Consider the following 72,089-nt stretch of genomic DNA (forward strand, 5'->3'; position numbering starts at 1 on the left):
ATCGTCTTTTTTTTTTTTTTATTTATTTCATACATTATTCACAGTTTGTGATGGCAGAAAGACAGTTTATATCCTTGACACAAAGAAAACAAAGAAAGAAATACAGAGTATGTGTTGTCATTATTATGAAAACTAAGGCATATTGGGCACAATGCATTTCATTTTCATTATATTACAGGATTCTAATAAGCATCATTGATAGCTAAGTCACTTGTCCTTAGCACAAGAAGAAAGAAATGAAAAGTTTTCAGGTTGTTTTTGAAAATCTTGTATACTGTCTAGGCGTTTTAGGCACAAATTTAATTTCACTTCAACATCACAAGTTCCTTTGATGACAAAGTCACGTATCTTTAGTCCCAAACACAAAAGTAAATAAGACATTTAGATAGTTTTCTTCTACTTTGAAGGCAGTTTTATATTGGAAAATGTGAGTGCATAAATCAGGCACGTTGACTTTTCTGGTTCAGTCCAGCTCTGGGCTTAGTAAGGGCAATTATCTAAAACCTGCTAAAACGCAATCGTGTCTATCTGAAGGCCTGCAGAAACATATGAAATCTTTAAGTAAATATAGATTAGAACGGAAAGGCAGGACTGAACCACCTCTCACGACTAGGATGCTGGGCCCAGCCCTATGCAATGTGCGTAGTTGTAGCCAAGCTCCCATATTCGTTTAATCTAAGTTATAACTCGGGGTCTCAGAAGACCTGGGGATTGTTGAGGTTCCACCATACTTTTGTTCATCTGAATTTTAATTAATGCAATTTGTCACATAATCCCTATCAAGGTTTTTTACTCAAAACTCCCAAATATTTCCCTCACACACTGCCTGCATTTACTCTCAACTTAGACCTATTTATTGTGCAGATTACAAATTAATATCTGATTGCCATTGCCAGGAGGAAAGAGTGATTATGAAATCCACAGTAGCAATATTTTAAACAAATAAATAAAAACAGCTGGGAAAAGTCAACAGGATTTTTAAGTCAATAGTATAAAGTCTCTTGAAAACTATGGGCAGAATGTTTTCCCGTTGAGATGTAGCAATGGGATTTCTAATAGCACTCAGCAAGTAGGAAAGAGAACACTAAATGAAAATAGCCTTTTGTGGTGTTTTTTCTTTTGGCAGGAAGAAAATGAATGAGTATGATTTTTCTTGTGAGTCAGTGATGAATGTTTTCCACGTATGCCACTGCTGAGCTTCCTGTAGGTCATAACAGATACAAGTGGGAGGAGAAGATAGTTGTCTGGGAGAAGATCACAGCATTAAAAAAAAAAAATATCCTCAATTCCATTTCATGGTTTCAGTGAAGCAAGAGAATTCTATTTAAAACTTAAAGATACTTTCTCAGATTTTCACTCTGAACTGCAATTTACCCCCCACCAAAGCAATAAGGTCATATTTGTATGCATTTTCTTTAGCAGAAAAATGCTCATTCATCAGCTCTGTCCCTGAAATCTATTAATCTGCATGCATGTGCTCTTTAATAGATTAAAAAAATAATTCTTATGAAAATGATCAGACAGAGTGCTCCCATATGCATAGCTTTCCACTGAGTAATACATTCGTAGAGATCTGCTGCAACCATAACCATTTAAACAGTTTAGATCACTGGCCATATGGACATGTTATTTATTGGTTAAAGTATTTTAAAAGCTTAGGATTTGCTGAGTTGTCACATCATGGTTTAAAATAGCCAATCGGGAAACTCTCTCCCCAAGCTGAGAAATTTTTTTTTAGATTTTTTTTGCATCCCTTTTCTGCTCTAGGCTTTCGGATAATTTTAGTTCTATGCAAAATGAGCACTCTGCTGCTGGCCTCTCGGGATAGCCAACCAATTCTGCTAACAGGTGCCCATAGCCCTGATGACCACGTTCCCGAGTACACACTCGAGTAGCGTGCACTACCAAACAGTTTATACCCATTTTATTTCTCAACAACTAGACACAGACAGCCTCACAAGGGAACAGCAGGGGTGTATAAGGTGATAGCTCCGGCTGAAGGAAGCAGTGGTGATGGAAGCGTCTCGTACCATTGTCAGAGCCCAGCCTGCTCTTGAGCCTCACCTGGTGCCAGGCTCGTCCAGGCGTTCTCCTCCCTTGCCCAGGTCTCCTTCTTCCCATTCCCTTCCGTGGCACTCTCCCTCCTGTTTGTGCCCGCAGGAGTTTTCACGGGGAGGGGCTGTAGGGAATTGATGGAAGGCAGGCACAGACTGATGCACGATGCACTGCTGCTCCCTCATTTCCAATATCCCTCCAAAATCTTCCTGACCTTCCAAGACCTGTTATCCATTTTCTCCTCACTTTACTTCCCCCCAAAACACCTTTGCTGATTATCAGTTCCCACTCCTAAGCACCTGGGAACGTCTCTTTTGCTTCAGTAATTTTGCATTTTCTGAATCCAATAATGAGAATGATGCAAATCGTTTTGTCTGCATCCTCAGGAAAAAAAAAGTAAATTTCCACTGTCTCTTCTGCTGAGGAGCCCTGAGCCTGCTCTAAATAAGAAAAAGTGAAATTTTCGAAGTTTTTCTAAGAGAGAAAAAAGAGAAGAAAAGAATGTGACAATGAGATGAAACATAATGGTCAGAGGAATGTAGGAAAGCAACACACAAATTTCTGGAGTCAATCTCTTTCTAGCTGCAACCCAAAAATCCATCTAGGGTTTTAACACACTTACAATACGAAGTTTTGTGTGAACAGATATTACTTAAATAAATGTGCTCTTTCCAATAAACCTGGGAGGAAATTTCAATATACTCGAAGTGGAGTGTAACTGTAGAGATTCTACCTAGCTTCAAATAAGTGCTTTAATTCTCTTTGCTTTTTAAGAGCAGCTAGTCTATGCTATAGGCTCCTTCAACTATATTTCAAATATGACTTTTTATTAATGTCATTGTGATAACTTGCTTTCCTAAATCTATATAAGGAATAGGATTTGTTTAATCTCCTTTCTCTCCAAGCCTACTTGTCATCAAGAGTTCCAACTTTAAAAAAAATACCAAAACTTAATCTAGCTCATTGTCTGAAAGTATTTGGCTTCTTCTAGATTAGGGTGGGTTTTGTGTCTTTAATAAAAGGAAGATATTTTAAAAGTAACACAGTGCTGACTACCAATATGAAAAAACTTTTAATATTGCTGACTTAAGGACTATTATTACAGATAAGATATATTTTGATCTACTCAGCAATGTGAAGATATTATATTTGCAGCAAAGAAATATTTAACCCAAGCAAAACCAGCAAAGAGAAAATTCAAGAACTCAAAAGCCTTGGAACAAACCTTTGCAACATATAGCTATTTCTCTTATAGTCTGAAAACAATATCCAACAAAAAATTGTCACTTTGAAAATGCGTACAGATACAAATGAGACTAATTTTTTGTTCAATAGCTTTCATTAATTAATAGTATAAAGGAAGTTTTAAATATTGAATTCTTGGTTTTATTTCTTTTAATAACTTTTCACGTGACTGAAACTCCTGAAACTCATAATTCTCATTTACATGTTTGAAAGGGGAATCAGTTCCAAAATTTGAAAAGAGAACCTAAAAAATAAAAATGAAATTTAAAAAACTGTACTATATTAGGAGCCTGAAGGAAAGCATCAAAAGCATCAATTTAAAAGCCATATAAAGATGGGGCTGAATTTATCTACAAGACAACTACAAAACTGAAATGTAAAATTACTACTTGTTTAAGACAGTGCTTGTGTGCCTCAGTCATAAACTGGGGCATTGGGATTAGCATGAAACACTAAGCAAACACAGAAGATGCTTCATACACCAAAGATAAAACAATTATTCCAGCAAGAGGGGGTTTCTTTGTTGCCAACATCTTCTAAGCGTATAGGCAGGAGCAGGTGTGTAAAAAAAAGGTATAATAATGCGTTAGCCCAAATAGGACAGCCAGCGAACGTAAACCTTTTCAGTCATGCAAGTCCTTCTTCAGGTCATACACTTCAAAGTACCATAGATATTTCATGATTATGTCAAAGCCAGTTTTGCAAATATTTAGAATCGCAGTAAATGAGGTCAGTATTTTGTGGAAAAGACCAGTCAATTATCCTATAATTAAACCCTGCATAATAATGCATTACACCATGGAATATAATTCACATTCAGTGTGCAGCTGTACAACTGGTATTTCCTAACAGCAGAATAATAGACTCTGCAATCTCAGTAATTGTAGCACTGACTTGAAAATCTTGAAGATACAGAAGATGTAAAAGGCATTCTCCCCAGAAAGGGTTGTTGGCTTGTTTTTTCTTTGATTAGCACAATGACATTAAGTTTCTCCTCTTCATTCAAAACTCTGGTGAAGCAAGTCAAGTTTGCGCCTTGCATTGTTGAAATTTTGTAATAATTTTGCAAGACTGACATAACATGGATAAGACTAACATAGCCACACCTTTTTAACACATACTCTTCTTGTTTCTCCTGGCCTGCAACTGCTTACTTTGAGCCTACGGTACATTCTGCCCCAAGGAGGAAATATGCTCACACTCTGCATTAAATATCTTTGTAGAGCAGAAATGAACACACCCAAAAAAGAAGAGTAAACAGGCCCTCTCTGAGCTGTAGAATCAGATTGTGGATGATTGATTTCTCGATCAAAACCAAGTATTCACATGCCTTCGGCTGTATCTTGCATACAGGTGAGTCTTCCTGGTTCATTTCCTACAGTGTCTTGGCATCAACAAGATACTGATATAGATGGCAGTGTTATTCATGCTTAAACCCATTTATTTGATGAAAGCAGAAGTTGCTAGTTAAATTCATTGTTAACAGCTTCAAAAGGTAGTAAATTATATAAAATGCCAGGCAAGAAATCAGCTGATTAATACAAATATATAATGACAGTCTTTTAGAAAAGTCTAAAAAAGAGTGAAATATTAGAACATGGCTTTAGTCGGACCCTGTTCCACATGGCCAGCAAAGGTGTCCCAAAAGATGTAGCTGATTAGTGAAATACCCAGGTTAGCAGAAAACCCAAGTATTCTGGGTGCTTCTTGCACTTTCAGTGGTGTCTCCTCAAGATTTCTTCCACTGAAAAAGGGAATTTTAAAATAATGTAACATTATCCTATGATTCATAAGTAGAAGTGACGGCCTCAATTCAGTTTGCGAGCTGTACATCAGAGGCGCTTACCCACTTCAGCGTTTCTCAATATAGAGTATTGCCAACCGGAGAGGTAGGTAAATCAATTATTGCTCATGACTGTGGTTTTATGAGGTTGCAAACAGTGGATCTGAGTCAATCACAGAATCAAAGAAATAACCAACTCTTTATGCCATTAGACATGAATTGCTGCTTAATTATTAACTAGCCACTATATCCAAGAATGGTGACAGAGGAGTATCGCGTGCACGTACCTTCATGCAACTTACACCAGAACTGGAGTGTTATTATTAAAATAACGCTTGTTGTCAGTCATTAGGGCTTTTTTCCAAGTACCGTTCATGCTTATATACTCATCATGCCTCTTCTTGTTTTTGTACCTCAGCGATGCACAGGGGGTTCTAAATACCGATCGCTTGTTCGAGGCCTGGATTGTTGGCTCCTTCCCTTACAGTGCCCCGAGCAAAATCAACATTTTTCTCATTCATTCTACTCCTTTGCTTTTCAGGGGCAGAGCTATCAGCGAAGATGATTTGCAGTTTTGGTAGCACATCAAACCACAAGATAGATCAACATGGCTCGGCTAGCAAAAACTGTCTTGCATGAATTTTAAGTAGAATTTAAGCATACAGCTTAAGGAAAGAAACCAAACTTCTATGTATGTAAAGTGTATAGGTAATCAACTGTATTGCATTAGAAACTGAGCAATGTTTTGTGCCAAAGGTACAAGATAATGCATTTACTAAATAAACATTTGTTGCATCTGGTAAAAGTAGAAAGTGCGTATTTTTCAGTTCAAATAGAGGCATATAAAAAAAGAGCTATGTGTCATTGCATTTAAACCTTACGGCATTTTAAGACACAAAATTGTAACAGAAAACACCTGGATGCTTTGTCTGAATGTTCTCTACCATCATAAACAGAATCTTCATTTAGAATTGTATTGTTTATAATTTCTCTCAGCATATTGGGGCTTTTTAGTGCAGATTTTTCTGCAGATGTACAGATACAGCAAGCAAACTTGCAATGGAAAAAAAGAATGAGACCTGGGTTTCTCTCCCATCTTGTAACAGCTCTACGATGTCAACAGAAGCAAAGACTCTATACATTCATTTGGACACTGTTAAAATATCTTCAAGAATTTGTCGGTTATGATGTCCTATTGATATTCTATTTAATCTTTATTATTGGCCCTTCCAAACGGGCTTTCACACAACTTTGACAGTTTTTAAAAAGACATAAAATGCTTATATACCTTTACGTTCAAGCAGCTCTGGATGCTTGGTTACCTTCACGGCCTTATCCTCAAGCAACTGAGTTCCTGGGCAAAGACCTCTTCAGCTCTCTGTGCCAAGACATGAGATCATAAATTCACAACCAGCCTGATTTACCAAAGTAATAATAATAGCTTCCAGCTTGAATCAATAAGAGACATGAGTTACCACAACGTTTTGAGACACCCCAAAAGGCAAATCTAGGTAGTTAACAAACTACTATTCCAGGCTTTCTAGAAATCTCAAAAATCACAGAATGGCAATGGCCGAGGACAGAGGGGACCTCTGGATGTTATCTGGTCCAACCCCTTCCTGCTCAAACGTGGTCACCAAGAACAGGTTTCCCACGGCTATGTCCAGATGTGTTTTGAATATCTCCAAGGATGGATACTACACAATCTATCACCTGTGCCAGTGTTCTGTCACCTCAGTAAAAAAGCTTTTCCTTTAAGAAAATAAGAGCGATTAACAAGTGGTGATGAGGAGAAGTGGAAGCTAGGAGTGAGTCCTTCTTTACAGTTTCTGCAGTGAGACACTAAGTTTTAGCTTTCATTTTTATGGCAACAGAAGCGTGTCAAGTCATAGAGCAATGAAAAAGCCTTAATAAAAATTAATAATGGAATAACAGCAAACCCATTGCCTGAAGTCACAAGCACCTGATGAATGACTCAATGACAACACATGCACGAACGCTTTTCGCTCTTGTTTTACATGTGGGAGGCAACATCACTATCAAACTTTAGCCACGGTAACTCTACTGCTGCCTCCTATGTAAGGGGCTTTATCCTACATGTAACACTGAAAAAGAGATTACAGAGAGGACAACAAAGATAATAGCAATGATAGTAAATGATACCATCCTCAAAATGTTTGACCTGCAAGTACTTTATTCCAACCAGGAAAACATCAGGCTTGATGGGGAATGGTAAGACTAGCTGTGGGTGCTAGAGAAGTTCCCAGTGGTTTCTTTGGTAAAGGCAATCTCGTTTATTCCCTCTCTCAGAAATCTTTTCCTGTGTGTTTATCTAATACATCATATCCAACACATATATTTTTCTTCTTACAGAAATGCTCAGTGTGGCCTTCCAATATAGCTAGAAGAAAAGTAGACAAGCAAACAGACATTCCTTTCACCGAGTCCTGTCTGCAGTGGCAATGGCCAACCCTTTTGCGAGTGAAGTTTTGTCTTGTTTGCCAGTCTGAGCCAACGATTACTACTGATCATACCAAAATAGGACAGCAGACTAGACTGACTTTTACCTTTGTCCTCTTATCATCTACAGTGCTTGACAGCTTAATTTGGGTTTGTCATAAGGAGAAAGAGCAAACTGTTGGCAAGTGTCCTGAGATGACTCCACCATCTCCACTGCTTCGTAAATTTGTCGGTTTGGTTTCAGTTATTTATTTGTGGAGCTTCAATAGAGATCAACAGCAGAATGTACATGTCAGCTTTTTCAGGTGTGGAGGTGTCCTCTCATGGTAAGTAGCTTTTAAGTTTATTACATTTGGGGTAATAATATCATTACTATGGTAATGACATAATATGTGTCACTTTTGGGAATGAGAAATTACACATAATTTCTATTTGCTTCAGTCCTGTTTCTATAGTAACAAGACTAGTAATTCTCATTAATGACTAGGTTGTTAGCATTGTTATTTTTGGTAATTCCAGGTTATTAATGTCCTTAGTTTTTCTGCATCTTATTGATGACTTAATCTGACTGGCTGTTAAATGAAAAAAAATAGGTCCACTTTACTAAAACTATCTTTCACAAAAATCAGAGTATCCTTTGAAGCTAGTTTTAAAATTAGTGCAGAATTAAGTTGAGAGAATAAAATCATTAAATTGTTTAGACTAGAGGCAAAATTCCTACTGGCTGGTAAACACAATTATTAACACAAACCACACAAATCTGATGAAAGTGCTGACATTATCATTTAACATTTCAGTCTGCCAAATTCATCTTTCCACTAGAAAAGACATTTCCCCCCTAGAGTAACATTGCTATAAGAGCAGCAAAGCAGTTTCAGGCAGAGTGGTTATCATGAGCTCATTTACCACTGGGATTCAAGGTTAAAGGTTGTACCTTGATGCCACAAGGTCATTATTATCTCATGTTGGTAGCTATATATTCTGTTACATTTTATTATCTTTAAGGGCAAACAGCAGGCTAAATGCCTATGTGCTAAAGAATTACAAATATAGTCTTCTAATTATATTTCATATCAAGGTTGCATTAACAACGTTTCTCTTCTACAAAGTTGCACAGATGCAAAGAAGTAATTCCCCAACAATTAAATCCATCTTATTGTCTTAATGGAACTTTATAGTATGCTTGGTTCCTTTTCCCTGTAAATACTTATACACGTCCCCACCTTTAGCCACTGGTTGTTCATTTGAATAGTCACGTGCTAGAGTGTCTGCAGAACCAGGCATAGCTTATCTTGCTTGTTTTGACTCTCTTTTCTTAAGAAGACCTCAAAAATAGAATTTCTTGAAAATGCTTTGATCGTACAGTCTATAATGAAGTACAGTTTATTATGAAGTGCTATTAAAATACATAGCGATATTTTGCAATCATTTAGTAAATATTAATAAAGCTTATACAAACTCTTTCAATTTAGAATGTTACCGTTATCTTCCTAGCCACCACTAACCAGTAGAAGTCAGTGATCTACTTTTGCAGTCGGTGATTAATTTATTATGAGTTTTGGATTTAAAAATCTCAGTTACAGCTGGACTTTGGGAAAAAACCAGATAACTTGGAAGACAATGTGAACAAGCGAAAGTAAAATATTCTTATCGCTTATTATTCCCAATCTCAAGAAGTTTACCTGGACCAGGTCTGTGACCAAGATACACAAAATGTTAGACTATTTTACATGTGTGAAGTCAGAAACTGGTTAATTCTCCTGCAATCAGGCAGGCAAAAACCCCTGTGTGGACTCTGAGAATTTTCTTTCAAGGTGTTTCTGTAACTGGACTATATGGCGTATCCTACTTCTGCTCATACTCTTGAGTAGCACAGCTGCAACTTACACTTTTGTGCAAACTTCTGATAATATCTGCCAGTTCTGATACGTAGATTTACATACACAAAGAAAAAAAATCTTCTCTCAATACCTACTACGTGAAGAAATCCACCTAATTGCTTCCATACATTACAAATCAACTCAGAGCTCACTTTTACTGCAGGCTACTGTACTGAATTTATGGAGCTGAAAAGGATAATTTATTTCAATTAATCATTTCCTATCCTAAATATTATTCATGTTAAACATCTTTTCTTCTTGCATTAAAATGTATGTTTTAATATTTAAAATTACTATTTAAAATAATGCTTTAAACTCCTGAGAACGGAGTCTTAGGCCCTCTACCCCTCTTTTGGGCAACGGGGACAAACTGGTCAACTCACCCTAGAAAGAGGAGCTGTTGGAGACAGGAAAGATTGTGGCAGAATGCACAATGCTGCGACTGTAGCTAGTTGCCAAATGACACTGTGGGTCAACAGCCATTTAGCATATATTAAAGCAGCGCGTAGGCTGCTGCAGTCTATGCCAAGACCAATGAATAACTCTTGCTTGGATGAGGATGCCTGGCTCCTTTGCAGCTCTTTTAAACCTCCTGTGCTTATGGCTTCCTATCACATCTAAGAATGTAGTAGGTATTCAGGTTCTTTACCGTAAAAAGACGATCAGCTTCAAGGAATTAAAAGATGCGTGTGTGAAAACTGAAATTAAATCAAGCACCTGCATTAGTTTTGTCAGCTATAAATTTTTACATACAAAATCAGACAAAGAAAAGCGAGTGAAAAAAATCAATTTGGTTGGAAACATCTCATATTTTAGCAGAAAATTCCTTCAGATATATTTTTGACTCTAGAGCATAAGAAATTTCTAATCAAATTTTCGCAATTTTTAAGCATCTGACACTGAGGAATATGATGGGAATATTCAGCACTAGCAGCTTCCCTTCAATGTAGCCTAAGAAATGAACATTAGTGCTGGGCAGATGTTTTCTGACAAGACGGATTCTAACCAGGTTTTGTCAAAACTGAGACTTCTGGTAGGAGGCTTTGCAGCAAGATGAAAGTTCTGACCAAAACTAGAGGCAGAATCTGATCTCAGAAGAGATCTCAGATTATGGGGGGGTAAGGAAAATTCACCTTCTTTATTAACACCACCAAATTTCCTGTAGCTTGAAATTTTCAGGAGACAGACAACTTGGTGAGAGGTAGCTCAAAGTGACTTTTTGATTACCCTACACAAATTCCCCGTGTAAATTGAAAAGTTTAACTGTACCTCCTACCTGCGGGGTTGGAACCTGTTTCTGATGTTTTAGACTTTGGACCTATTCTGTGTGAATCATGCAACCTCTTGTTTGCCCAGATTTACTGGCATGCTCATGGGAAGAGGTCCTATAGTATGCAATCCACTTGACTGCCTTTATATTCAGCTGTACCTGTCTCTGTAGTACAGCCAATTACTCCATCCTTAGAGCATTTAATGGTGGTGCATAAACAGACATCTATGCTTCTGTCCTGCCAGATTTTGGAATTGAAACCCTTCTGACGGGAACAATATAACCAACAGACTGTCCACTATTCTGTGCCAAAGCTGATTAATCTTAAACTAGTAGTTCCTCAGCAGAGGAAGAACCTCTTCCCCTAAAACTAATAGTCTGTCCAAATATGGAATAAATTTAGAAATTCTTGAAAGATTTTATTTCACTGAAAAATTACTTTTTCACCATCATTAGGTCAATGTTTTTATCTTATCTGCATTACTATATAAAATTGAAAATCTTTTGAATTCACAAGAGCAACTCAAATAGCAGGAAAAAAAAAATTTATTTCATTTTTTATTCTCCTTATGCAGGTTTTCCTTTAATTAAAATCACCATTACACTCAAAAAACCCCCAAACCTTCAGTAGTTGCCCTAACAGCAAAAGCCATATGCAAATAACATGATATTATTCTCATGAATACTGTATACCCTATATAATTTTCTGAAGTTTTCAGTTCTGTCTGATTTTTTGAGCTTTCAATTAATCTTCCAGTTTAAAAAAAAAAAAAAAAAAGGTGGAAAAACTTTCAGGCAAAATATTTTCCAAGGTAATCTCTTCCCCCTTACTTTACCAAACAGTGTCTTAACACTTTAAACATTTTCCCAGATTCGCTTCAGATATCATAGTATTTTAAATATGTCCATATATATATATGCATTGGCGATTCAGCTAATAGGAATAGACATACGCTACACAAGCTACATTTTGCTCTTCCAATATTTTCCGCTGGGTTTTGGATTATGTTTTGTTCAAAGAATTTAAGTAGCAGTATTATAGCTTTGCGGTGGCTACGAACTTTAACCTTTGTACTACTGCTGTTAAAACGTGCTTCATTTTGAATCTAGCCTTTTGTGCTGGGGTTTAAATATTTTAGTGAGGACATCCAGGTACATTTCAGGAGAACTTGCCAGTACTGTTAGTTTGGTTGCTATGCCTGATTTCTACACACTCATGTGGGTAAAAAGATCTATTTAGGACTTTTTTTAGTCGTTAAAAAAAGTGCTACTGGGGGAGGTATTACATTCCTTCAAGATGAACACAGCACTTGCTAATTTTTGGCACACAACATTCATCTCCTAGTATTACATCACTTGTCAAGCCTTGAGATCTTCCATGGCCAGAACTGACATAATATGTCAAACATTTACAAAACTTCATTTTCCAAGTGCTTTTAGAATGAATGATATAGCATCGTTCATGTAGTAACAGCAGATAACCTGAAACGTCCCACACAGATAGGTTTTCCAAAATGTAGCAGCTATTAGAAATCTGTCACGGTATGCAAATTTTTTAATGGACTTTCAGTAAATTTTCTTATTACTTTTTAAAATTTTCTACTGATTTTAGTCTCATAAAGGGATGTCACTAATATTGCTGAAAAGTGCTGTCATCTGATCTTTGGTTTTTTCTCAGTGAACTAGTTATTAGATTTCCATTTCTATAAGAAAGAAGATACTGAACATTAGTTGTTTTCATGTGTAGTCACATTATATCAGCTACTGAAATTGCATCCTAATGCTCTCCTATCTGTATTCATCTAGACCTGGTCTAGTGGGAGGTGTCCCTGCCCATGCCAGGGGTGTTGGAACTAGATGATCTTTAAGGTCCCTTTCAACCTAAACCGATCTATGATTCTATGATCTCTATTTTTTCATCTTATACAGTGCTGCACCTGATAAGCTTAACATCTGTTTTTCATACTTCACTGTTAAGTCCTGCCCGTGCTTAGAGAGAAGTACTATAGTACAAGAAATTGAGGGTGAATTTCAGAATGCTATTTCTGATGTTGTGATCTCCTACCATGTATGTGGTTTTGTCAGTAAAATTATTTTAATACTTCTCACCATTTTTAAAATGATGGTTGCTATTTTCTTAAGTATATACAATTAATATGTGTAGAAATAGTAGACTACATGGTGTGAGATAAAGTATTTTTTAAATCATATTAATTCTCTTTCTAGTAAGTGATCAATATTGTAGTAGCTTCAAAACAGGCAATTTACTTTAGAGCTCAAAACAAGAAGTATGAAATTTCATAGCAAAACTGTTCTCAGGAAATACAGGCTTGTCCGAATAGATTTTGTAGAAGGCAACCTTGAGTCCCTGAGTATCAGATACTCTGTTCTTTTTCTATAATGTTTTCTTTGTAAAATATCAAGCGTTTCAAACTATGGATGTCCTGAATATTTCATTTAATTTCCAAGTGAGTTACCATGAATTGCACTTCATCACTGCTCTTTGTCACTAAACAGACAACAAGCTGATTTACTTCCCATATTCTGACATATCACATTACATTGTGTTCAGTAAATAGATTCTGTTTGTGCGTTAAATTATATTTATTTCTTTTTGTTTACTTACCATCTTATAAATTCACAGAATGATAGAAAAGTAGGGCTGGAAGGGATTTCAAGAAGTCATCTAGATCACCTACTGCCTAAAACAAGATCAAGTATACCTGTATTGTTCCTGACGGTTGTTCGTTAAACCCGTTCTTAAAAACTATTGAAGATGGAAATTCTTGAAAACTCCCCAGGCAATCTCCTCCAGACCATCACTATTTCTACTATTAGAAAGTTTTCACCAAAGCCTAATCAGAATATTTTTTTTTTCCCCGGAATTTAAGCCCTTAACTTCTTATCCTTTCTACAAAGGTCATTGTGGATAGATAGTTCTTCTACTCCAGCATCAACCTTCTAGGTTCTTCTAGATAGCGTTCTTCCTGGGTGAAGAAAGCCCATTCTTTCAGTTATGGTCATGTTCCCACAACTTACAGGCATTACTGGTTTTGTTCTCTAGATTGTCTTCAGCAGTGTGAATCTTCAGGTGCCATCCTTAGCACTCTGAGGCCATAGTAGTGCTGAGCAGGCACTTTTTAAAAAAAAGAAGTCCAAGAGCTCTTATCAGTTGGCCTTGAATGTAGATGAACTTCTGGAAGAGACTGGCAACATAAAGGGAAAGTCCAAAACGTGGATACTTAAGCAGGTACTCTGGGATCTCAGTTCTGCAACTTAGGACTGGGGTTCTGGAAGCAGAGTTGGCATGTCCAGCTAGTCTGCGACTTAATCAGCTCATCTGCCAATTCCCCACACCACCACGCAGTGCACTCGTTTGAACGAGGGACTGCAGCATCAGTGTGGTGGACCTGACTTTGTGCCCAAATGCACAGAGAGGAGGGTTCCTCCATCTCTAATTCTCGTACAGTGATTCCCTGTGTACCCTGGCTGCATCAGCTGTGTGTCCTAGGGTTTGGGTCCCAAAGAGTACAATAAAGCATAAATACCAGACTCGTTCTTTTTTCAGAAGCTAGCTCTTCTGAATTATGCGGGAAAAGGACATGGTTCGTGGGAGTGCTTGCACGGAAAATGTCAATGTATTGTACTCCACAGTGCTATTTACCACCAGGTCAAACAGCTGTAAGAAATTCCAGAGTTTAATACTGTGTGAGTGAAAAGATACTTTATGTTAAGCCTTTATACAAATGGAAGACATACTGGGCAAATTCCTGGCTGTATTGAAGTGCGCAGGAAATCTTCCAAGGTGCCAGAATTGCTCATTGACTTGTTATACATTAGGCGCTTGAGCTGTGCCTACGTTGGAACATAAAGCTGAATTCATATTCAAGATCACACGGATAGCTAATATATACCTTTCACAGAGAGAATTCAGCGAATATCTGACTGAATGACTTAAGTCATTTTTTCAGATGGCTGTATTCCGCGCTTGTAAGTGCGTCTATTTATCACATTTTTCTTGCCATTAATTTCTTACTAGTGGAACGTGCCCTGTTCTTAAGTTGCATTACTGTTGTTTATCTCTCCTTGGTCCCTGCTCTCCTAAAATCCTATAGTGCTGAAAAGACAGTAAGTGTGTGCTGTTTGCATAACAGAAGCTGAGGCGTTCACTGAGATGTGCTCTGCATGTATTCTTTTTGTTACCGAAAGTGATAATAGAAGTAGAGTGTGTTAAGGAGCCAATTCTTTCATACAAGACAACCTGTCATACAGACTGTCCGTCTTCAGTGTATGATATTACAACTAATCAAGTGTTTAGGCTTCCTCTAATGTTTTGCTTTTTGCCCACAGGTAATCTTGTGCAACTAGCAATGAGACCATATTGCACGATGCGAAAACATTCTTAAGAACAACTCGGGGACAGACTTCATTACACATCACCATGACTCTTAGAAAAGATTATATGTATTTTTTCGTAGTCCAGGTTACCATGGTAAATATTTTCTTCTTTAATAGAGAATAAAATGAAATAGAGAAGGGAACACACGTAAAACTTGTTTTTAAAGAAAGCAACACTATGTTAAGCAACACTATCTTAAGCTATGAGGTGTGGCAGTGTTTCAAAGTTTTTCAATCAGCAAACCCCAATACTTCATTTCATTAAACTAAAACCAAGAAATCCGATAGCCTTCCTTAAATATGCAAATTCCTCAAGTGCAACATAGTTGAAATGGCCAAAAGCCAAGCTGTGCTAGAAGCACAGAAGAAAGCATATAATGCACCGTACAAGCACAAACTTGATTCAGCTAACACAGAGGTCAGAAGTTCATTGTTCACCCTTTAAAACAAAAATTGCCAAGTAGCGTCACAGGGTTCTGTACTTTTCCTTTCAATATTCACACTTACCACTCTCACTATTGACATTCATGGCCAGCCTAGGAACTCAACTTAGGATCCGTACATCCTCATTTTATTCCTTGCAGATGTGTTGCTGCTGGCAAGAATGAATCTGTAAGTCAGCCTCTGCCTCGCTATGGCACCTGAAGGTAGTGCCGCAAACTTAACACAAGTGCAGTCTCAGGGAACGGGATATTAAACTCTCAGTTCAGCCTGAACAAATTACATCTCCAAAAAAAAAAAGGTGAAAGCAACACTAAAAGTTTTCTTTAAAGAAGAGTTGCTCTGTTTCAGCCCGCGCTGGTGTGGGCCTGTTTCTCAACCCACAGTTTGAAAGGATCCACTGGCGCGCTGGAAGGTGGAACCTTTTTTCTCTAGCTCTTCTGTGAAGGCTAAGAGATAAATGCTGCCTACCTCATTCATTTCCAGTAAAGCAAGGAGCGTAGATACCTGCAAAAAGAAGCCATTCCATGCCCACCCCTCTGTCCTGCCCAGATGTACAATGAGGTTGTTCTTTACGATGTCCTTGACGATGTCCTTGGAGACATTACCGGGGTAGAGGGTAGCCTGCGATCCAAATGTGCTAATTACTGCGCAAGATTCTTGCCAACACAATCTCTCTTGATCAGAGACGTAACAGGAGGTGACTTCCAAATAAAAATATGCTTCAGAGTATTGCATCAGAATGTTTTAGTAAATAGCACCAACTAGTAAGGATTTTGCACGAGTGTTCGCCACTATTACCAGCTTCTGGTACAGGCAGGTACAGGGGTAACATCAATTGCTTTCACTTCAGGAAAGCATCGCTTGCTTTGTGTCAGGACTAAAACCTATTTGGTGACTTTGAGTACAACGCAGAACAAAGGTCTGGATTGCTGTTTCCTGCAATCCGTTACTCAAATACCCCTGGAAATTTTTCATGTTTATTACATGGCTTACATGAGAGTCTATTTTGTATATTTTTATTATGAATCCACTTAAAGCTTCTTCTCTAATTTCATATGACTAATACTCTTTTTTTCCTGTTGTTAAGTGTTGTGGAGAGCTGTTTTGTAGTGCTGGCAGAAACCATTCTTTCTCCATGAACGAACGTAGTTGGACTTCAGCAATGGATATAACTACACCTACAAAGTTTGCAAAAACAGTGCCTTTTTTTGTGTGTGTGTCCTTTTAGTTGGGAAATGTAAATTCACTATCCTCATTACCATTGTATTCAAGTCCATGTTAATGAGGTGCTAATGTCTGTAGTTGGTAAGAATGTTCCAGAGAGTGTATTTCCATTTATTTGAGGGAAACAAGGGAAAGCTATTGCTGTAATTATTATTATATTGTATGCTCTATAAATATTCTCTAATTTATCATCCCCCAACAAGACATGTTTGAGCTTAACCAGCTTACTTTCACTGCATTCCCTGTGTTTAGAAAAAGGAGGGGTTATCAACCAATCCAGAGAATATCATGAATTGTTGCAGTCTCTGAAGTCTTTCACAGTAAACTTAAAGTCTAAACAATAAAAACAGATAAATAGAGGAAATGTCAAACTGAATTCTGGGTAATGATCAGATCAGCATGCTTTTATACAATTTCCATCACTTTGAATTTTAAATCACCTTTTAAAGGGCACTAAAGCATTCTTGCAAATTAGTCTGCACTCCAATTAATGCACCCAACATGACAATAAGACCAGTTTCAGCTTGGCTAAGCAGACCAGTCAACCAGGAGGATGTGACTTGAGGACTTGGAGAGCCTGTGCCTCCACCTTTTTTTCCTCTCTCTTCACAGCAGCTTAGGTCCAATTAGGCCAGTTAATCTGCCTAAAACCATTGGAAAGGAAGGATTTCTCTAATAAAGATGAAGCGTAGTCTGAGAGGACATACAAATTAAGTCTACTCTTTTCAAAAGACAGAAAATTCCAAGATTTCCCTCAGCCATATACCTTAAAGAGGTACTTCTTTTGGTCGAGACCAAACTGTTTTTCTCCACAGGGACTTTAACTTTAAGAGATCTTTCTGTGACATTTGTTAACATGTAAAGGATTTCTCTTTTGTCTATTTATTTTTCATACTGTGCTCATTTTTGACATCCATTAAATTTTATAAGACTAGACTGCAAGCGGTAGTGATGAGAAATGCCAGGTCGCATTACAAGAAAATGTTCATAAATAGAAATGACTTTGTGTTTTTCAATCAAGAGGTAAATAATACTTGCATGAATATATAGGTATTTCAATAGCCTAATCTGCAGTTTTGGAAAGGAAAATTGAAGGGGGCTGAAAAACAAATTATAAATACATGCTCATATATGAAACACATTTTAACAAGTTGAAACATAAAATTCTTGCAGAATAGATAAACCATTTTACACAGTATTTAGCTCGTTCGCTCCAAAAAAAGGAAACAGTAAACAGTCTCAGTCCTCTTTATCCTTATCACTGGTGCATGGGAACTACATTGTATACTCACAGCACACTGTTAGAACTTTCTCATTTCTGTTGTGCTTCACTTACATTATTTGATTCAATTTTCTATATAAAAATGTAAGATGTCTTATTTCAACAAAATCAGATGAGAAGCATTCACTCAGATGCAAAAAAAATAAATATTGATGTTGGAATTGCTTCCATTTCTCCTCAGAGACCTCATACTTTGCTTGACTGCTGCTGTTTTTTTCTATCTTGAACCAGGATTTGGGGTGGGCGGGAGAAGCTTTGGTGCCTCTAGTTCACCCACAGCATTTGATGCATTGCAGCCAAAGATACTAATTTGAGTTCCCGCGGCAAAATGTTAGACTGCTCAGAAATGATTGGCAGGGTTACAAAAGAAAAAATACAGAAAAGGCCTGAAACATTTTCTGAATTAAAAAAAGTGATGTAGAGGTTTAATGAGACTGAAGAGAACTTTATGTTCTCTACAGCTAGAGTCAAAATTTTCATATTTACCTTGGCAACAAAAAGTTCTGCTGCTTTTTCACAAGCCCTTTTTGTAAAGAAATTTCTAATCACTTTCCTTGGACTCCTTGGCTGTGACATAAATTTTTTTCAGAAACCTGCAAAAATGTCTTCTTTTTCATCATTCACGCTCTAAGGAAAACATTGTATTCAAAATAAAACTGCAGCTTTTTCTACCCTTTCTTTTGTCCTTCACAAAACCCACTAAAGCAATGATACTTACAATGGGCCATTTATTTTGTTGTCATCCGTATTGTGTACCTTCTGTTGATATTCCATCCCACTTCTCTGTCCTGACGTCAAGCGGCAATTCTGAGCACGTTAGCATGTTAGCAAATACGCCAGTTGGCTGATCAGTTGGTCAACCACTGACCACCACAGCTCATCCTAATCCCTACTCCTCAGAGGGATGTCGAGAAGCCAGTTTCTTCAGCTACTGTCTGAAGTCAGCGGTACACTCAGCTGCCCCAAAACAGATTGTTCTCTCATTTGGATCTAAGCTTAATGGAAATACTTTAACTGAAAGGAGAGGTCAATGGCACTGGTAAACTATTTTTTATCAATCAAGCTGCACTTTGGCAACAACTTCCTTCCTTCCTTCGTTTGAGGTAGCCCCAGTATGGATGATAAGAGAGGTTAGTGTAGTCCTGATGATTTACATAAAGCTTTACACCTGTGCAGTTTATATTCTAAAAAAATCCCAAGACAGGCCAGATCCTATAAAATTTCACATACCTCCATGTACCAACGAGCACTGATTGTTGAGCCCTGGGAATTCCCCATCCCAGTATGCCAGCTATGCCAGTTTTGCTTCTTGGTTCATGGATTCAGCTGAGTGTGCGCCCATTTCTTCCATCCTACTTTTCTTTCGCACCTTATTCAACTAACAGCTTTGTTTGAAATAATGGTTGAACAGCCACAAAGCGGCATGTAGTTTGCAGATCAGAGAACACCAAGAAAGGACTTCAATTTAGAAAGTAAGTTTTGGACATAGTAGCTGAAACATAGGAGTAAGAAAATAGACTGGGAAAAGGAAAGTTTCAACATATATGAGCAGCAGAAGAAAAGCGAGAAAAAGAAAGTACTGCAAGAAAAACTGAGTAAAAAGCTAGTGGAAAAAAAAATGTCATATCACAGGTACCAGAAAAGTAAATAATAAAAAAGGAAGTATTGATTATGACCAATCAGTAGCTTTAATTTGATTTTGTGATTTAAATGACATTTGAATCAATGCCATTTATCTAGGCATTCAAATATACTTCAATTTGCCACACCTTTTGCAATCTGCAAAAGGGAGATCAATAGCATTCTCCAGCAGGGAAGAAAGGATGGTAAGTATGAATAGGAGCGTGATATTACAGAATAGAGTCTCAATTCAACAAAAAACACTACCGTGCCCATTTGAAGCTAAGTAATCTTTTATGCTTTGCAGAAAGTATGTCTATATTCTTAGTAATACCCTGTATGTCATTAATCCTTAGACTGCCAAAACATTGTTTTTCAGTTTTTTAGTTCCTTGAGCAATCCTACCTCTATAGGACCCCACGTAAAGTGGCCCGTTACTCGATAGGGTAGAAACGTTACAATGTCACCCTAAGGGTTAATCTCCAAATTATCTATTGTTTGTTGGTCTTGCGTTCTCTAACAATTCTTCTATACTGACTGATCTTCCTTCCTCATGTTTTACTTAAAAAAAAAAAAAATTAAAAATAGTGAAAAGGATGATACAGCCTGCACTATGTTATTGCTATCAGTTATCAGTTACACTGGTCTTTGTTTCCCTGTTCAGAGAGAGATATAACAATGCTAAATAAAACCATGCATTGGTCTATCACAAACTGGAAGGGAATAATTGAAATAAGCAAAGGCCAAGTTGCCAAAACACTTCATGGATGACTGGGGAAATGAGATATACATGTGCAGTTCCAGAATCTGAGCAAAGCACCCGCTGCACAATACATGATGGTGTAACAGAAAATTTGCTTTAAAATTTGCTTTAAAAATGAATGGAAGGACATGAAAGAAAAACTTAGCAACTGCCACGCGTATACCTAATTAGAAATAGGAACTATTGCATGAAATGAAATTAAAGTTTTTGATAGATCAAAGAATTCTTCTGCAATAAAAAGGAAATATTCTACTGTATATTTAAATAGCATAACTGAACTGTACTCAGGAATAGCATGAGGACTATAAGACAAAATTGAAATAATGCAAGAGGAGTTATAAGGTTTGCTTTGTGCATCAACCAGCACAAGCACGATGCACAAATGCAATTATCCAGCTCCAACTAATAAAGAAAATTTACTGCACGGCAAAAAAATAGCTAAATGTCATCTAAAAACTTTGAGTAATAACTGACACCTAATATTTTGCATATGTGTTCACTAAGTTCTGCATACATTTTTGAATAAAATGACTGGCATCAAGTACCAGTTCCCATTCAGGAAGAGATCGCTGCGTTTTCCTGAGCACTCTTTCTGCAGTGGTTCACGTTAGGGAGCTGGGTGGTCAGGGCACAAGTCTCCGAGCTGGGAGATGACTCCTTCTAGTTCAGGCTGAGCTACTGCTTTGCTCAGCACCACAGACAAATCATCAGGCCTCTCTGTTTTCAGTTGGTTATGATGGAATAGTGTGAAAAGCAAGCAAGCAAATCAGCTCAGAGCTCCAGTTAAAAATCAGAGCTAACACCTGAGCAAAGAACTGCTGAGTATGTCCATTCTATCTTTATTTAAAAGAAAATAATTCAATTAAAGAGTACTTTCTTCCAAAAGGGCTCGTGGATTTTGATAAAATAGCATTTAGTACAGAAATTTATGAAGTGCAGGAACGGTGGATGCAAAGAAGGCAGGATGGCACAAGTTACATGCTTACAGAACTGCTCTAAGCATTCATTGTGCTGAATAAAATTGATAAGAGAAAAAGAGCTAACTCACTTCTAGCTGAGGAAACCACGTCAGAAAGGCTGGTTACAGAAAGGTTTAAAAGAAGGAGCTGTGTAAAAATCAAATCTGTAGCAAAAGACTGATAACATAATACACATTTAAGCTGAAAGAGAATGTTGCTGTGTTTGTGTGTAAATAAAAAAGGTTTATACTGTTGACATTCTCTCTATATCACATGTGTATTTGCTGAATTACATGCTGCTGTAGTTTCATAAAGTGAAGAAATTCTGAATAACCCACCACAAAAGGATTAGTAATGTTTGAAAAAAAATCCCACTCTAAACAGCGTTTTTCATTTTTAACCCAAACAAACTTACGTTTCAGGTGGCCACATCAGTACTGAAAGTCTATTTTGGTTATGAGATTAGGAAATGACAGTAACTGCTATATCATAATGGAGTGAGATAAAATAATAAATAATTTTGGTTTAAAGTGAAAAATACTTTGCAAGTAATTATTCTCAGCTTGTAAATGGTGTGTCTCTATAACCAACCAAGCATATAACAAGAAGATGAAGACGAGGCTTATTTTCACTTCATTTCACTTCTTTGTAATTGACAAGCTCTCACTGGGTGTCAACTTTAAAAGATGACAAATCCTAAATCTTATAGGACTCAATTCAATAGTTCACCTCTCTAAACTGTTTGCAAATTAATCTGCATTTTCAAATGAATCAGGCATGAAATATAAGATGACATCTATATTACAAAAATATTAATTTGCTTGTCTTTTTTCAGCATCCAAAGTAGCTTTAAAATATTCAGTTTGTTAAGAAAATGCATAGAAATATAGAAATGCACAATATGCCCTATTTTACAAGTTTACCTTTTTGCTTTCCTGTTTTATTCCGGTATGCGTCAGTTTCCTTATTCAAAAATATACCTATGCTGTATTTTATATAGCGTGGTAATTATACTTTAACTGCTTCAAAAGACATAAACGAAAACACATGAACGATGTGATGATGAAAGGCCTAGACAAACAAACAAATAAAAAATAAATTTAGAGTTACATTTTCCTGATGCCCCAAAACATTAGTCTGTTTCCCATGGTGACCCTTCCCTTATTCGAATTTGGGATTGGAACAGCTCCAAACATGGGCTGATTCTGAGACAATCAAAAGCATTAAATACGTGAGAATAAGAACACAGCCTTCTGTCTTCTGGCTCTTTTCTTCTTTTTATGGCACATTTGGCCACTTAAGCCATCATCATGGCACAACTTTGTTTCTTAACAAACAGAAAGCCCACAAAAGCAAATTTCTTCCTAAACTTAGAGTTGTTTTTTCTTCTACTCAGAAAAGTGAAATGCAAATAAAGCTTTTCAGTCAAGATGGGGAGCCGTCGCAGAGCTGCTTAGAACTAGAGGATGTCCAAATTATGCATCTCAGTTAGTAGACCACAAATTAACTCAGCCCTCTCTTGGAGGGCTGATGCATTGCTCATCTGAGCTTCAGTGTTTCTGCATTCTTGATCCACTCCATTTCTGTTCAAAACAGGGCCTGTACCTGTTTTCCTGTTCCTTCAGTTGCAATGGACCAACTTTCTGATTAGCATTCTCTGCCTCTGTTTACTGAATTAAATGATAGCAATCAGACCACCATTTTGAACTAGAACACAAGCTTTTAAATGTAAAAACAATAAAATGAATGAATTCATTTAAAGGATGTGTTTCAAAACTTTTTCTTTTTTATTTTAAATTTTAAAAAAGGACAGGAAACAATTTTTGTCAAAAATTTTGAAAAGTGTTCCAAAATACCTATCAAAAAAACCCCAAAATAGCTATCAGTTAAGATTTAGGTCTTCTCATTGGGTGGTTTTTGGTTTTGTTTTGGGGTGGTTTTTCCCCATGACTGTTCCACACCAGTAATCTACCCTTTGACTTTTCACAATGGAATATTTTTGTCTGTGCACCAATTATCTAAAAGCTAAAAGGCATATTGTAACTTCACGCAGCATTCTGGGAAAGCAGAATATATGATTGAATGGAAAGATCTCATGGTATATATTGCTTGATTATTACCTCAGGTTTTCCATATAGATATCCACTCCAACTACAAATTTTGTCTCAAAAATAGCTTCACTAGCTGCTTTGCAGCTAAGACCTATTATAGATGATACTGTTGGTTAAATACTCGAGCTGCTTCCCCTGGCAAAAGAAGTGATGAAAGGCAAACACTGCGGTGCAAAACAGAATGTGGACACATCCAGAGAAATGACTGTACAGAAAGCTGAAGTCAAGAATCCTTTACACTTCTATTTCTCTTCTGGTAGAAGAAGGTGTTGAGTACAGGACTGCTTAATATTTAATAATGAAATCTGGTTTAGGTAGGAATAAACCCTCCATTTTTCCCTTTTGAACATGAAGGCCTTAGGGTCTTGCTCCCAGCAGACATCCAGCCTGTACTCAAAATCATCTGTTCTCTACAGCAACGACTTCCTTTCTGTGACAAAGTTTAGGGCGGATATAGACAGGTATAGAGGGCTATGTCAGGTGTCTCTGTGCTCATATCTTCTTCATCTTCCACTTATAGCCTTTTCTCTTTCAAAAAATATGAACAGGTCGGTTCTTTCCCTCTCCCACCCCTCCGCTTTTTCTGCCTCCCGCCTTCACAACCTTTCCGATTCATTCATCTTCTTTCTTAGTGTGAAAAATCCCTACCAAATTCATTTATATCTACCACTTTTGTACATCTTCTCACATGTTTTGCTGTGGTATGTCAACAGGATTGAGTCTAAGAGATTTTAGAGACATTCTATCAGTCACTTTATCATCAGATGCTTACTAACCCTCTATCTGGTCTTCAGTGTACCGGTATCAAAAGCCATCTTGATGTCCAAGCAGATTATGTTTGTTGCTTCACCCCTGTCAGCTCTCATTGTCACCTCCTCAAACAAGTTAATAGCATTTGACAAGCATGGCTTCCCCTTTATAAATGTCCTGGTTGTCTCTGACCAGTCTGCACCTGTCCAAGTGTTCTCCTATTTTGTCCCTAATCAATGACCCTAGAATTTCTCCCAGTTCCCTTTGGTGTTTATACACTGAAATGTTCAGTTCACTCAGTCTCCAGCTTGAGAATCTTGCTCCGAAAAATCAGGAAATGTTAGTTACTCTGAGTATAGCATCTCATAATGTGTATGTGCATATGTATTTATAGCAACCATTGCCGTAACATTCCACAATACAAAAATGTTTATTTCGTGTGAAAGGGAGAAATATTATATACCAGTTTTCCAGAGAAGGAAGAGAGCACCTCTATAAAGGAGACAGTGAATCAAATCTTTTATGCCCAAGTCACTGAACTATCCTGTCACTGTAAATCCTTGTCATTTGGATGGGGGGAAAAGGACAACTTTGAAGATGCTCTCTAATTTCCTGTGCAATAGGTAGTGGATAACTTCTAGCAAGCCAAATAAGCTATCTCACGTCCAAAATGCAACTATTTTAAAATAGTGTCTAATAATGCTGAATTTATTCATGTCTGTTGGTTTCTCAATCTTTGGCAGATCTTGCACAAATGTATTTTATTGTATGTTAACAAGGCTCAGGTTCCCCATCTATCCTGAGGGCCGTCTCATTAGCAGTGTATGAAATTAATCTTTTAGGTAGAAAATGAACTTAATAGCAAGTGTCTGAACTTCAGTGTGTAGGTGGAGGATAAACCATAGTAAAGAAATTCTGCAAGTCTAAATTTCAGTATTAGCAGTGCCAGTGCCATTCCTATTACTGTTACAACTCATATGAACACAAAAACACTGATAAAGATTAAAACGTTCACCTTATTTCACCGATAAGAAACAGTTACTTTCTCCTTCCTCAGCTGTACTGCGTTTCTAGTTACACAAGTAAACTTTCGTCCGAAATGACATCCAAATGGTATTTGCGCCAGTTTTAAATGATCAAATAACTCCTTCATTGTTACTCCTTTTCATCTCAGCCAAAATTTCTTGCCAGTCACTCTGGAAAAAATAAATTTGAGATGAATTCAAATACTTCTCTGATGCAATGTACAGAGAATACGAAAAGGTATATTTCTGTTCCGTGCCTCTTCAGGCAACACTGAGTCCTAAAAGATTTCTCCCTACTGTGACATATCTTAAATAAAAGGTCACATCCATTAACGTTTTTGAATGCCCCTTTAGCTCTGTATTTCCTCCAGCCCTGTGTCTTCTCTTTCATGATCCAGGCGAGTCTTTTTTTTTTCAACAGCCTCTGGAGTGTTTGCGCCCAGTATCACTTAAAGAATAGTGACTCTTGGTACGGTATAAACCCTGTCATAGTGAGAAAGATCAAGGAAGAAAGAGCAACAGCTCTCACTTGAAATAGCCTCCCAGAAAACAACTACCTTCCATCCCCTTTTCTGAAGAGCTCCAGTTCACTTTCTGATCCTGCAGACAGGGTAGGAAGTGGACACTTAGGCCTACAAGGGCAGTTTGACAATATGTTATTCTTTTACAATGCTCTCTAAGTGTCATTTAGTAAGACCTATTGCCACCTGTTTAGGTTATTGTAGAACTTCCTAGAAGAATGTAAACGACACCTCAAAGGCTACACTAGACCACATCTGTGATTAGGTAGCTTACTTGAGTCTCAGTGTAATAATTCGCTTTCCCTTTGTGTACTGCAGTAAGCACAGTGTGGTATTCTTTGTGAAGAAAAAGGATGACCATACTTTTAGGTCATTTTGATTGTCTTCTGTTTCTGCCGCAAATCTTTTGTTTCTAACAAGACAAAAAATATTCCAGTCACATTTGAAGGAGTCAAAATTAGCTGTCAGGGTCAGAAGGCACAGACAACTTTACACAGAGAGACTGAAGTCTCAGTTCTTCAAGAAACAGCTTAGGCAGTAAAAACTACCTATGTAGGTTTTGGCCAGGCTTAGTGCTACCAGGAAAGGCTGCAGATCTTGCAGAAGAAGCACCTCCTGTGTCAGTTCCTTATAGTTTCTGTGCTATGAGCACCAGCCCAGATACCAGCTTCATTGTCAGATTCTGTTGAAGGCAATGACCAGCTGAGAAGGATTGCTCAAAGTGTAGTTACAAATATAATGTGACAGGTATTTTGTGTAAAACAAGGCATTCTGGTGGCCTATCATTCCTCTACAGGAGGAGGGGATATTTTCTTCTTTATGATATGAACCCTTCATTACATAAGTTAATAAACAGCCCAAAAGAGAAGTCCATCTTACTCTAGGGTACAAAAAAAAAAAAAAACAACAGTGGTAAGATGATAATCAGAGACTTGTAACAGGTCATCTGTAGTAAGTTTTCCATATAGTGTGCAAAGAAATGTCCATAGGATAGGATCATATTTGATTAGACCATCTCTTGTCCTCTGATACTGTACGACAACAGATCCCTCTATTTCTGAACATTTTCAAGTGTTCAAAAGCTCCATAAGATCTACTTAACCTTTATTCAGGAATGCTAAAGTAAATATGTTTTATGTTCTTGGCAATGCATAGCTGAATGTATAGTGACATAATAGGATGTTATGTTTTAAACGATTCAGAGGCTCTCAAAACCAAAATAAGATTAGTTCAAAATTAGTCATACATGTTTTATGGTACTAAAGATCAAATTTTCAAAGGAATTTGTTAAGTCTTACATTCTGTTATATTTCTTCCTATAGATTGTAATCACTCATTTGTGATTTGAGATTGCAGAGTATACGCAGCAATGTGCCACTTTCACTTCAATGAAAATTTTTGCGCTCCCATTTTTTTGACTAATTGCCCTTCCCTTGGTAATATTACTATTCCAGCAACACTTCCCTTTCAGAATAATCAGTACAGAAATAAAGCAGAGTCGCTTTAGTCTCAATTTCCTTGACAATTCTCTGCCTTTCCTTTTAACTCCTGAATACTTTAAACCACACCAGCAAATATTAAAAAATACTAAATTTTTAAAAGTTATATTTCTTATGTACAGAGGAAATCTGTTTAGAGATACATTCTGCCTCCTTTTTGGGTGATATGGGAATCTAATGGCTCATTTTTTGCCATGAAAGATTATGAAATACTTCTCAATGAAAAAACAGCATTCCTCTAAATTTTTAAGTGCTTGTTCCAAAAAGTGAAATTAGACCTGCTCAATGAGACAGCTACACAAATCATTTAACACTGATGAAACAACAGTAAACGTTTAATCCAGTGTCATCTGTGAAGCAGTTTTAAATTTTTTTTCTAGTAAATATTTAACTGAATTAGTCAAGTAAAAAAATCTAGCACACTGCCTCTAATGTCAATTAGAAGCAGTTTGCAAAATCATTTTCTCTTTGAAGATCAGGTTGACTATGTGCAGGAAGTTTGAAGAAACCCACACATTTTCAAAGATCCAATCATAACAATCTAAAGAACTCCAAGAAATGTTAGCCTGATTATAAGCATTGGTAAAAATCAGAATTGAAAAATCAGGAAAAAAAAAAAGACTGGTATAAACAAAGTATATAAAGCTTTTGTGTTATCTTAACAACTACAGATAAAGCACCATAGAACTATATAAAATCAATAACTATGCAAGTTTAAGGCCTATCCCAGTGTAATGTGCTAACAGAGTTTACTGGGTTTTATATGTATTACAGGGCAATTACATGAAGCCCAATTACACGCAAAAAGCTTATTATAATTACAGCAGTGAAACAACAGAGGAAGGAATGGATATTGCCTAATGGCTTAAATTTCAAAGTTTGAACTTCAGAATTTGAGTTTAGGTCCTTCATGTGTAAACTGAAATCTATGTAATAACACATAACACTAAAAGATTAGCCATTATAACTTTTTCCTACTATTTCATCACAAAATGTAGAGTATACGACCAATGCCTACCAAGGAAAAGAAAAACACTTGCAAGATATGTCAGTCCAGTAACTTAAAACGTGACACTAATATTCATAATAATATGTGAAACTCGTAAAATGAATTTTTTGTTCTTAGAGGAACAAGGCTGGTAAGTAATCATTATTTGTATTGTTAATCACTCGATTCTTGTTTTCGTTTTTCTCTTTACCAGAATTAATGGGGGCATACTGTGTATGATACATTTAATGAGGCAGAGTTGAAACATACTGTATCCAGGGCTTTCCTATTCTAGAAACTCAGTTCATAAGAAGAGCTTCCAGATATTGTGCAAAGCCAATTAAAACCACCCAGGCTTTGTGTGGGATCAAGGACCAGAGAAAACTTTTGCAGGTTCAGAATCTAAGCACTCCGAGATTCCCAGTGAATTCAATGAATTTTACATTTGAATTTTACATGGAGGCTAGTAAAGGTTGGGGGGAGAGGTAGGGATAAGCAGCCTTTTTGTTTCAGCATAGATAATGAGTCTTTTTTTCCTAATGTTTGATTGCACTTCACAACAGGTATTATTTAATACTATAGAAGACAATCAAAACAGCTTTACCGGATGAGTAACATTATGATAGTTTCTGCAATAGCCAGTTTTTAGCACGTTTTTACAAAAGCTGATTTAAAACATGGGCTTTTCTTTCTTCTGTTCCTGTAGGTGATTTCTGCAGAACATCTACTGATTTTCTTTCAAAATGTTATTGAACCACTGGGGTTATTTGTTATGTTTTCATTTACTATAGTGTCATTTTATTTCAGTGTTGTCATGTGAATAATAGGCAATCAGGGCTGAAACTTTTCAAAATTGCAGCCCTCTAGATGTTACAATTAAATCAATTACAAACCCAGAATAAACAGTTTTTAATCACATCAAACATTTCTGCTACATTATACTATTCAATTCTGTTATGATGGAAATCTAAAGTCCATAGAGTACTTTGAGAAAAAATACTACCATTTGTACAAAACTCCCGCTTAGCCTGATTAATAAACTGAAGCTCAGAAAACGATGTGCATGAAAACAGCTGTTCTTGCCAATAATGACATTTTATTTTCAATTTTAGTACTAACACTGTGTCAATCTAAACAATACTTAAGTACATTATGTAGTGTATAACAACAGTGACACGACATAAAACAAAATGTACCACATTCAGGAAGAATCTAAAGTAAACAGTGCTGAGAGGAAGGCAATTGTCGCTGCGCAGCAGCTGGTGATGAACCATTGCCATCAGGAAGAGGGATGTGAGGCACGGGGAAAGAGTGCTGCCCAATTACGCCATGCAGATGCCCTGAAAAGTAAAACAAAAATTGAATATAGTCCAATGACATGGCTTTGACGGTGGCAGTATTTTACACGTGGGCAGACAGAGCCAGCAGAACAGCTTTGTTGGAAAAAGATAAATTTGACAAAGCCCTGTTTGTTGCCTATAACATGAGATCCTAACAGTTTCACCTTATCAATATCGGTAACTGCGTATATGAACCCCTGAATTACACTGGTTGTTCTCGAAAACATAGCTCCGGAGAAGTAATATTTAAGATTACATCTTGCCATTTTTTCTTGATTATATGCCTAAATGGGATTCTGAGTTTTAAATATGTGGGTCAGTGCTTGGGGGGCGTGAGGGAGGTGGGGGGGGTTGTTTTTTTTTTCCTTGGGTATCATGTGTTTTTATAAAGGGACTTCACAATTTTCATTTCCCACTGTTTATTTAGGTAAATGCAGAGAACAGCTTAATCTGAGATCTGTAATAGTAACACCAATGACAGGCACTTGTACTAGGCAGCAGTGAAATTGTCAAAATAATTCCTTATTTTATTTCAGGATAGTGGTGAACACTGAGATTTCCAGTTTGGGAAATATTCCAAAACATATTGGCAAACCGAAGCACTTCATGTATATATAATGGAAGTTGTCCTTCCTTTTTCACTCCTTATAAATGTGCATGTGTGAGCAGAATTCAGGCAAACCGAACAGGATGTTTTCCCGTATCCTTTGAGTCCAAAAGCTACAAAGGTTCAAGAGGCATTGGTAACCATTACAGACACAGAGAAATTCACGTCAGCGGGGCGTTGAATTTAGCTGCTTACTTGTCAAACCTAAGACGAATCTGTGTAGCAGAGCTGTCCACTTGCAAATACACAGAACGCTGATCACAGAGCAGAGACTCGAGGCAGGAGCAGTTAACTGTGGTTATACATCCAAATAATCTGTTCAGACTGTGCTGATACAAAATAGAAGACTGCAGAGATGCCCAAGGTGTCTGGTTGGGAAAAAAGCCCATTACAGTTCACTCTCTGATTGATTATGCTTCGACTCAAGATAGAGTTTCGATTCACCTAAACTGTGAAAAACGTGAACAAATGAATAGTACTATCATATGCTCCTTCACATCTTCAGACACTGAAAAGAAAGGGGGAGCTGAGAAAGTATTCAGCTCACAAGCTGAAGAAAATGATGGTGATGTGTACGAGCTTGCTTATGTTTTCTAGGATTCTAGATATTATTAACACTGATATACCCAAGTGCTAAAACAAGGAAAAGAAAAATAATTCTGAGTCTTCTTAAATTGCATTGATTTCTTTACCAGGAAACCGTGTGAACAGTTGCTAATGCAGTTTACCAAAAGAAGTGCAGCCCATTATTATACCATCAAGGCAGGAATACTACAATTTACATAGCACTTAAGCACTGCATTGGAAACAAACCTGCTTCTGTACATTTAATTCTTCCACCCATGTTCCTGACCATTTTCCCGTACGTGTATGTTAAGGAGTATATCAACAGCTGGTTCCTTCACTTGTCTCTACCAGGTGTAGCAATTTGTAGGGCTCTCCCAGTCGATACGTTCTCCAGACTGACTACCAGTGTCTATGTAAAAACTCTTGCAGCTGGCATCTATCACTTGACAACTTCAGGCAGTAAACCTTCTGATAGATATCTACGCTTCAGGCAGCAGTACTAACACTTGCTGAGCAATGTCACTATCCTCTCGGATAGACCTCATGTGAATCAATATTTTAAAGTATGAAATATTTTAAGTCTGAGATTAAATAAATTATTTGTGTATTTATGAGAAAGAGACACCAATGGACTGGGGAACTGATGCTTTCATAAGCCGGTGCTCAGGCATCATTCATGCTGTATTACGGGCTATACTGCTCTCTAGATGTGTTTTGGACATTTATTTTCATACCTTGTATAATTTTTCCTACTTGAGATCTGGGCAAAGATTATTTCTTACCAGATTTTTTCATGCCTGTTTTATTACGTGTGGGTTTTTTAACCTATGTACTCTTCTAAAATGCTGGATTAGGTGTTATTTTTGAAGAACTTTCTGGTATTTTTTTTCTCTATTGGAGCTTCCAGAAAGACACAGAAAACTATTCTTCATTATCAAAGGTATTTGTCGCCTTACAGCTTAGAATTGAAAAAAAAAAAAAAAAAAACACCTCCTTAATTATTTCACTGATTTATTTAAATTATTTCATTTCATTTTATTACCCAGATTTCTAGAGGTAATTATGCCGTGTCTTAGATGGACTTTCATATACCATATTGACAAGTAAAAGAACTAGAATATTATAGAAGAGAATGGAGCATAAAACTGTAGATATGAATTACAGACACTAATTCATAGTCTAAGGGAAGACGACTGCACTGTAACTGTTAAACCTTAGAGACATACTCAACCCACACTTCCTTAATAAGAGAGAGGGCTGAGACTGAAATATTACCGTGTAGTCTCCAGAACAAATGGATAAACTGATCCTACTGTATGTAAGAGGTATTTAAACTTGCCAATTATATTGCTCTCTGAAAAAAAGCTCTCTTCCAAGGGAAAAAAGGAATTTCCAGCACTGTCATTTTCTACACTGCCCTTGGCCAAAAAATTTATTCTATTTAACAATGCCCTGCAGCTTCATATGTTTGTTCTTGCCAGGATGCCACTCTTCCCAATGAAATATACGTTTTAAAAGCTCTTTTGGCTACCCTAATCCCCTATTCTCTTATTCTTCCTATTAAAAGCAAAAGTGTAAGAACAACTGTGCCCATGGTTTTAGGAGCTCTTTGGAATTTACAGCCAATGAGATGTGGCAGGTTCTTTTTTCCTCACTTTCTACACCCATCAGCCAACAACAACTACTACAGTAAAAAAAAAAAAAAAAAAGAAGAATGCAATAACTATTTTCAGTGACATACTTGCAGGTAATGCTAAAACTCCCAATAACTTATATGTGTATTTTGAAAGACACAAAGTCAACTTTGACATTTACAGAGGTACATTATCTGGAAAAAAATTACCTCTTTAAAAGCATTTCTAGTTACAGCAGCAAGACCAAAATGAAACACAACTGCCAAATAAGTACTAGGTTTTAAACAGAAAAGGGGCTTGTATGATAGTGATAAAATAAAAATACTCCTAAGCTAAATTTTCCCCATAGATACTGTAAATCTTGTACAAAAGCCAATGGGAGCAGGACATGTATATGCGAGTAAAGAATTTACCCCCTGTGCTTGTATAATAGAAAATTAAGATGGTTAAAAACAGCACCCAAAAGATGAATGAATTTCCAAGGAAATAAATTAGGTTTGAAATTACTATTGGAACATATGCATTATACAAAAGATCATGAAATCCATTTCACCTGACACATTGTACAATGAGCTACAAGAACATTTGCAACTGATAGAAGCGTGCAAGATCTCATGTATTATTCTTACAATAAAGATTACACCATGGAAGCCGGCTATTAGACTTCCTATTATGCTCTACTAACCTGAAGGTCACGAACCAGGGAGATGACTTGAGCACCTTGGTCAAGATTTGGAGTTATAGAGCGTACCACAGGAGTTAAGACTCTCCTTCATATCCTATGAGCGTTTACTTACCTGCAACAGCTCTGTCATACAGAGTATAATGAAGAAAAGGGATTAGAACACACATTTGCCACAACCGAGGGAGAAAAAGATATCGTATAAAGCTGAAGTCGTCTTCTACAGGAATTTTATGACTGCAGGGATAAAATAGCCCAGATTTAAATGACTGTATGTTTTCTTAAAGATTCCAAAGGAAAGCAACATATGGATGCTCTATGTTTAACATAATGAAAAACAAACGCTCAAACCCCACAAAATTCCATTTAGAAAAGCTGAAAACTGCACTCAGAATCAAATGCAATATGTCCAAGAAAATGCAGACCTGTCATGAGCATGCTCTTCTATCCAGAATTATTAAATCTACATGATGAAACCAACCTTTAGAACACATTTTTCAAGTGCAAGGAAAAATATTAGATATACATTTTCCACATTTTTGCAGGAAGCCTGAGCTTGAAAAAGCTAGTTTGTGTTTCGGTCAGAAAGAGAAAACTCGGATGAAAACCAGAGGCAGGTTGCGTGGGGTCTAACCTCACAATGTCTGCAATCTCTTTGTACAGTACACATTATTAGTTCAAATTCAGGACGGAGTGACAGCTGCCCCGTTTGCTTCTCTTCGGTAGCAGTCAATCAGAAGCCTATAAAAGTAGAAATAGACAGTTTCTTCAAACACGGTGAAGGCTGCAGGTATGATTTTGGAATACAGCTGAGCAGACACAAAGCCGAAGAGCCCGAGGAACAGGCCGTTCCTGGTGGTGACAGTGCAGCCGTCCCAGCAGAGCAGCCTTGGCGCTTCCCATTGATACTCTGGAGCAGCCACCGCTTCTCCCAGCCCGGAATTTCAAATAATTGTATCCAATGCACCGGTGCGTTTGCTCAGCCCTCAGGAGTCAGCATTTCTGTTAATCTGAACTGCTAAAAGTAACGAGGTTCAGAAAATGTTTGGAAACCTCTACCTACCACCTCAGGAAAACATCGAACTTATGTTTGAATCCATTTCTATTGAAAACAAACTTGATTCAGTGGGATTTATGGGTATATTTAATGTTAAATATGAAATGAGTACAAAAAGTACAAAAGACAAATATAAAATGAACACAAAGTAGGAAAGTACTTCGCAAAACTCCTATTGCTGCTTTGGGAGCCTGGATCCTGGTGGGCTTTGCTATAGCTTAAAGCAGACGTGAGCGCAGCCACCCTACGAGTAACGGTGTACAGTCTTTTATGCAGAAAGGCTCCGTAGTGCAGTGGGGATTTGTACTTGAGAGCTGCCTTTAGGGCCAGGTCCTGCATCAGAAACTAGATCGATCCTTTACAAAGCTGCAGAACTACTGGCATGTATCTACAATTTCTTCATGTTCGTAAAGGAAAGCCTGGAATACGTTTTTACAAGTACTCAGTTACTCTAATGGAGCAGAGGATGCATTCAAAATGTTTTTATAGCCTCCTCTGAACCAGGCATATGCAGTTGGAAAAAAAAATCTCGTTTTCTCACTATTGAATGTCTTTGTCGGGTAAAGACAGATGGACTTTACTATTTAGAAAAAAATCTCGCAATCCTCCAATATTAGCACGTTGCTGTGGTAAAATCATAAGAAGCATGGATGTCACACTGTCTGATTTTGGTAATATATTAACGTGAAATAATTCTTCCAATTTAAAGAAAATATGATTGCATTTATTATGTGATATTAGTGTAATACCAGATTCTCGGGCACCATTGTGGTGAAGATTATGTTATAAAAAGAAATATAATGTAATATTAAAAAGGCAAATCAAGAGTACTAAAATATTATTTTTGTAAACTATGCCTATGCTAGAAATGGATAATATTTGTTCAGAATTCATATTGCAGTCCGAGATAGCACAAAGTTCTTTGTTCAATAGAGCTGAATAGGACAATCAAAGTGCAAAACGGCCGTGCATTCTGTAAATGGGGAGCAGAGGTGCAAAACGTATTGGGAGAAAATAGGGAGACTGCAGTGACTAATTTTCACAGAAATTTCCTGTTTGCAGGAAAAGGTGAGTACATTTATATGAACATGAAGAAAATTGTTGGTAGTTTCGGTGAAGTGCCTCCAGCGGAAAGAGCAGCTTTTCCCTTCCCAGAGAGCAACGGTGGCGTCCTGTGCTGCTCAGCCCTTAGAGCAGAATTTAAGTCACCCATCCTAGGGATGAGAAGTCGCTTCTCACTGCTGGCTTTACACACTCGCATATGGTATGTTTAAAGTTCCTCTCCATTAGGAGGTGGACTAGCATACACATTTTGCACAGAACTGGTTACTGGACAGTCATCAGCTGGTAATGCCTCTCAGCACCAGCGCCGGTCAGATCTGGGTACGGGAGCTGGAGCTAAAACATTGCCTATAGACAGTGCCAATGCTGAGTTGCTCAACTACTCTTACATGATAAATCTTATATCAGTAACACGCACAATTTATGGCAAACAAATGAGGGATTTCACATGCTGCTCAGATTTGTATATACACCGAGAAAGAACACGGCCCATAAATAAGATTGTTTGGAAAACATTTACTGCTGTCATACTGATAATGCATTTTAAATCCTGGGGTTATCAAAAAAGTGGATTTTTTTTTCTCCATATTGTTTGACAGCTGAAATTAAACAAATCCTATTGAAGTACAAAGCTAATAGAAGGTTTACTATGTGTGTCATTAGCACCATCCATATAAGGAAACAGAAAATATGAGGTGTGGATTTTTAAAATATGATAAAATGAGAGCACCGTTAGATGCATATGAAGGTGTGACTTTAGGCCAGGCATTTTCTTATTAGAATCAAAGTGACTCTATCTTACATTAGTAAATAATCACTGTTGTGTGATTCAAGTTGACATCTTTCAAATTATTTTATCATGCCAAAAATATATATTGCATTTGAAATATGTTTTAACTGTTACACCATCTTAATAAAATGTATGGCATAAAATTATTACCTTACCATATGCTGCTAAACTTTTTTATGTTCAGGCATAGTGAGCCTTAAGTGATCAACTTAATTTATAAGTTAGCATATTTTTTAGCCCTTGCTTTAATTTAACATTCTATTATTTATATGGATAATCTCAAAGTTCATATGCAAGATTGTTTAAATCTTGTGTCAGTGCTCAGGTTCAACACAAACATTCCACTGTATTTCATTTTCCTTTCCTTTTAAAAGAAAGAAGAAATGTGAAATTGACTTAAATCAAAGAGATTTAGCGGTTCCTGCTCCAAAAGCACAAGAAATTATAAATTTCACATGATTTTTGCTTAAAGCTCGGATGACTGTGTTTTGAAAACTTAACATAATGTAATTGTCAAATATGATTATTAAGGCAATTAGATGAACATACTATAATTTTAATTAGAAATCAGAAACAGAAAGCGACAAAAGGTTTTAGATTGTTCAGTTAGATATGCAGCATATACATACCTTTAAGACTGTTGGTTTTGAAAGGGGAGTATATCTGGAGTGCTTGCTTTGGAATAATAGTTTAGTGCTAACTTCAAATCAATCCTAAAATGTGACAAATTTTTAAGATGATTATGTTAGCAAAGTTATGGGCAAAATCATGGACGCACATACAAATTCAACATAAACACAGTACAATAAATACTTTTTAAAGACTGAAGTATAAAGGTCAGCTTAGGACAAGAGAAAATTTAGCCCATATTTTGAGGTGACTTGTTTTTAGTAATCCCCTATAATAGGTATATCACTTCATGTTTTTCCAGAATTTATCATATGTGCTTTAATATATGCTTTTCTCCAATACACATTACTTTTCCCCTGTGCTTCTTGTCAGTTTATATCACTATGTCTTAGGTTGACTTTTTTCTTGTGTTTCGCCCATGATTATCTTCCATTTGTTAGTTTTTGGTAGAGAGCTGCCAGGCCAGAAATACTTCTCATCTACATAAAGGGAATTTTAAAATGCTTATTTCTTATGGCTAAACTCCCTCACATCTCCAACTTCTCTTTCTGTGTTTCTGAGAAGCAAATGCTTAAGGCAGAATACGTATGCTGCTTGTGCTGATGCAACTTTATGAAAAAGGTGCAAATATTTTATAGCTAGCTAGCTCGACGGATGTATTCACATGTGTAATTCTCCAGCCCATTCTCGAATCCACTTACTGCAATGCCCTGGAATCGGGAACATTAAATGGTTACAATTGGCTTTTAACTCTTTTTTTTTTTTTTTTTCCTTAAAGCAGAACAACTCTGTAGTGTATTAACAGACACCAAAAATAATTATTTGCAATATAGGTATAAACCACATACGTGCTTTCAAGAGAAGGAATTTTTCTTCGGTTGGGTTTTCCATGTGGAAAACAGCTAACTTCCCTCACAGAAAATATAGATTGTCCAAAATTCAGAAAGCTACAAAAGAAAGAAACTTTTAGCAAAGTAAAACTATCTGGAAGCTTTGGGGAGAACTGAATGATGTGATTGGCAACCTGCATTCTGTTACTTTCTCTTATGTTTATGTACACTTCTATGCCTGCAGCACTGTTTGTTAAACTTCTGTTGTTATGGCAAGTGGAAGTCACTGCAAAAAAATAGCAGCATGACAGACAGTATCTGAGTAAAAGTAGCCACACATAATATTCAAAACAATTCTTTAGAAAGTGGTATACATCTCTACTGATCAGTCATATTTTTCAGAGAAGCTCTGTCTTTCCTGTTGAACTACATCTCTCTAAAGTAAATTGTGCCGAATGTAAATTTCTCCTGATATTATTGAGGAAGTTAGACCCATTGCACAAGAAATCAAACAAAAAACCCCTGTTGTTTTCAATAGAAGCAAATATTTACCTCATATAACAGAAAGAAATTCTCCACAAACTGTAAAAAAAAAAATTCCTAGGTCATAACACAGCATTTCTAATACTGTTTGTAAGTGATCACTGGTAGGTAAGAGCAGGTGCATCAGGTCAAACCACAGGTCCATCTGTCTCGCCAGTATCCTGCTTCTGACAGTGGCCTAACATTGGTGTCAAAGAAATAGTACAAGAAAATACATAACAAACAATGACGTTTCCCTAGAAAACATCCCAGCTACCAACCATTTGTGTCTCAGAGACTTCCTAAGCAAGAATTGCATGCCCAGTTTTGTGCTGCCCCCAGATAAACTTCTAGCCTCTGCAACAGCCCGCACTGAGGAGCAGTGCTTCCTGCTTATTCTGAACGTGCCACCTGCTAGACTCACTGGGTGCCCCTATTGTGCTGAGACCGAGAGGGTACAGTCATTCCTATTCTCCCCTCCCATGCTCTATATCACGCTATATCATAGAATCATAGAATGGTTTAGGTTGGAAGCGACCTTGAAAAGCATCAAGTTCCAACCCCCCCTGCCATAGGCAGGGACATCTCCCACTAGACCAGGTTGCACAAGGCCACGTCCAGCCTGGCCTTGAACACCTCCAGGGATGGGGCCTCAACAACCTCTCTGGGCAACCTGGTCCAGTGCCTTACCACCCTCAAAGTGAAAAACTTCTTCCTGGTGTTCAATCTAAACCTGCCCTCTTCCAGTTTAAAGCCATTCCCCCTCGTCCTATCGCTACATGCCCTAGTAAAAAGTCCTTCCCCAGCTCTCCTGTAGGCCCCCTTTAGGTACTAGAAGGCCGCATTTTCAGCCTGTATCATATTTTCAGCCTATATCATACTTCCACGAGGCTATAGATTTTCTTTTTTCATACTGAAGAGTCCCAGTCTACTGTTGTCCCGAACAGGGAAGCTATTCCACACTCTTGATCACTCTCCTGGCTCTTCCTTTGCTCCTTTTCAGTGTTTCCTTATATACTGCTACGAGGCAGAAGGGCTAACAGCTGCCCACAGGATACAGATGCAAAGATAGATTTACAATGGTTTGTTATACGTGTTCTACCTAATAAATCCTAATATTGTTTCACTCCTGAGCACAGAGATGATCATGATCTTTGGGTTATAACTATTATAACCTTGAGATCTGGCTTTTGAGTGGCAATGGTCAGACAGGGACCATGAATCCTATTTGTGAAGTTAGGACTTTTTTTTCCCCAGGTACATAATTTTACATTTACTGACACTGAATTTTATTACGCAGTCTTAGTACTTTCTTTGCAGTTCTTCAGTCAGCACTAATATTAACTACTAATGACCTAGTATCATCAGGAAAATTGCCACCGTAGTATTCATCCCCTTTCCCAAATCATCTGTATTGAGCAGAACAGGTTTCACATCCCAATGGAACCAGTACAACTTCCCGTTTACTTTTTTCTTTTCTTCCTTAAGTTTTTTAAGCACAAAGCATTTAACGAAGCTATTTCTGTTTAGAATTAGGCAGATTTACTTTCTAAAAGCAACCAAATTTTGAACAGTTTGTGTATTTAGATGCTGGTGGTTTTTCTTCCTGAAAGATCTCTGAGGCCTGTTTCTAGTTTAGTGCAACGATTTCAGGTGTATCATTCCCTATTATTCCCCTGTTACTTGCATTACTTTTAGACACTTCCTATAAAAATTATGGTCTAAACAGTGAAGAAATGAAGTGTCAAGCTAGAACAGCGTCACACTCTCAGTTATGGATTTGCATGGAACTGATACAATTTTCTTAAACAGCCGGAAGTAAAGCTAAAGCATCGCTAATACAAACACATGCATAATTTTTCTAAAAATGCACTTTCTACTGACGACACCAGACCGCTACCCAACCGGCTCTGTCAGCTGATGGGTAACGTGACAAAATTTTTGTCACTGAAAAACTTTTTTGTGTGTGTCTAAGCTTAAACAGGTGAGTAATTGTTGGGACTAGTGCTCTGGCAAAGTACCTACCAAATGCCATGCTTTATTATTCAGCATCCAAAACGCACTGTGTAAATTCAGCATACAGACATCCTATGCATTTCAGCAGCTGTGATTTGAACTGGGAGTATTTTGGTCGGTATACAGCAGCCATGTCAGGTGTCTCAAAAGACAGGGAGCTGCCTTCTGGCCATGCCTGTAGGATCCTGTCTTGGATAACATTTCCCTTTAAATCTCGTATGAAGGGAAAACAAATTACAGAATGGGGCCAGTCAAAGAAAGATTATTTTTTTTTTTAATTTCTGCCATATATTCCTGTCATTACGCTTTAAAACATTTTAGGTGTGTCACAAGTTTCTCCCAAATGATGTCTTTATGTTTTATTTGTCTTTCTTTTATAGTGGAATACCTAGTAGAGCAAGCATGTAACTTCCAAACAGGGAGATAATATTAGCATTATGTATAAAATAACAGCATATATGTAACACAATCAAATATGTATGACATGTCATCTAATTTCTTGACCAATACAATAACAAAAATCTGAATAAACAATGCTGATATGTCAGAAGAAAACTGTGGCTTTTCCAGTTTAAATTCTTGAAGATCCTAAAAAAATAAAAAGAAGAAAGAAAATAATTTATTATGAAGCAACTAGATATGGGTAAAGAAAAAGTTTAATTACATCTAAGCATATTTGCAGTGATTCATGATGGCTATTTACATCAAATGATTTTTTAAATATTAAATATTAAGTCCATTTAAATGTAATAACTTGTATGGCAAATTTTCATCTTTATTTCAGAGCCCTGCTATTTTAAAATTTGTCATTAGAGCTAATAAGAAATGATACTGAAACTACTCTGTACATTTAAATGAAGCATAAATCAATTATTGAAGCAAGGAATTTTTTCATCATTGTAATGATTATTGGAATAAATTTAATCTTGAGATGTTTCATAATGAAATCTGCAATAGTAAAAAAATTACATGGACTTAATTTTTACTATGTGATATTTAAAAGTGTTTCTCGTTGGTGAAACATTTAAGGGAATACCCAAAATGCACGGAGTTTCCTAGATAATGAAATATAAAACTTGGGCTAAGTTGCCCTAACATGCTGCAATTCTATATCTGATTTTTCATCGGACAACAATATGGATTACTTCTTTTACTTCTGCCTCTATCCTGCAGCCTTCAGAAAGAACTGCAGAGAACCAAAGTGGCTACAAGCAGCTTTCTGATATGAATAGATAAAAGTGCATGAAGCTTGGAATATTTAAAAATGTGAAACACTTACACTTATCTGCATCTCGTTTAGTTGAAAATGAGAATAGCTGTGATATGACAGCAACAATGTCTGACCAGTGTATTGCTGTGAGAAGGGCAGTATGGTGGATGCAAATGAGGTGCCCTGTGACCATTTCGTTATTCCCAGTTCTTTGTAACTAGTCGGGAGGAGCTGTTTGGTCAGAAGAGTTAATGGCTGCACTTTGACAAACAGTGACCATCTGACTTTTTTCAAGCTGGGTTGGTTTTCTGGAATTCTTTTGGTAGAGTAAAATATTTGTTATTGGATATAACCATGTGTGCACATAAGAACATTAAGATATATATGTTTGGGATACTGCATATTTATATAATCATAAATGCTAAAACCCAGTCATTTATACTATATAAATAGAATTCTGTAGAACACTTTTTTTATGTTACTTAGTGATTTTTTTTTGTAAATATATCATTCTTCACTGTATTGTCAACATGTTTTGTAAATAAGCATATACAACTACAGTAGAAAGACACAAACAAAGTGCAAATGAATATTCATAGCCACCTTAGCTCTACTGTTCATAGGAAGTTCACAAAAGCACAATGATGCCATAGGGAAACTGAAATCCTTTCTATTAAACACAAGTATAACGTGGGTGTTAGACTTCTGGAGACCAGCACTATGATCTTGACACAGGAAATATCTCTGGGTTTAGTAGGGACAGTTTGCTTGCAGAACATTTAGAGGAATAAGGCCTTGGTTATAGCAAAACCAAAAACATAAAACAATATTTCCCTCCGCTTCTGTGGAACCAGCATTTATCTACTACAGTCTCAGGCTTCTTATTTTCTTCTGTGTCATACGTGGAAGCAGTTTGTAATTTTAGAGTTTTAATCCTGTTTCCTTAAGAAAAAACAGCGATCTGGTTATCCTCTGTATCAATGTCTGTTTCTCTTAACTATGTCTGATTTTTAACTTTGTTTGATGAAATTTTAACCAGACTTGACAGATGTTGTGTAAATACTTAGCCAGGTAAAGTGCCTTGCTTGAGGGAAACCTAACATACTTACCCTTGACAGATGCAGGAAACAGAGGACGAAGCCTTTGCAAACCGGTTTCATTATTTTTCTGCCATCGGAATTACATTGGTATTGAAAGGTGCAGGTTTATTATACTGAGCAGTGCTAGAGAATCATTAAGACATAATTTCTAAGTTGGACTGTAATCATTTGATCTATGATGAAAGAAGCTTCTGTACTTTGCATTTGTTTTAATTCATTTGAATTAAAATATAAAAAGACAGTTGTACCTGGACGACTGGTCCCTTCTTTGTCCTGGCACCCATTCTGATTCCCAAGTTTATTTTTAAAAAACAGGGTGTGTTTGTGGATTGTCTGCTGCATGTGTCTCTTTGCTATGTAAAAAAAAAAAAAAAATTAGGAACCTTTTAGTTCGTTCAGGCCACTCCCTATTAATGCTGGATTGCTTCAGATAACAACATGACAGAGACCATGTATTATATTCTTTTGAACACTGAGCAATGGTGCCCCATTTTTCCTCTTTATAGCACTATTAGAAAATGCTGTTTTAATCTTACTAACACGATGTTAAAGGAAATAAAAGGCTAAGTATACATAACCCTTTTAAACCGTCCTTTGTGCACTGGTAAAATAAAACTTTACTTTTAACAGGTGCGGCAGAGTCAGGGCACTGAATTCTGGCTTTGCTTTTTTAATTCCTTGTGTAAAGACAGAATGCCTTTTTTCCTCCCCCATGGGAAAAAATGTCTTCTAGAAGACAACAGAAAGAACCTGGAGGATAATGTTGCCAACAGCATGTCAGAGATGATTACTGCAAAAGAAAGGAGAACCTCCTGTTTTGACATTGGGCAGCCAGTAGAGGAGAGCAGAAAAAAGCTACAAACAATTGCTTACATATATAACTCAGATACAAACTGTATAATTGTTAGCCAGTATTCTTCTTTTCTTTGAAAACGTGCTTAAAAAAAAAAAAGAAAAAAAAATTACTCTGCTTTTGACTAGATCTTGTCCAGTGTAAGACAGAGTGGTATGTCAACATGACAAATGGAAAGACAGCTACAAATGGCTAAACCAAAAATGTCTGTGGTTGTATATAAGCTGCCCAATCAAAAAGGATGAAACTGCAGGTCTGATGGTCCTGGGGCACTGTCACTGGCCAAGCATTTGTTTACAGCTAAGATTTAAAATTAACAGAATACATATTAATAAAAAGTTGTAATTTGCATAGTATGTCTTGAAAGACATCCTTGGCCCAAAAGGGGAAAAAAATGAGGAAGAAGATGGGAAATCCTCTGTTAAATGACAAAAATCCAAACGAGAAATGAAAAGGAAAATCTTTTTACTCTACATAATCTTACAACATCTATAAATGTCTCACTCCAATTTGCCATGCAGGTACCATGGAATTCCCTCAAAAATATTACAGAGGTTATCTTCAGAGTAATGCTTCCCTACACAACAATGATTTCACCTTTTTATTTACAGATATCCGTTCTAACATACAGCTAACACATTCTAAACCCCAATCTAAATCACTGTGTTACAGAAGCTGGGATTAATTAGCCAACACACAAACAAGTGGACAGTTTGGCTACAGAAAGGTTGCATTCAGTATTTTTCTAACTGTTACCTAACTCCCGCTACATTTATATTATAATTAGCTGCATGGCTAGATTGCCCGAGAAAGTTCTACGTGATCCTAATTTAGTTAGAAAAAGATGGATAAATTAGTCTTTCTTAATGTGAGCTGTTTACATCTTGTTTGTGTACACTGAAGTGCATATTTTCACATCTCTGCTACTCTGTAAGTAGCAGAGGTCAGCCCTAACTCCAGCTGCTTCCACTGGGATGGCCTCTGAGGGTGTCGTGGACAACTCCAGTTGCTTAAGGACTGAGCAGAAGCAGGATCCTTCATCTACAAACAAATTGGACTTCAGGGAACTTAAATATTCCCTGTTCATGCCCCTATGGTCTCCTAATTGGCATGCTTCGGATTAGTTTCAAGGAGAATTTTCATAAATTGTTTATAAATAGTTTGCCAAATCGTTGCCAATATAAACCTTTTCTCTGCTACTCTGTGAGAGATAACGTTTAGGACCTGTCACTATGTCCTGTAAAGAGGAAGCATATCGGTGCAACTTTTCAGGAAGCAAAGCAATTAATGTGGCTGTCCTACAACCTGTGCCGCCTTCTCTGTGATATTTATGGAAGCATAAGTATTTATAATAAAAAGAGAAGTAAAGGCTGATGGAAAACGTATGAACGTAGAAACACTAATCGATTTGCTGTCCTTATTCAAATAGAGCAGTCAGTGGAGGAAAGAGGAGCTTTATCTCGTTAATGAAGGCAAACCTCCAAACTGGACATCTGCATTGCTGTATCATGTAACCAGTTTATAAAGTTATGTGAACCAACTATCTCATTACTGTAAGTTGCAAAACACTTAATTTATTCATACAAAATTGAGTGTTCTATTTTACAATGTGTTAATCCAGAGGGATCAGAAAATGATTCTAACAGTGAAACATTTAAGTATTAAGTACTGTATATTTTATTGATTTACATGACAGGTGAAAATATATCTCAGTTATAAGGCTGTCAGAATAAAAGAACCTCCCACAATCTCAACCTAATATACATTTGGGGGTGGAGAGGTTGATATTCATGCAAAGAAGAACAATTTAACCTTTGCACGTTACATTTTGCCTAACTTTCAGATGCAGTTTCACTGACTTATCTCTATATTTCTACAAAAATTAGAAAAGGACTTTCATTGAACAAAAAGGACAGGTAAAACTCACATTGGAGTCAAGCCTGGACCCACCTCCTACCCATCCTTGCCAAGAGCAGCTAGAACTACAATTCACTTCATGTTTTCCGGTCCAGGAGAAAACTAATCTGATGCCCCCATTCCTGTCACTGGGACTAAACCAAGGTCCTAGCTAGTCTCTCTCCATGAAAGCTGATTCTGAAACCTTTTCACCCTCAACCGTTCTGTAATTCTGTGAGAGGTACTTCAACTGACAGTTCCTCAAGTCTAGAGCCAAAATCCTAACACTAATCACCTGATCCCAAACGATGAACGTCATTGCCTTCATCAGGCTCTGGATTACAGTGAGATGCATTTATGATGCAATGTATTTACGGTAATGTAATGATTTTTTTTTTTTTGCCGGGGTTGGGAAAGCACTATTCTCATAGCCTTTGCACAAAGGCAAAATAAGTTAGGCAAAGGTTTGGCATTAGGTAATTTGTGTATGTAAGTTTGCACTGATTATGAAGGAGCATTCATTTAAAATGTGATATCTTACTAAAATGTTACAATGCTTTCCAAGGTTTTACTCATGTATTCTAAAACCTGTGAAATGTAAAATGTCTCCTATATTGTTGAACTAACTCCAAACAGGACAAAGTGCTCAAAGTTTCTCTTATAAGGTAGTGCTGTGTTCTTCACCTTCCCTCCAGCTCTGGCACAGGCACTGGTTCGCTTTACTCACACACCATGGTGCAGTGGAAGTGGACAGCCTCATAGTGGAAGTAACGAATCAGAAATATACAGAGCATACACTATTCAGGCTCTGGTTTGTGAATAATTACAAATGAGTAAACAAAGGCAAATCTCTCGGTGGACAATCCAGACACTGGAAAAAAAAAAAAAAGACAGAAATTCGTCAGCTTAAGTTTTTTTCATACAAGCAGTTCACCCAGCTCTATTAAAGCTGCTGGAGAAATCTCTTAGAAGAAACCCATTAAGCACTTCAAGTGTGTTATTTTCGCTCTGGGCTCAGAGAGTCTTTTTCTGTGTCATTGCACTGGTCCCACTCAGATGAAACAAGCAAATATAGAAATATTGGCAGCTTTCATACTTGCTTTTTGTCCCAAGCCCAGCGGGTGAACAGCACTGAATTTCCTTGTTTGTAAGCTTTTCCAAGTGAGCCTAAAGGGTCTTGCTCATCAAGGTTGAAATATCTGGCAAATAGTAACAGCTCTAGATCGTAGCCTATAATTAGAATTGCTTGAGCCAGTTCAAAAACAGTGAATCAAGCCAGAACCTACTTCATTGAAAAATCCTTCCATTTCAAAGGAGACCCCTTTACATGAGCGATCTCATATTTAGAAGTTCATATCCAGCAAAATATTGTTAGGTAGAATTTTCTTTTCAAATTATAAGCCCTGGACTCCAGTTACGAACTATGGTTCATTTGGGGTCATCTGTGAAAGAGACAGCTTTTCTGGAGAAGTAAACTGGGAATGACTACATTTCACAGACCTCAGCATTGTGCATCTAGTATGTCACAGGGGAAAACTGGATTGGGCAGAAGTGAAACAGGATAAATGCAAAAGGAGGAATAACATGATGAAGTTGGATCCACTGAACCTGAATCAAGGAAATCAGAGAGGGATGACTGCATTCAGAACAACAAAAAAAAAATTTTAAAAAATTAAAAAAAAAACCACAACCAGATCTGGGAATATTAATTAAACTGAGGGACAGAGACAAAAATGATGGCAGAGCTGCTGAGATTTGAGAACATAAGCAGGAATTTAGGAAAAAAGCCAGCAAAAAAAAATTTATTCGGTTTGTCTTGAAATATTATTTTGGACTATGAAGCTCTAAGAAGCAATATTTCCGCAGAACAGTAAGGTTTATAATCTTCTCCCATATGGTCAGCCAGTTTCAGTTTAGTGCAACTAAATTTAAAGTTAAAATGTTTTAGCTAATACATTTTAGCTACAAAATTTGTTTCCTGAGTTTGTTCCACCAAAAAGAAAAAGGCATAAGCATATATATTACCTTTCACCTTTGCTATTAGATCAACACCGATGATTACTAGCTATGGGGGTAAAAACACTTCTTTATCCAAACAGAGCTAAACAGAGAAACTCCGCGACTCAGATGTAACAATATCCTCTCATGCTGTGTGAGGGTCAAAGACTAAAAAGTATGAAACCCACTGACATAGAGGTGACAGAAACATCTCTAGGTTTGAAAGATTCCTCTGATTTGTGTCTCATTTCTTGAGATTGGAAAATTCAGAAGTTTTTCTATGATTTCTTGTAATGTCCTCCCTTCAGCTGAACTGGAAACACGATTTTGGCTACCTTTTGTTCTATTTGCTTTACAGCATGATCTAGGAGGTATAAATACCTGAAACTGGATAGGTAATAGAAAATAGATAGAATGAAATTACCAATTCAGGCTCCAAAAATAAGATCCCTCCAAGTTATCTTTTGTTTTACTAAAATCTCTTCATTTATTGCCATAGAATTTGAGGTTGGATTCTGGAATAAATGAGTATACAAAAGTTCATTTGAGGCAGACCGCTTAATCATATTATCAAGGTCAGTAATGAAAGATCTCAGTGCGTATTAATTCCTCATTTACCTTTTTGCTACACGTTCTTCATAAAATGCCTGTGCTAGTCCTAACTACTTTCACATTTGCTTGTGGGACTGTGAAAGAGAAAAGATAGATTCCCATTTATATTTTTGAAACCATCTCATAATACTTTATATACTTTATATAATTTGCTAATAGGTACAGTAAACTCATGAATAGTTACAGTGATAAACAGGGAAAGTATCTAATCTGTGTTATCCATGTTTTTCAAATCATGAGGATAAAACATCCCAAGAAGCCACAGTGCTACTGCTAGCCATGGGGTTCATAGCATCTAGAGTAAAATTCATTTATGCCAAATACCTGAAGCTATCAGAGCACACAAAGGCCTTGGAAGCACTTGTTTAGCACTGACTCCGTACTTTCTATTTATATTCTAATGCCTCATTTACCCCGGTAAGATGCTTTGTGAGTTCGCTCAACTTTAGGCTCTGCTGGACTTCTTTCCTGAGCTGCGCTGGCAATCATGTCTCCCTTTCTCACAGAAGTCAGAGGAGACTGATGAAGGACTACATCCGATTTGATGGCATGCCTGTTGCTTTGTTTATAGCAATAGTTGTTAGCAGGCTGCAATGCATGGACTTTGGGGGCTGGATTGCTCCATGTACTTGTAATGCAGGGGGGGAAAAGCAGGAGAGAAAATAGATTACCTCTTCTCAGCAGCAGATATGGTGGTGCTAGCACTAAAAGTTGAAACTGTCTTAGAAATTCAGTGGCACGTCGATTTGGACCACTGATCTCATTTTCTGCAAAACATTTTCCCCAAAAGCCTGATGGTTTGATCATCATTCATTTTTAAAAATGAAAACAGTCAAACATGAAAGAGCCTCAATCCCTCCCTGAAAGATAATAAAATCTAAGGGATGGGGGTTTAAAACCCTTGCATATCTTCTGAATACATTACTGATGCGTAATAATCAAGAAAAAGTTTATTTTGAAAATCCACTATAGTAGCTCCTTGGTAGGAATGTAGAAAGATCAGGTGACGATCATAGCTGAAGAGCCAGTCAACTTTTCAGTTATCAAAGGTGATAACGTTTTCGTCCAAGAAATAACACAGCGACCACCAGCGATGGTGGCAGTAGTCTTGTGGGGGAACAACGAAGAGAACTCTCATGTCACTTCTGGTCAAGTACCTCTCTTTTTAGGCTAGCAATTCTCCGGACTGTTCATACTCTTGGATAAAAAGTAAACAAAGCAACTCCCAGTCCCTCAGACTGAAACCTCATATTTGTGGATATTGTCTTCTCTGATCTAATCGCAGGTGCTCAGAGAAGAAATATTCAGTTCTTCCTCCTGAATGGAGTTGCATTTCATGTTAGCTGTATAATATATGAGATCTGTAAATTTTATTTGTCTGCAAATTCATGCACATCTTTCTGCCGTTCCAGATAATATTTAAGCACAGTAAGACTTTCACTGAGTTGAAACCTTTTATTTCGGTTGAGCTATAAAATGAATCTCTAGATCATTGGGACTTATTCTTCTTATGTTCTATTGGAAAATATCTGCCCATAGCAATGCCTGAATGGCAACGATTTGTATGTCCCACTCAAAGATATCCAGCAGTGAATATAGTTAGAATGGAATTAATAAACACAATCAAATTCTGGCAGTTGTCCAAGTATAGCATATTATGCTTGCTACTGTTGGTGGAACGCACAATGAAATGTTGGAAACAAAATTTAATATGTATAAAATAGAGTGGGAAGCTACTTGCTGTTATATATCTCCTATAATGGATTAAGTAACAGGAGCTTTTTTAAACCTCTAAATGAATTCTTTAAAAGACTGCTTTGGTTTTTGATAATGTGTAATCGTAGAGCTAATAGTAATACTTATCACATCATGCAAGGTTCTCAAAGTGCTTTACAAAAGAAAATAAGTACCATTATCCCCATGTTACATGGAGAAACTGAGGTACGGACAGGGCGTGTTAAAACCTCATGGCAATAAATAAGTCAGTAGCACAATAATATAACTTGTGGCTCTTAAGCTTTATGCCCATCTTTTTCTCCCTGAGTAACACTGTCTCTACAATTTTTTCTAAGCAGTCCATGGTTTTTAGTACATTATGAGTGTTTGCAAAACACTGACCACTGTCCAGTCACTCACTACTTGCAGCCCCTGTCCTACTCCCCATGTAATCCCTCCAACCATGACTCCCACTTCCAACGTATCATATTCACAAGCTACTGAAAATAATATTAGAGAAGCATAGACCTGTAAAAGACATCATACTGTGAATCTGCTATTACTGTGAAATCATGGAACTTTTCACATGAAACAAAAGCTCATGATGATTCCTACAGTTAGTAGAGTGCTTTTTTATTGATAGTGTTGAATGAGAAGGACATCTGAGGTGGCACAAAGCATAGAGGGATAATTTGTACAGGAGCAATGCAGAAACTCTTGTAACACAATCACAGTGATTAGCTTTTTCAAAAATAATTCTAAGAACCAAATTATGCAGAGAAATGCTTTGTTAATACCTCTGCAAGAGAAGAAAGATTTAAAATTTCATCTGAAAAAGATTTTCATCCTCTTAAAGAAACTTCAATATACCTTTCCTGGAAAGCTCAGGTAAATAGCAACACTCCTGTCACTGAGCATACCATAAAGAGACAAGAGAAAGAGTCATTTCACTGTGTGATAACTAACAGATAAACAGTCTGGCTTGTGGTCTTCTGGATTTTAAATTCTACTGAGAAATAATATCCACATACTAGCTTCATACCATAGTAGATAAATTCTCCTCTGATTCAGATAGGAAATGTTTCTCTGATTCAGATAGGAAATGTTTCTGCAAAATTACACAGTTTTAACACTGCTTAGAGTATTGCTTCTTATTGACTTCTTATTATCTTTTAAACAGACTCATGGCCAGAGAATTGTCTAGAGCCACCACTGCAAATCATAAAGAACTCAGGGGTGTTTTCAAAGTTGATCTTGAAAGATCTGTTTGTTTGTTTTTTCTTAATAGCTGTCCATGAGTGGCTTTTTGAACAGATATGTCAGATTTCCAATTGCAAATAAGATTTCATGCTTTTTTTTAATGAACGTTCTCATGTAAATGGTTTAATCAGTATATATATTACCTTGTGGAGAACTTGTCTATCCGATAGTTTCACAATATTACTGACCGTGCAAAATTAAGCAGCTTAGATAATTTTATAATTAATCTAATGACCTATTTCCATCTTTCAAATATAGATACAGCCATTGAGTAATTATAGCATCATGCAAATTATTTAATGATCTCATATAGAATCAACTCTTTCTCATAGTTTTCAAATGAGGTTCCTGGGCAGCAAAGTCCGAAAGAGGAATATTCTAGGGATGTATAACTATATACTTGTCCTACTCTTGTACTCTTTACTACGCACCTACTCTTGGCCACTGGTTCATACAGAATATTAGGACGGACCAACCTTTGGTTTGATCTGGCACCGCTGTTCTTATTAGAGAACATTATAAGCGGGTGAGATAATTGTTATGCCACACCAATATTGGTCTCTCTGTTGATGATACCAGGAACTGAACAGACGAGAACTGAACTACTAAAAGTTTGTTCTCTCTATATATGGCTTGAAACATACTGGGAGGAGAGGTAGCTAACATATGCTCTACCATTATCAACACTTTTCTTGTCCTGTGAAAAAATGAAGCTTTCAAACTGTCATTTTGCAAGAACATCAAATACATGCACTTTCACACTGAAGAGGGAAATTTCAGCAGAAGTACTTGGAATTAGTTCTTTCTTTTGTGAGGTTGTTTGCGTACATATACAGTAACTCTAGCTTTGCAATGCTAGAAGCAACCGGCATAATATAAAGTAATATTCCCAAAACAGAGGCATCAATCTACTTTCAAACCAACCCCACATAAAAAAGGTGACTAGACAGGCTGGCAATGCACCTGGAAGTGAATAATGTCAGGTTGTGTCCTACTATTTAAAAAAAAAGATTAAATTAAAAAATCAGAGATAAGGGTAGAATGCTCTTCGTCAGCCCTGCCTCTGCAAATGCAAAGACAATTATCTCCAACAACTCAAATGCTCTCAGCTTTCACCCTGAAGTCTGAGAAAAGTTGGTTCCTACTCAAGAAACACCCAGGGCTGGAGCTACAAAAGTGTTCTGAGCTGGAACACAGGTCCAGCGGTGATGCTGTGAGGAACATATGCAGAATCCTCTGTCATTACTCCAGGAAATGACAAGGTTTTGGCATCATAATTTAACATTGCAATGTGGTCTCAATCATTTTATATAACGTTGTTTTACCATTGTCTTGACATAGTAAAGTGGTCTCCATAGACTTACATTGGCATAATTTTGCCATCGTCTTGACACTGTAATACGGTCTCTATAGACTTGAATTGAATTTTTGTCATTGCCTTGAAATTGTAATGTCCTCTTCCCAGGCTTGTCTTCATAAGCACATCCCCACCATGTGCTTGTATTATCTTATCCACAGTATGAAACCACTGGACACTTTTATTTCCTATTAAACTTTGAAAAAGATACTGTTTGAAAGCTAATCCTTGCATGTAATCAGGGACTATTTTAAAACTCCTGCCTATAATTATTTTACAGGATTTGAAAGAATTCCTCAAATCAGGAGTTATTCCAAGAAAATCCAAACACTGGTAAAATGCTGAAAGCACATGCAAATACACTAGGGATGGGTATCTTTTATGTTCAATATTACCTAGCTTTTAAGAACATCTTAGATTAGGCCAGATGGTAATGGTTTTGATTCTGTATTCTCTACAAAATCTCTCCAGAAGTAGGACTGCTTAGAACACTTGATAAAACGCCATAAATTGGTTAACCTAAGTATACTTCAGGAAAACACTGAATCTTTGCAGCTCAAAATGACTTCAAACCTCCGTTTAGTATGACCGAGTCACCAAGCATTTTCTGTCTTATGTTGGATAAACCTGTTCAGGACACTTTCTATTTGGGGACTGCTACTACCGGTCCCTCTTCTTGATAAAAAAAAATATCCAACATATGTAGCCATTCAGCTTTACTTCCTCTATAAAGAATCCCAAATCTTACGTATTTCCCTTCTTTCATGAAGATGACAGCAACATTTCACATGTAAATACTTGCTCATTTGTTCCTCATTTTAACAAATGCCATTAGAGTCTTGTTTCTTATAGTATCAAACATACAGCAAAATAAGACTTTAAAGAAGAATCTGAACTCAACATTTGCAGAATACTTATGGGTAAGTGGTGCTGACTACTAAATTAGGAAATTCTTGACTTGTTTGGCTAATGTAAGGTATAATTTCTAAAGGAACTGGGTGTTTTCCTTACGCTGCTTGTAGAACATAAGGCAAACTGATTTATACATCATCAGTCTAGAGAAACTTATTTGTAATCCTTTAGTCAACTAGCCTGATAGTCAACATACTGTATGTACGTCTTCCCCGCTGTGCCCTAAAACCTGCCCTTACAGAAATGTAGGTAGATTTTCACAAGACTCCAGTTGAAAAAAGCATCTTTAACATGATAAGGTATAACATTTTTAGAAACATGAAGATCAGCGTAACGTTTATACTATGTTTTCCTTCAAAGATGCAGGTAAAATTGCTCTTGCTTTGCTCGTAACAAACTGCAGGCATAGAGGAAGAGTGAAGTTAATTTTACTGAAGTATGAAATGATTAATGTCATCAGAAATAAAGAGACTGTGCCTGAAAATTTGGAATGCAGAAATAATACAGCAGAATACTGAAATTCACAAGTTGATAGTGTGTCTCAATTAGAATTGAAAAGTAATAAGGTGACACTTTTGCGTTACAGAGGGTGAGATTCAGATGCCGAAATGTAGGTGTTTACCGTCAGCCAGAGGTGCTTGGGTGCCCTGCCTGTCCTACGCACTCCAGAAGGGTGCAGACTTCCTGCAGGTCCTATCATGCATCTGTCGGCTCTTGCAGATGCCTTGCAATATCCTAGGGCACTTCAAATGGCCCCAGATACCTGTGTTTCCTCATCTAAATCACATCCTGGGAACCTAAATTAAATTTAGAACTTATTTGGGCTTTCACTGACTCATGTCAGTGAAGTGAAAACAGCAGGAGTAATGTTAATGGGCTTTTGATAACACGTAACTGCTGCTTATGGCAAGCACAGTTTATGCAATTTGCCTACTAAGGGTGGTGCAAGGTCTTTTTAACAGAACTTCAAAATAAAGGTTAATAAAAGAAAATAGTTGGAAATGATAAAAGAGAATGCATGTCAGAACTTGCAGAAAGAGCAGTCAGGACAACTTTAATAATAATTTTCATGTTCTTTTAAAAACCTCAATGGTACAGCAATAATCTGACCTAAAAACTGTTCCTTCTCTCAGAATTTAACATTCACTTTCCTTTGTATCAAAATAGTATTTGTCGTAATGAGATGCAAAGTAACTGAAAGCTATGTAACACAACACGACACAATACAGTTAACAGAACGCATTTAAAGAACAACACACTTATTCTCAAATCAGATAGCCACCGTCATTTCAGAGAACAGGTACCTAATTATAAGTATGTGTGTGGACTCATGCAGAGCAGACAATGAGATGTCTTGGCTACTTGCAAACCAGCAGATACTGTGGTTCACTGAGTATCCAGATTATTTGAGGGCAGTTTGTCACATCTCTAGATATTTCTTTAATGAGTTCTTTTTGCATTTACCGAGCTCCATGTTCACTGTTTTGTAAAAATTCTATTATTTGTTCAATTCTAGTCCAGTATTGTTGAGTTTTTCCAAGCAAAATTATCTAGCTTTTGGAGAAAAAAAAATGTATATAAATTTAGCTTTGCAAAGATTTTCTATGGACAAATTAGACCAATAGCAGTAAATTTACAGTGTTGAATTGATACATCATAACAAGAAAGATGACCGGAATTATCCACTTAGTTCAAGTAGTGGCAAAATAGGACACCAGAGAGAAATTTATGGTAGTTTCTACAATACCTATTATCCTATTTAGGCCCTGATCCTATAATTGGGTTTGCCCAAGTGGATCTGATTGCAGGACAAGGGCTATATATCGTATGCTCTTCAGGGTACAGGCAATAAGGAATTTTTTGCTGTTTGCAGGTTTTTTTGTATTATAGGTGAGGCCTAGAACAAAGTAGATGCTAGTGCAACAAAAGATAAAATTTTGGAATGACTCAATAAAAAGGTTTTCTTCTTTCCACTGTGTAATGAAGGTCTGTAGATATTGCATCCGCACAGACAATGAAAATAAGAAGACATTGAAAGATACACAGTGTATCTTGTATCCCCAAGAGTTTGGGACTTTATTTTGGTCCATGATAGAAACAGAGAGGGATTCTTGCCTTCTTTAGTAGCAACCACAGTTTAACACTGATTTATCAAAGCATTTCTGAAATTTCAACGGGGGCAGGCCAGAAACTCTATCTGTAAATAGTAATATTTAATATCTCACACTTCTATAAGACTTTTCAACCAAGGATGTTAAACTGCTTTACAAATATTAATTAAGGCTTAATTAAGCAATTAATCAACTGTGTCATATTACTTTATAATTATGATTTATATTGCTCCCAGTGTGTGGTATGCAATTTACAGATATATGAATGAATCTTGTCCTGAAATGTAGAAATTTAGATAATGTGGTCTTTTCTTGTTAATCACGACCCACAGATATCAAATATTTCTCATCTTCATCTTCTAACTCTGTGCTATCATGATCATAAATCAATGGCGAGCATCTAGCTACTTCTGTGTGGGGCGAGGTCCTATCCTTGAAGATTTTTGTGATGGGTTCTTTTCAACCAGGAGAAAGCCACGGCTGTTTCCGATACTTCATCTTTCCCTCTCTTCTAGTTTATATCTTGTACGGAGGTCTGAAGCTAGAGCGGATCACAGTGCCTGTAACTATGCATTCCAGGCTTTTGTAGCTTTTCTGGGATCTCTTTGTTCCATGAAACCTTGGGAAATATGATCTAGGAAATGCTCTACACCCCAGGCATAATATAAAAATGGTTCCAAGACAAATGGGTTAACCATGTTGCAGTGTGACTGGCTCTGCCCAATAACATATCTACCATTCCAGCAGTGTAAAGTCCTTATCTCTGCAAAGGGCTACCAACCTAACATAACAGCGCTGTGGAAATAGCTCCATTTTTCCAAGGAATGCTTCATATGAAATGCCTTTCCACAGCTTCCTTCTTTAGTAGTCACTGAGAAATACTACTGGCTTCATTTTTGTAAACGGGTGAGTCTATTGCACAAAAGTTAACCCAAAACACTGCTCAAATACTACTGATTTTTCTACAATTGATTAAAAAATACAAATCAAAGCACACTTGCATGAATACACTGCCTGGCATTAAAGAACGGGAACTAATTTTATGTAATGTTCACAACAAATAATTCAGTTCTATTCACTGGTTGTATTTTTTGAAGAGGTAGTACAGTAGTTTTGTTCCTCTAATGAACAAAAGCACCGAGTGACCCAAACCGACTGCTCAGTGTCGTAGAGATGCACAGTTCACAGCGCCCATGTCCAGAGGTGCAACGCATTAGTGGGGTCACGGCCGCACTCGTAACACGGCAGTTGTGCTTCCGTGCATGCCTGAAAAGTGCCTCCCACTCGTGAAGGCTGATAGATCTATTTCTCGTTATTTGTTTGCGTGGGATCACAACTGTTCTTCAGATACTACTAATCCAACAAAAGAGGTCCTCTCGGAGCTGTGAAGTCTGGCTTAACGGAGACAGAATTTAACTGGGTCTGGGAAGAAGGGTTCGCTTCCTCAGCTGGCTTAGCTTTCTACAATTGTTAGCCTCCTTTTGCTTAACATATCTCAAATATTAAGCTTTTGCTTTTATTTATCAAATATTATTATTTATTAAAGCTTAAGCTTTTGATTAATATTTATCAAAACATAGCCCTACAAGCCACTGCCAGGATGTCACGAAAATAAAATCCATTTGTGATTGCGAAGCTTTCTCCTATTACCATAGTGTTGAAGGTCACACGACTGAAACAAATTAAAAGGCCATTTCTTCTAATCAGTATGCATCTTTACCATTTGCTATTAACAGTTTTTTCCTTTAAAAGAAAAAATTAACCGTTATGTTGACCATTTTACTTAACTGTAATGTAAAAAACCTTGGTATATTAAGAGGAGTTAATTATATTATATGGAATAGATTTGGATGTGGTCAAGCCACAATCTGCTAAAGCTTTCTTTAATTTTGAACAAGTCTGAAAACACATGAATGAAAACAAAATCCCAAATATGCACTAGAACTTGTAGCGATATCAGTCTGCCAATATAGGGAGTCTGCATTTGTGCCTTGATTATATTTTGAAACTTTAGGCTCTAATCTATTATTAAAATAATAAATAGAATAGAAAGCTTTTCACAGTGGTCATAGGAGTGGATCTCCTGGATATTTACAGCCCTTGGTTCTTGCACTGGAAGATTTGTATGCAAATTTGAAGAAAAAAACAAACTGACTGGTTTTAATGGATTTGAATAGAATCCTGAGGAAGCAGAAACATAGGCACCTTTACTGGTACTCATAGGAGGAAAAAATAAACATAGCAAAATTGGTTACAAAACTCAACCCGTATTCTATTTTAAAGCTAAAAAATTCCTGCAAATACCGGACTCCACCTGATGGATGATATGCATGAACTAGGTCATTTTGTACTGCATATGGTATATCTAGGAACTTCCTTAGGCACTCTTCTTCCTCCTTCTTTATAAAGAGCAAAATACTGCAGGGATCAAGACATGAAACAGAAGATTTGAAACAATGCACTTGAAACTCCACGCTTTACATTTTAGGGAGAAAGATGATGAACTGAATAAACAGAGAGTTAATATGTTCAAGATTTCTAGGAAAATTCATGCATATATAATTTTATATGCAATACATTTATTTTTACTTTTGCTCCAAAGAGATGATTATTACTGCTAAAATGACTATTCCTGCTTTGTTACCAGGGTATTGTGATGGGCTTTGAAAAACTAAAGTAAAAGGCCAAAAGTCTATCATGAATGTCAGGACATAGCGAAGATTCTCTAGCGGGTTAACTGCCTTGATAAAATGAGGTTATATTTCTTTATGTCTGTATACAGGCTGTTAGTGTTCACGGATATATAATTTGGCAACCTAGCCTACAGAAAACGCAGAAGATAGATACAATTAAACCATAAAATTAAATCTTGCTAATTGTCTCAGATATATCGGCGAAGCACTCCTTCATGTCAGTTATAGTTGCAGATAAAGAGGTCAGAAACTGGCCTTTTATTTTATTTTTCTTTAAATGTTGCAGAAGTTTTAAATTATGCTAACGTAAAATGGAGATATGCTTGTACACAAGCTTGTCTAAAATAAACACTCAAATATGAAGGAAAATATAAAAAAATATTTTTTGCTTATTTCTAAAAGAAATAAGCAATTGTCGCCATTATAAGACTTATCAGTCAGAGATATACAAAAGCAAAGACATTTTAAATATTCAATATTCATGCCAAATGTATGCTTCAAGACACATTTGATTTGAAATTTTTTGTTTCATTCTAATCTTTGAAGGTTTCAGCAAAGTTATAGCACAAAGCATCATCTGTCCTAGAAGCTCCCTATTTATTACTGTAGCTGCTCTTTCTCTTTTTTACACTGTAGTAGCCACTGTACGTCAGCAGCTTTTCTGGCGCTGCATTGTCTAGAACTGCTAAGGAAGATGTCTGTTCACTAAGAAACTGTCTAGCACATTATTTTGATATGCTCCATAAGTTAGCAGATCAATAGTTAAAAAAAAAAAAAATCTTTGCTTTCTGATATTGTACGTCCTTTGTTGCTTCAACCATTAACATTTGTGAGCTGCCGTCAGTAATTTCTTTAATGAGATTGTTGTGGTTTCCTTTTGGAAATGTAACTGTCAGGCATTTTACATTTGTCCCTACTAATAATTCCCCAGGCCTTTATTAAAGAGATTTACAGATTTCTTAAATCCACAGTCCTGCATCACTCAGATACACAGTTCTAATAAAATGATAAATTAGATTTTATTCTTCGCCGTACCCTTACAAATGAACAAATTAAAAAAATGTTTACTGAGCAGTCTGGCAGAAGGTAACAAATTAAACCTTACTCTTCTCCAGCCCTCTTGATAGAAGCATTACAAGCACACACAAAGCAAAGTAAAATGCTACTTTTTGAAATACATTTTTAAAGTCAAATCGAAAACTTCAGAAGCAAAAAGGAAACGTTGACTGTGAACACGATTTTAATCCAAGACATGAAGATGGATGCTAATACAGTGTTTTCTTGCAGCTGTTTTGGGGGGGAGGTTTTTTTTTTTTTCTTTTTCCTGAAGAAAAGGTGCGAAATTGTTAATGGTTATTTTGCACAGTGCTTGCTTTCAGTTCATTTTAACAGATACAATTAAGACAGAGCAGAAGACCAATATTAGTGAAATATTATAAGAGATGTAAAACTCCGGCCATACAATAATCAAGGGAAATATTAATCTACTTTGGAGTATTCTGGAGAATAGTAAACATGGAGACCTGGATGATTTTAACTCTCCGTGCCTTCCTTTCTACCTGAGTTCTTTCCACTTTCTCTCCATAATGCCATGTTGGAGTACATCCTGCTTAGCCTCCAATCAACATTTCAAGCACTGGGATCATGTTTGATATTGTCAGATGGCCTGGAAAATTAAAAACCCAATTAAAGGCTCAGCACGCGGGTCAGCTCTTCTGCATATCAAAAGGCCTCCTCTGGCTATTCTGCTCAAATTGTATCTGTTAACAGCTCACTTTGCAGAGAGTGAAATAGCGCAGCGTTTATGAGTAATAAGTACCTTCCAGCTGATACATTTCAAACACAAACCACTTTCATGGCCCCGGCAAAAAGTACAAGTCATAATCAAATTGTCAATTTTTTCCTGCGAGATGCATAGATCCATTGTAACTGTGATTGTTAAAGAAGGAAATGCATTTTATTCACACGTTGGGAAAAAAAGATGCACATTTTCCCTACAATTAAAGATTTTTTGTCACTTTTTTACATTGCCTTTCCTTTACATTTCTAAATAGTTACTATAATTGATTTTCGGGTTGCATTCAATTTTTTTTTTTTTTGTAGGAGAATCATTTATAGTTTTTATGTAGTGGAAGAAATGGTTGAAGTGAATAGCATTTTTGTTTAGCTGGGGTATTAATGTTCACCCAAATGTTTATAATGTGAATGTGCAAAGCACTAAAAGCTTTCGAGCTAAATGCAAATTAGTAGAGCACTCAAATGACATTTTTAGAAGGAGTTTTCATCTGTCAATGTGGCATAATATTAAGTCAAACTAAAGTCACTACTTCAGCTACTGGCCATTTGAAAAAAATTCATAAGATACTGGGGTTGACAGAAAAGAAAACAAACTACATAAATATTTTTCAACATATTATATTAACCAAGCAGCTGCTACAGGATTTCAGAAGAAGTTAGCATATAATGTCTCCCTTTAGAATATATTTTGAGTGTATGCAATGTCAAAAATCTAAATCCCTGGGTTTTGCATAATGCATTAAGGTCCACATCTGAGACTAGAAAGATTTTTCAAAGCAATGTCATGTGATGAAATAACACATGCTTCACTCAGGAAAAAAAAAAATCAAGGAATATTATGAGTTAGGAAAAAATGCAAACAGATTAATATTCTAAAGTGTTAATCCGTGTAATGTAAATGCATTAATCACCACTACTCTAATTGGATTTTTTTTTAAATCATTTACTTACAGCAAACACTTAGATTTTTCTGGGTTTTTTTTAAACAAAAGGCCAACTGTTAATCATAAGAAACTGTCAAGTGACATTAAAGATTAGAAACTCACAAAAGCAAAAAACCTGACACTTAAGGCTGAAAGTCCACCTTTTACCCACCCCCACGGAGCGGAGGTGCTGCTCCGCACCGGCGACGCGCCAGCTCTCCCAGGGCTTCAGACCCTCCCAATAGCCCAGCAGCATGGAACGAGATGCTACTGGAGTCTTCACGTGCATTCCCAGCTTGTGTGCCGGTACAGGGCTAGGTTAGCCCGTTAGGAGCAATTAGGTGCAACTCGTGCTTACGAGTCTAACCCCCCCACCCCCACCCCCGGTTTGTGGCAGCTTGACAAAATGGGAAGAAAACACGGAAACAGCAACAAAAGTTTCAGCCGTTGATCCTGCAGGATTCTAGCACCTCTCCGCACGATTTGCACGTCTTCGGTTTATCTTCACGATGGGTTTTCTGGAAAAGGCGAGCAGCCCGTGTTTGTGGGGCCGTGTCCCTCGCGGAGGCCACCGTGGCTGCTTTGGGGGGCTGCGGGTGGAGCCATCCCCTGGAGCCCGGGGACACCAGTGGGCGCCGTCGCAGTGACTTCAGACCTGCCACAACTCCCTCCTGTTAAAGAACAACACGCTGCATATTAATAGACGATTTAAAATAATTACACGCTTTAATATTTTCTGAAGAACAGTTACTTGTCTTTTGAAAGTTTCATACTTCTTATAGAAAAGAAAGCAAGTGCTTTTTCAGAGAAACAATGTATAATAATATGTCAGTAAAGATTGAGCAATTTTGAGTAGTGATGGGTGAAAAGGACATTATGTTCTTTTTTCTTGTCATGGTCGGTATTTTTCTGTCAGTTGGCAAAGGCTGCACTCAGCAAGAAGAAGCTAAAGACCTGCATTGAGAGACGTGAGGGTGACAGCTAACCTGACAGGTCAGAAGATGACTGCAGAATTAGCCTTACTTTAATTCTCACTAAAATTCACAGCTCCTGACGAGGAAATGGGAAAAAGAAATTTCCTTACACATTTTCTTTTCATTTCATGTGCAGATTATACATATTCTGCTTCCATTAACAAGAAGGAGATTGTGCTTTATGCAGCTCTATATTTAAGGGCAAAAGACCAAGCAGATGACAAGAGTGACCCTTCTCTTGTCTTATGATCACTGCCAGTTTGACATGACACTAATTAGACTGCCTTAATCTAAACCCAGTTAGTTCTGCATGCTTGCAGCAAAACCATTGTAAACCCGAACATAAATTGCCTTGGGCCTTTGTCTTCCTTAAGATACATACATACACATATACACACACTCTCTTTCATAATCCGGTCCTGATAGTCTTAAAAGATGAGACCACTGCATATATTATTCTTAATTTTCAATTCTACAATTACCTTCCATTCCTGTTGTAGAATATTATACAGCGTACGCGCCAGCAGAGTCGGAGGAGCTGCGAGGAGGTTGTTTCATAGTTCATAAAAAAATGCATGCTGCATGCAATCTGAAATAGCCTGTGGTTGGCAAGCCTAGACACCCTTTACGTTTTCCTTTAATGGTGAAATACGATTGTAAAACTATGGAGTGAAATGTACACAAACTGATCTCGTTTAAAAGGAAATCTTCATTTTTGAAAATGAGTCTACATCCAAATTAACTGAAAAATTTGACATCCTTAGTAGACAAAAAGATAGCTAAAAATGGTCAGCTTAAAAAATTTCAGGGATAGAAATGTTATTACAAGTATAAGTGTGGGTACTGAGTAAAAACTAACTGATTTGGACTACAAAAGTGTTAAAAATTGTAGTTAATAGATCCACAAGTAACCTCTGAACGTTTCCCATTCAACTTGATCTGTTATAGCACAGCTAATGTGTTGCAGAAATACACTTATTCTTAGTTAAGTAAATGGCAAATAAAACACATGAAAGGTATAGTGGTCCTTTAAAAATTAAAACAAATTTGGTTTATGTTGTGCTGTTGTTCTTATTTGTACCAATGCTCCTTAATGCTCAGTTCTGTGGTATTATTTGGTTGACTTTGGAGTTGCTGGGGTTCTTTTTTAAAGATGTAAATAGAAAGTTTAATGAATGGAAGCTTTCAAAATGAGATCTTTGCCCTTAACAAAAACAAATGAACACTAAGGCATAAATCCAAGTATTTGTACTCACTGAAGAGTTGAGTTGAACCATCATCATCCACTGTTTGATCCAGAAGAGGATTTTTAATTTTTTTTTAATCTGTGTGTTTTCAGTTTTAGATTGCTACCTGAGACTGTGTTTTTCCCCCTCTCTTTTCCAGGTTTGCATAGCAACTAAGCTGAACAATGGAAAAATCACCACTAAAGGCAGCCAAGAAGTTGGATTAATGAATATTAAAATGTTGTAATTCATGCTGAAACAATATTCTACCAACTTTTTCTGTGTAATTTAACTAAAAAACCAAGCATAAGTGGTATATAACATTTCCATGAATGGGACCCTTAGGCTTATTCAGTTGAGCATGTTTAGCTTGCCAAGTTTAAATATTTTCAGAACTGATCCTGGGACTGAGAAGCCTTCATCACAGCACAGCATTTAAAATGATGGATGTGATACATATTTAATACAATAAAATGGCCATTTATATGCTCATACTAGGCACAAGGGAAATCCTTGTAAGAAAGAATTCTAAAATCAAAAGGGGCCTATTCTCTCATTGCTGTGCAAGGAATTTAGGTACCCAGCTCCCGTTATTGCTGATGGGTGCTATGACCCCAGGTCTTCCACCCAGCAGTGGAACAATACATATTTAAAGGTCCAGTTCAGCAGAATGGAGGCCCTGCCCATGTTGAGCTGCAAGAAATTCCACAGGTTTCCCCTGTGCAGCTGAACGATGGGGGAGAACCACAGCCCAGGGCTATCATGCCATGGCTTCAGCCAAGCAAGACTTCACAGAGTGCATCTGCGCCGTCCCTTCCCCAGCCGTACAGAAAATACGGCCATAGCACTGATCCCACGGAGCTCCAAAGAATGGTGCCTGAATTTCCTGACGCCAGTCATGCCCAGCTGGGCACCAAGGTTTGCGAGCAGCTAGGAACTCTATTGCATGGTTGGGCTGTCTTTTGTCACCTCAAGGGCACTTAGAGAAAGTGCGGGAGAAGGGGGGAGTGGAAAAGTGAACGCAAGTCAATTAACTGAAGCTTTCCAAGAAAACGTATGCAGCAAAAAATCAGAAAACTAAAGCAAACTACCAGCAGCACTGTAACAAAACAAGGCCGGGGTAGACAGAAGCAGGGAAAGAGCAGTAGCAGCACACTACATGCTATCTGAACACATCCACGGCGTTGACAAACGCGGTTGGTTTTGGTCCGTCAAAGAGATGGCCAAGTGCAATTGCGCGGTTGTTATTCAGCCCTTTCAGTTTACAATTAAACAGGCCAATTTGAGCTACTAACAACCCTCCTGAACGTGGACCACAGTACCCTTGGGAAGAAGGCTGTAGGATGTTCTTATGCCTCCCCCCCCCGCCTCTTTTTTTTTTTTTTTCAGGGACACACTGAAAGCCCGTTTTCACAAACAGGAGTCTCTGCTGAGTTTTGATGGCTTTTGATCAGGCACTAGCCCTTCAGCGCTGCCGGCCACTGTGGCAAACATGACCACAGCAGCATTAAATTATTCTGACTCATATTGCTGGCTGTGCAACTAAGATCCATAACATCTGAAGACGTTTCTAAGATGATTTCATGGCACGGTGGAGAAGGACACCTGAGCCCAACTTCTTTATAGCTACTCGTAATATATGGAAATCCATTAAAATCTGACCAACGTGGTAGTTTTGTATTTGCATATCTGATTAGAAGGCTCTGCTACAGAATCGTCTCTTTTAATTGTTAACATCACGTATCCTGGCTTAATAGCTGAACTACTACAGAGGATATTGTAACTTTGAGCTCTTGTTCAATGGCTGTTAATAGCACTCATCAGATATGAAAGACTAAAATTAAAACTGAACCTGTTTGTTGACTGGAAGAATAAAACTCATAAGACCTTTAATTTATGTGCATTATGTTGAGTCAGAAATGATTCACAAACAAAAAGCAGCTATTGATTTTAGCAAATTAAGAAATCCAGAATATGTATTGGAACTTATTTAAATATCCTAAATTCCATTTAATAGCATGAGCTGCTGGCTCTGCAAAATTCTGGAAATGCACCCTGCCGTTTGTACTAATTGGTGGGAAATGCAGGCCTGTGTCAAAGACAACTAATTGTCTGAAGAAAATAGCTTGTTTCTGACATCAGTATGTACCACACCCCTATATCACATGAGGAGGGTTTCAAAAAGGTGTTATATATTGTCATGGTAATTATAATTGGGTTATATGTATCCAAGGTACGGAACCCATACAAGGTGACGGCATAAAAGAGGGTCTTATAAATGAGACTGTAGGGCATTTAACTAAACAATTGCATGCAGAATAAAGAGCTTACATAAAAGTGTGTATTATGCAGATGTTAGAAACCTGTGTCTCTGAGAAGACACTATTTTGACCATAATGCATTCTGTCATGTGAGATAAAATGCAGAGAACATTTACATTTCTCCCACTCACTGAGCTTCTACCACACGGCTTGCATTTTTCTCACATCAATAGACATCTTTTTAAACATTATATTCATGTCTGTCTCTCTTGATGGCAAATAAAATTCAATAAATAAAATACTTTATGATAAATATGTTAGATTTAAGGAGCAATTGTGATAAAATGCACAGGTTTTCAAAAATGATTTGTTAAAAACAAATAAATTTAACAAGACGTGTACACAAGCTCAAAATATATTAATATATTGTAGATGATGCGCAATAACATAATGACCCAAAAGAGCATTTGCACCGTTTTTCACACTGCTTAACTCACCGCTAAGTAAGACAAATAATCAACAGAACTTGGACCCACTGCCTCTGTAGATCAGATCAACATATGAATGCTGCAACAGCGTGCCTTGCCGGGGCATTTCAAACCAGCCGCAGTTACAGATAGCTACTGTATAGCAGGGGACATGCTCACCACAAAGCCATCAACAACTCTAGTGTCACTTAGGATACGGTTATAGATCACTAAATATTTCTAGCAATACTATAATGCACAGCACACTCTTTTGCATTCACCCAACCAGATTGGTGTGCTTGGCAAACCAATAATTTGTAATAAAATATAATTAGCGAGTACAATTTAAATGTCCTACTGTGCTCCTGGTAATCATCTCCTTTTAGGTAATTTGAAATTGCACAGTTAATGTGTATCTTAGAGTTAAACAAATAGAAGACTTACTGCCAATCACCACTTCCTCAGTTTCTTTCTAGATTTTTGCTTCTACCTGTTTGCAAGATGTCTATTTTTCAAATATTATTTCTAGCGTTCATTTATTTTCGCTTTTAAAAGAGTAAAGCATATAAAACCTAAAGAATCTTGCTGTATCACTTAATTACTTTTATTTGATTTTCTACTTATTAGCTTCCTAATTTTTTTCTTTGTATATACTTTAAATGATGGGGTTTAGTGTTTCATTATTATTTCCCTTATGGATCTGCCAAGAAAGTCAAACAGATAATGTGCTTTTGGGGGTTTTTAGAAGTGCAAAATAAGAAACAGCCCACCACTGATTCAAAGAGCTTAGAATACAGATGAGACAAAAGGGTATTATTTTTATTATTATTTACATTTTAATGATGAAAACTAAGGCACAGAATGAGTAAGCTATTTCCATAATGTCACACAGAAGAATACAGTGAACCCAGACCTCTCAATTCTCAGTCCAATGACTAAACTACATCAGCTTTCCTGTAATTTTGAGGATATGGATCCTACTCCCCAAAACTTGAGGCTCAAATGTACATTTTCATATCTACATGTTTTAATCAGGGCGAATAGGCTAATTACAGAGAAGAAAATAATTGATGTCATGTAGCTACATTGGTTTTACACTTAAGTTTTGAATTAAAAAAAAATGCCCGTTTGGTCATATAAATAAGCAGTCCCACTGAAATGGCAAGGTTTCACGAGCACTCACCCTCCCAACTCTTCATTTTCTTCCAGCCCTGCAAGACAATTCTCTTAGACCACAGAATGAACGTGTCTGATTTCAGATCTGACCAAATTTGCATGGTAAGTTGCACAGCTAGATGGAGGAGCAGGCTGAGGATAGACCATAAAAGCAGGAAAATATTAAGGGCTAACACTACGTCCTTAGTTTCCTCTTAATGTAACGTCAGGCTGTATCTGTGGGCATGCTCACGCTTGTGAACTGAGAAGAAGTTACAATGGTAAGATCCCTTGCTACAAGGACCCATTTCCTTCTACCTGCTAGAGAGTGACAGACACTTTCTCAAGCTTCAGAGAGGCATTCTCTGTTTGAAATGGAGCTGCTGCCGCCACATCTATCAACAACCTCAACAAATCGCAGAGCAGTGTTCTTTACCAGCTAGTGAAGACAATCACATCCAAGTTGCTTCACACTCATCAAAATGTTTGATCTATGTGCATCTGAATTATATATTGCTCAAGGGCCAGTCATCCCTGGCATGCTTCAGCATTATCCCCTCCATGAGTAAGTTCTAACTCTTCCAAATGGGCTGCTTGATCTACTGCCGTTCCCAGGCTTACCATTGCTCACTCAAGGACTAAATAACACCAGTAATCTTATCACTTGATGCATTTGTCTCTGGAACTTGTTCACGACAGTCCTAATCCCTTGTTCCCTGCTAGCACCAAGTTAAATTGCTTCTCAAACAGAAACTGTTTTTTTATGTCACAAAGCACAAAGCACTATTTGACATCATAGTACTATTATGCTGAATTTCGTTAGACTTCTTGCAGAATAATTTAGGTGTAGTTGGCCATGACTTGGGTCTGGGAGCTATCTTTAATGACTGCTCAAAATTGCCTTCAGCTCAATTTTTGTTCCTGCAGCAGTGTCAAGATTAGAACTTTAACACGATATATTAAGTAAGTGTCAAGCCCTTCAAATCACAAAATTGACTTTAGAGCAAGAAATATGCAGAAAGCAATGAGCTTGTTGGAAGTTTTTATATTTGTCTTCTGGAATCTAAGCTTTCAATTTTAACTTTCAAGCTTTACTTCATAGGCACAAGAGATGGAAGATCTACACTTAAAAATACAAAATCCCCAAATTTCAGACACTTGCTCTTACATGTCATTTGGTTTTATTACTTCATACAAAGCATGACAAATATCACGAGATCCATTAGGAATTAAGAGTTTGGGAGTGGTGGTCTTGCAGGAATTGTGTCTTTAAAATGTCTACCTGACATTTTAAAAATATGAAAAAATTCTGAAATTTCTATCAAAGATCTTTATATGGGCTAGACATCTATAGCACTGAAACAATGGGATTTCTGGGTAGATTGGGGAGGAATAGAAAGGGATGACCAAGACTGGAAGATGAAGGAGGCATTTTGATCTTTTTAATCTTCAATTAAAAACACCACCACCGCTATGAGCAATAGTTATATTTTAAATTTTGATAACCTCTTTTAGACTATTTCTTCTTAAAAAACCCCAAACTGATGTTCTTATTAAGATCACCCTGAGAAACGGTACTTTATTTTTTTAATTAAATTATTTTATTCTTTTGCTTGTACAAGAAAGGCTAAACTGTTTTTGAAATATCCCCCCCCCCAAAAAAAAAAATCGCTTAATAATTATAATCCTATACTTGGTGGGGAAGCTTGAATGCAGTTGCCCAAACTTACAAATTATAAATTAAGTTTCAGAGAAATTCAAAGAACATAGTAGAAGTCATTCCTGGAAAAGCTGGTTTTTAGCTACTATCCAGTGAGCTTAGGAAGTAGGACGGTAACAAAATCATCAACAAATACTTTGCCTACAGGAATACACAGACTGGACAAGATCTTAAAAAGCACCAGTTGTAATTGCCCTCATTGAAACTAGCCCAAATTCCCGTTGTTTTCCAGTGGGACTATAAACAGAGTCATGTCTCATCCTACTACTCATTTTAACATTGTTTTAGGATAACTATTACTCCTTTCATGATTACTGTAATTTTGATTACTTCAGCGTCTAGGAAAAATAGTCGCCTACCTTGACTCCACTCTGATATGTCATGTCTCAAAACAGAGACTTTTTTTCTATTTTAAGTTTATAAATCCACCAGGACACTTATATTTAGCTATTAGACATATAATTTGGTTTTGTTTATATGGTACAGAATTGTACTTTTCAACATCTGATGTTCCTTATGGCAAGACATGAAAAATTGTCTGCGTTTGAAGTTCTAGCCTAGGACGTGGATGATCCCAGCTTCAGTTCCTTACAGTGCCAAAGAAATTTCAGGTTAGATCTAAAAAGGCATCCCCACATAGGCTAATTTATAAAAACATGGTCTTTATTGTGGGGCCTAAGCTGATCCTGCAGCAAGTCTCCATGAGAATGCCATCAGGACTTCCGTGAACATGTGGCCTCTGTTGCTCCCTCCCTCTGGCTCCGAGTCCCCTTTTTCTTTCTGAACAGTGGTTCTGTTTTACCAGAAAAGGTTACAGGATGTTCTGGAGCCTTGTTTGTAGGCCTAATAACAATAGTAACTGTTCTAAATGGTAAACTGAGTTTGAGGATCATCATTACTATCCCTTGGTCAAGCGCTCTGCCTCCTGAACTATCATATAAACAGGGGGTCTTGTCACAGCTATGACATCTGATTTTTAGAGTAAACAGTGAGCATGCTTTACACCATAAATAAATATATATATCTTATTTTCTAGAGCCTTGCATGAAATTTTACCACAAAATCCACAAGGCAAGTCCCGTAACACTCTGGCAGGTCCCAACAAGCCGGGTCTTTGGCTTCTCCCTTTTTCTGCAGCTGGCACCTGTTTTGTGTTTTTGTTACATTCTTCTTAAAAGGCGTCCTGAGACAGCAAAGGGAAACCTGCCCATGCTGGAACCAACCATGCCGCTGATGGCACCCCCACCCCTGACTGTCCCTGCGCAGCCCCGTGGGGATCCCCCCACCCTGCCCATGGCCCAGGGCCCCATGTCAGCCCTGGAGCAGAGGAAGGGCAGAAAAGAGGTGACAGAAGTGAGAACACGTGGCACAGGGAGCCCAGGACTGAAATAAAATCTTTCCTGGAAGAGGTAGCGAGACTGAAAAGCAGACGCTGGGCTAGAAGTCACACAGAAGAAGAGGCAACCAAACCCCTGCCACTGTTGGTATGCGAGGGAGTTTTCTTTACAGGCTCTGCCTCCTTCTGAATTTTCTTTAAGTTGGTTCTTCAAGTTTATGTTCAAGTACAATCTAGCTTTAAAGGTGGGGAGGTCTTGTTGTTTTGCTATTGTGTTTTAAGGTGGCCCTTTTTTGACACTTTGGGACGTTCCCTTAAAGGAAAGGGTGCTGGCAGAAATCCCTGACAGAGTCAAAGCTATGCAGTGAAAAGAAGTTCTGCGGAGTCATTATTCATCACCTCACTCCACCCCTGCCCAGCACAAAGTGAATTTCCCTTTGCATCTCCGTCGACCACACTTCTGCTGAACTCCTTCCTCCCTCTTCCATCACATGTGGCATTGCACGAGAGAGCCTTGCAGGTAGCCCGGTGCAGTTGTTTTTGCATTTCACCTCCTAAATTAAGAAAATTAACTTTTATGATGAAATAGCACTGTGATCCAATGGAATAAGCTTTAAAAAACACTTAAATAGGTGGTTCAATCTAGAAAAGAAATCCATGAGGTTTGGCTCTGGCAAGACCCTCCAGTATTATCAGCGAAGAGTTTTGCCTGCTTAAGATCTTCGTCTTTATACAGACTTAATAAAGCATAATTTGTGAGAACATTTCCAAATTACAAAAAAAAAAGCCACAATATTCTCACAAACATCTTCATGTTCATATTCTTAAGGTCATATTAAAATATGTTGCACTTTCCTGTGTTAACAACATCAGAAGTCCCTGACAATTTCTTTGAGACAAAGAGGTTGCCAGGGAAGCTTTCTAAACCCCGGATTGTTATGCAAATAGTTAAAATATTGAAATGAATTTAAGGAGTTATACTCTAACACGTCAGTCCTGTTATAATTTGGAGACAATGAATAATATATTCCAGACAAAGTGAAGGCAGCTATAGAAGTAAACTAAAATAGGAAAATTACGCCCACCAGGCATTTAAATTTAGGAGCTGAATAAATTATCCATACATTAAAAGGTTCATATATTTCAAAGAAAGCATAAAAAAGTTTAAAAAATAACTGAGAAAATGTAACAAAAAGCAGAATAATTCCAAATGTGATCAAAGCTGGTGTGGAAACCTATTAAATGGATATCCTTGTTGCACAGAAATTAAACAATACTACTTTCACAGATCTATTCTTTTAGCAGATATTCACTTAGAGCCTCTGCTGTTTTATGAAATGAGTTTTAATCTGGTACACTGAAAAAAAAATCATTAAAACTAAGATTTTTATTCATTCAAATTTCTATTGCATTTTTTCATCTTTTGGCACGATGGACATTTATTGTTTTTAATCAAGTGTACTCTTTTATCTGGTACTCTTCCAAAAGGACTTCCATATATTCTTGTATGATTCAGTTCGCTGCATATGCTATTATTACAAATCTATTAATTAAAAAGCCCACTCAGAGTATTTGATGAAAACCAAAAATACATCAACGGTTTTCTCATCACACTGAAAAGCCGATTCTCCCAACATTCATCCAGGCCCTTGTTATAACTTCGTACACATAGCACTTTCAAACATGTGCCACTGCCACAGAGTATCTGAACTGTTGCTGTCCTGATTTTATAACAGATTTTGTTTAAAATATCTGAGCAAAGCTTCATGTCTTTTCATTAAGGTGGATTCAGAATTAGGAATAGAGGAGATGCTCTTACTCATGTTAAGACTTAAGAACTCTGCGAACAAATTTTTTTGGTCTTCCAGTGAACTGAACTAATGATATATACTTTCCAGCGAGGAACAGACTCATCACTATTTAATATTCCTGTTTAACAGAGATTGCATTACACTTCCCAGCTTCAAAAGGGATGCGCTTCTTTGTAGCTCGTTCTGAGACAATGAGCACCTTCAAGTGAATCCAGCCAAGAAAATCAACACTGGTACGAGAGGGACAGTAACACACTTTGGTAGTTTTCTTCTGTGGGCAGTAGTTGTTGCAGAGCAATGTCAAACAGACTGCAAGCCTGGCTGGTCACATAAAGGTGAATTTCTGAGACAGGCAGGAGAGCATTTCACCATCTTACAGAGCACTGACAATATCTGACTTCACTATCTGACTTCTGAGAACCTCTTGTGTCGAGGTACCATGTCACAGAAGTAACAGTGAATCTATTTACTCTATTTACGAATCATTACGAATGACTCAGAGTCATGACATTTAACTATGGGATCACAGAGAAATGAAGACTAGGTCTGTACAATTGTGTATATTAGAAGATATTTCATACTAAGAAAATTTCAGGTAGCAGACACGTGAGTATTATTCTTGAAACAACTGATTTTGCAATACCAGGAAGGTTTTTTATCTTTATTTGCCTTACTGTATAGATTTAT

The sequence above is a fragment of the Vanellus vanellus genome, assembly GCF_965231255.1.
Source record: "Vanellus vanellus genome assembly, chromosome: 6".
NCBI classification, from domain to species: domain Eukaryota; kingdom Metazoa; phylum Chordata; class Aves; order Charadriiformes; family Charadriidae; genus Vanellus; species Vanellus vanellus.